The 64897-nt window shown below is 36.0% G+C and overlaps 3 pseudogenes; all 3 read right to left on the reverse strand.

Annotated features, from left to right (window-relative positions):
• Positions 1–4548: 4548 nt before the first annotated feature.
• On the reverse strand, positions 4549–14721 carry LOC135629266 (calmodulin-binding protein 60 D-like; annotated as a pseudogene).
• LOC135629267 (26S proteasome regulatory subunit 4 homolog) lies at positions 7654–30764 on the reverse strand (annotated as a pseudogene).
• A 1497-nt stretch (positions 30765–32261) lies between these two features.
• On the reverse strand, positions 32262–48566 carry LOC108952042 (26S proteasome regulatory subunit 4 homolog; annotated as a pseudogene).
• Positions 48567–64897: the final 16331 nt, after the last annotated feature.

A 64897-nucleotide genomic window follows, 5' to 3' on the forward strand; every position in this document is an offset into this window, starting at 1 on the left:
CAAATAAAAATTAAAATTTTAACACGTATAATTTTAAAATATTCTAGTCAAATAAATTTTAAATAATTCAGAATAGTACATTTTAATTTGAATTTTCATATCAAAGAATATCAAAAATTTTAAATAATATATTTTAATTTAACAAAAATCTTAATCCAAATAAGATTAAAGGCAAGTTGTAATGCCAAGAAATATCATATATTTAATACATGAAATATGTAAAATTTTAAATTATTTAAATCTAAAATTAAATAAACTAAAGAACATTATAAAAACTTTAGTTAATAGACTTTAATGCAATAATAAAAATTTTGATATTTAAAGAATTGATAAATATTTTTCAAACTACAAAACATTCAACATTTAAAGAATCAAAATAAAAACTAAAACTTTTATTTTCAAGAAAGGTATAGAAACCTACCTCTCGTCAATAGGGTGTAATTCCTCGTTCCTACCGTTGCTAGGTTTGGCTAAGAGAGAAACAAAAGAGAGAAATCCCTCCCCTTAAATAGGAGGAGGTGAGTTTCCATTAAAGAAAATTTATTTTATTTTCATATTTATTTAATATAAATTATTTCTATTTAATATACTAATATGATATCACCCTACTTGGAATATTTAATAGTTATTTCCTAATTCGTATTAACAAATAAGGAAATAGATTAATATTTCCTAAATTACAATGGCAAGTAAGGAAAAAAATTAATTACTAACTTAATTATTTGATTTGATTACATTTCTCCCCTCCTATAAAAAAATTTGGTTCCCAAATTTAGCTCACCTTAATAGAATAGATGAAGATACTGCTCTCGCATATCTTCTTCTCTTTCCCTCATTGCCTCTTGGTCTGGGTGTTGCCAACAAATATTTACCAAAGGTATAATTTTATTCCTTAGAATATATTCTTTCCTTTCTAAGATCTGGGTTGGTCGTTCTCTAAAAGTAGCATCATCTCTTAGTTGTAGAGGTTGGTAAGATATGACATGTGATAGATCCCTGATATATCTTCGAAGTATACACACATGAAATACATCATGGATACTAGCCAAAGCTGGGGGCAATGCCAATCTATACGCCACAGACCCGGTCTTTTATAAGATCTCAAATGGGCCAATGAATCTTGGGGCTAACTTCCCCCTTTGACCAAACCTCATAACTCCCTTGGTTGGCGACACTTTTAAGAAGACGTGCTCACCAACTTCAAACTCTAGATCTCTTCGCCTTCGATCTGTATAACTTTTCTGATGACTTTGAGCTGTTAATAATCTTTGACATATAATTCGAACATTATCAGTATCTTTTTGAATTAATTGAGGTCCTAAAAGCTTCCGTTCTCCTATCTCATCCCAATATATAGGTGATATACACTTTCTTCCATAAAGGGCTTCAAATGGAGCCATCTGTATACTAGAATGGTAACTATTATTATAAAAAATCTTAATTAGGTATAAGTGCATATCCTAACTCCCACCAAAATCCAAAGTACATGCTCTTAACAGATTTTTGTAAACTTCCCCAAAACTTAGAGGTGAACCTTAGATCTCTATCTGAGATAATGCTAATTGACACCCGAATAATTTCCTTAATATATAAGCTTGCTAGTTTATCCAATGAATACTTCTTATTAAAAGGGAGGAAGTGAGCAGATTTAGTAAGTTTGTCTACTACTACCTAAATTCTGTCATATCCTTTCACAGTCTTGGGTAATCCTGTTACAAAATCCATAATGACTTGCTCCCACTTCCATTCAGGAATCGAAATCCTAAGCAATTTCCCCATAGGTACTCGATGTTCTATCTTCACTTGTTGGAATATCAAACATTTAGAAACAAACTCTACTATATCTCTCTTCAAACCACGGCACCAATAGTTTTGACGTAAATCTCGATACATCTTAGTAGTCCCGGGATGGATATTAAATTTTGATCTATGTGCCTCCTCCAATAATTAAATCTTTACTAAATGGCTTTCGGAAACACAAAGTCGATTGTAGAATGTAATAGAACCATCTTCGGCTTGGAGGAATTTGGGTCTAAATCCTTGAGCTATCTCCTTAATTATCATCTAAATATATGTATCTTCCTTCTGACATTATTTAACCTTTTCCACCAAATATGAATGTGTCATCAGACACGCAAGAAAACCTTTATTTGTCTCCGATAAAAGTTTAAGTTTTAAGTCTGCTAACTCCATCATCATAGAATTTCTTTAAATATTCATATAGGCTATAAGACTATAGGTATTTTTGCTTAAGGCATCAGCAACTACATTAGCCTTCCCAGTATGATAGTTGATATTAAAATCATAATTCTTTAGAAAATACAACCATCTTTTTTGTCTCATATTTAAATCTTTCTGTACGAAAATATATTTGAGACTCTTATGATCTGTGAAGATTTTAAAAGTCTGTCTATAGAGATAATGCCTCCAAATTTTCAGTGCAAAAGTGATAGCTCATAGCTCAAAGTCATAAGTAGGATAGTTCTTCTTGTGAGGCTTCACTAAGATAAGAGCATCGGTTAATTTCTTCTTCAATTCCTAAAAACTTTGTTGACATTTATCATTTCATATGAACTTTATATATGTTTTTGTGTGATCAACGATGCTGCTATTTTTGAAGTCTTGAAGTCTTCTACAAATCTACTATAGTATCCGACCAAACCCAAGAAGATTTTTATTATTTTAAACATTATTATATCATTTTTATGTATGATTTATAAATTATGTCATATTTTAATGTGATATAGAACATTACATTTGATTTATACATCATAACATTATATGTATGTTGTACGTATTAACATCCATTACATAATAATTGTTATTCACTATGTTCACAATATACCATATAGCTTGTGTTTGAGATCAGATCTTAGAAGTTCAGAACTTTTAAGTTGTTCTCCATTGTTTAAGTTTTTTTAATGACATCTTTTATGAATCTGCTAACCAAATTATTCACTTCTGTTTGTGCTTCAGTTTTCTTTCAAAAAAAGAATAAGAGATTTGCCATAAAGACTTCACAAAGAAAGTGTTTTATAATCTCTCTCTCTACAAAAGAATTTAGCACTCTATAAAGTTAAATGGACTAACAAAATTTTGCTGCTCAAGAGATCAAATAACCAGGAAAACACAAAACAGAGAGAAGACCAGTACTGGGTGGAGTGCACCATCAAATAAAGTAGTATCCACCTCATCCCTACTTAGAGAGAAACATAGATTCAAGTCATCCCAATTGCCTCCAACAATCTTCTGCTGCTACATGGTGGAGTTTGGTGTCAAAATGAGGTGGCTTGAGTTCAAGAATTGGCAGGGATTTCATGGAGCAAATGACTCAACAATGTGATGTCAGGAGGCACAACCAGACCAAACAATGGTGTTCCTGCTGATGTGTCTCATATGAGGGTGTCATTAGAGAACTGCATCAGGTTGTGAAGAGCTTCAGGATAAAATTTCCTAGCAAACAAGTAGCAAAGTCTCTTCATTCCATTCCACAAACAAGGTTTCGCTGTCACCACTTTCTGCAAAATAAATAAATAAATACATGATTGATATAAACAAAAAACAACTCAATACTACTGTTGAGGTTGGTCTTTGATTATAAAACACTGGAAGGACAGTTAAATAGCAGATTTGGTGTACTCAAGTTTGAGTGATTAGTTTCTCTTCCGGATTGTGTTGTATAATTGTTAGCTGAAAACAGATAGCAGCAAAGATTTTGTGACGATAAATACAAGTCAAACATGGAAAGAAAATGAAATTCTTGTAGTATTAGTTATGATTCGGCATGAATTAACCAGATTGTTACAGTCGATGGCATTAAACAATTATTTAATAGCTTCAACAGTAACATTATTCGGAATACTGCATAGTCGATCACTTTGAACAATTATCCGATATTCCAACATAGTATACATGCTTGCCACGATTTGTAACCCATTGTTGTTATTATTTTTAAGCATGACTTAACCTTTTAGTATGCAGAATTTGCATAATGGGTAAGAGATAGTAAAGGACCAAATAATACTATCTAAACAAAAATGAAAATAGATGCTTTTGGTGCTTTGGAGTTCAATCCTCCAACTAGTGAACATGCTGAGAAAATATTTGACTTGTTTCAATAGACATGATTATTTTCTTACAAGTCATACCGGCTTCTAATTGAGTAGTTCTGTTTCATCCATCCGTATATTTTTTTATTAGCTTCTCTGAAGGCTTAGATAGTAGGTCATCAATCCCTCCATATTTGTTCTGTGCCTCACGCACGTATCATGCTACTCTATATGATTGCATAGTGTTTTAAAGGTTTTGGTTGACATAGTCATGTAGAACAAGCATTTTCTTGCAAAGTCCTACCACTTACCACTATCTACGACAAAAATACAAGAATTTTAGATGGATATATGCAACATGTTCCAATTTCCTATTATAAGCTTCGTTCAACCTAAGCACATGAATATACTGAAGTAACTCGGAGGAAAAGAAAAACTATAGAACATGGCGGTCAGCTTGCAAAGATTAAGTTACTTTTGCCTAATCTGATGTTCTTTCGATGATTGTGACAACTATAGAGAAAGCAAATTAGGAAAAGGTGAACGAGGAAAGAATCAGCATATACGAACACAAGTTCTAAAAGATTTACCTTCTCATCATTGGTGAAATGGTAACTCTCATCAATAGACTGTCAACAAAACCCATATCAGCCAATAAGAATTTAGAGGCATCTGGACATTCTAAAGTATGAATTTTTGAAAGAGAGAATGCTTACTGAAATGTTCTTCAGGAGCTCAAAAGTGACATCTTGTGCTCGATATGCTTTTGGATGCCACTTTCCTTCAGACCAATCAACATGTATTACGGACCAATTGGCAATTCCAATAGGATCCACCATCTGCAGGATGTCGAAATGTCCTGTCTGGTTACTCAGCATAGCAGATTGCGATAGTGTTCATCAGCATAGCAGTTCCAAGAACCTACATTGTGAAGTAAATTAGATCCACAAACAGTGGAGGTAATAAGAGACTCATTACAGCAAACAAGAAAACCAAAAACTTACCTTGCGGAGTTTCTGGGGATCCCTAACAACAAGTCTGAGAAAGTCTTCAACTGTAAAGAGTCCATATTTATTCAATCTCTTGTGCAATGAACCATCCTTACCAATCTTTTCCAATCTCCAGACTTCATCTTTCAATTCAGGTGGATAGTGTTTCTTGTCCACTATAAACATCAGAAAGAAAACTTAGGTAAATGGAGAAAAAGAAACCAAAGATAGTGCAAAGCTGACCTACATTCTCCTCTGTGGTCCTTTCAGTGAAAGCTTCTGTTTTCGCTTCACGGACTCGAATACCATCACAAAAACCTGAAGCAATCTTCAGTCCAAGCCTAAATTTCCTACTCCGTATCCAACTAGAATTGTCTGGAAATGTGAGCTCTCCAAGGGTTCCTATACCTTCTTTCCATGAGACGTATAAGTCTCCAATCAAAAGAGGCCTTTTTCCTTCGCGTTCTTTCACTACATGACTGTCAAACTCTTCTTCTGTCCAATCATCATTGTCTTCATTGCTAAAATCACCCTCAAGGACTACAACTTCTAGTTTTGCAGATGACTCAGGTCCTGATGTAACAACATGGCCAGTGTTTGCATCAATCAACACAACATGAATTTCAGTTCCCTGTTCCCCTTCTACTTTTCCTCCAGTAAAATGGGATAAGGATAGTCTTGTCCGGAAATGAAGCTGGAGATTTCTTCCATCAGGACCTTCAATTTGCTTCGGTGAAGACCTGCATTTCTTGAATTCAGAAGGATCCTAAAAGAGTATTACATAAGTAGAAATTATTCATGTAAAGAATTTTCATAGTTGGTTAAACCATAATTTCCCACCAACTGTGAACACTGAGGGAAACTTGATAAATTGGAGAACAAGAAGATTGAAGCAAAACAAGAAGCCTTCTTGAATAATGCTAGTCTTTATTCATAAAGCACCTAATCCAGGAATCGAAACAAGCCTAAATAGTCAAAGATGCATATTAGGCATAGGATAACTCATATGTCCAAGTGGCAGGGCTGAGTTGCAGTACCAATTCTGAAATTTGATGATTCCAAGAATACCCTTAAAACTATTAAATCTGGAAATTTACCAAATCTACCCCTCAGAGAAATGATGCTGCAACAATGACCTTCTCATAGGCTAGAAGATGAATTGGTGAACTTCTTATAGGCTAGATGATGAATCAGTTCTTTACTATCGGAAGATAAAAATGAAGCTAATATTTCTTCAAACAATAAGCAACAAACTGAAGGAAATAATCTTTCTTAGATGTGCACATCAATTACTGGGAAACATCACAACTAACAAGCAAAGACTAACAAGATGGACTGAAATTGAATGGCTTGAATATGATAAAGCAAGTCTTAAAGTTAGGTTTGTGCAGAGTTCTATTAATTCTTGTTTGAGTTAATTAGATTAATTGGCCTATTCTCAATTTACAAGGCAATATTATCACAACTTTAGAACATCTTCACAAAGCTAGATATCATTAGACATGAGCTTATTTAGTTGTATTCCACTTATGAAATTTTTGTAATTGATTGGGCACTTTCTGATTATGATCTTTATCCGATTTGGTCAACTACCTTTATTACCTACTTTTATCCCTAAGGACTCCTATCTTTTATAGGAACAGTATGTGGTTAGACTTAAAACAGAAAGATGTGCAGCAAAGATCATTCTTACAGAATGCATTTTCATCAAACAAATTTGGTAACCCAGTCATAACTTACTCTTTGTTCTCCTCATGTTTCACTTCTTTCGTCATACTCCATTATTTCTGCTGTAACAGAAAAGTTTGTTCCTGTTTTCTTATAACTTATTACCTTGCAGACTTTTGCTTCATATTGCTGTTTGTGATGTAATGCACTCTTCATTTACTATAGTCTCCCCAAAGCAATCTGATACTGACAGTGGCACACAAAACAAAATCTAAAAGTCCAAGATTAAAAAGACAGCTTACTTGGTCACAAAGGGATGAAGAAACAGTGCCGCTTGTATAATCATAAAGATTGTATGAAAATCATAATCATAGTGTGTTTGCATGACTTTTTGCAGCTTTTTTTGCTAAACCAAGCAAATGTTAATAATTTTGTTTTCCTTTTAATATAAGATACATAAAATTCTCGGTAGGAAAATAACATCATGCCTATATATGTCTATAGTATCTTCTGAAAAATAGACTACAATCTGTTAAGCAGAATGACCATAAATTAAAATTCTAGCAATCAGACTCTAGGACAACAATTTAAAAATCATAATATACAGCTGTTATCTGTCTCAACCATCCTTCATTTCATTAAATTTAAACACTTGTTGTGCAGCCTGTAACAAGTTCACAAGAAACTTGACATGCTTTCAGATATTTTACCGGAAAGATTGTTTCAGAAAGCATGGCAACATAATTATTTGGTTATAACATCTTAGTCACTTATAATTCCATGCAGAGGAAAAAAAAGCCAAAATAAGTTCATTCTCAAAGAATCCATCTGATTCATGATGTATGATGTCATAATATGTCTTACCTTCCACCAATTTTTGGAGGACTTAGCTTTGCTAAGGCTCGTTCAACTTCTTCACTGACCTAATGAAACACCATACAGCATCAGATTGTCAAGAAGAAACATCAGATATTACTAATAAATAGGGTCCATTCAGAATATAGAACTTCGAGACCAAAAAATTGAAAGTTCATAGAAGGTGAGTTATCAATGTCATAGAAAAAGATCGAGAATAATTTTTAGGGGCCATGTTTCAACATCCAACAGAATGAGAAAACAACACAATTACGGAATAAAGAAATGAAGTTTTACAAATCACAACATATATCCAAAGCAATCAGACAAAAAGAAAGAGATACTTTACACTAACTTAAGAATAAAAGGATTCAAACAATCTTAAGCATTAATTATCTGACCAAACTATAGATAGATTTACAAATTAGCCGAATGCAATTTTTAGAGACTGAAAACCACTCATAGAGAAGACTTAGCATCCCAATGAATAGGAAAGGACTCAGGTTGTCTGGTTGTCAGTCACCAACAAGAGGCAATCGCTTTTGCAGATCTCTTTCTCTCTATAGAATCTCAAGATGAGAGAAATATCTGCTACATGAGCAATTTAACTATAGTATATTACACATGTAATTTAGAGGTGTCACTCAAATTCTTCCAAACAAACATCATTTACATAGAAAGTCAACACGACATGACTTAACTTTAAATACTAATCAAGATTAAAAAAATAGAGCTTATCTTCTTTTATTATTTGATTGAATAAGTTCCTTGTGTACACAAACAAACTAGTTAAAAAATGTATTATCTCAAATAATGGTGTCAAAGATGTATTTATACAATAATCAGATGTCGCACTGGAAAATCAAAGTGAGAAATGATAACATGGGCATGTTGTGGATTCTTCAAGTGCAAATTCTTTAATGAAATTAAGTAACTTAAATTGGCAGATCATAGAATGCTGGAAAATGATTTTAAGAAAACTCTGGTGTGGAATAAGTTTTAAGCTCTCTTACAACTCTTCGAAGAATGGGCTCCAATGATGAGCAAATTTTCTGCAGACTGTCCATTTTCAAAGCTTCAACAATCACACTGCAAAGAGTACAAAATACTGAATGGTGACACAAAACAACTAGATAAATTAAGAACTTCTTTCCAAAGATGTTGCTAGATTGGCAAAAATACAAGTGCCAAGCAAGGATTTGAAGAAAGAAGATACTTTTGCTTCAAATAAATCCTAGAGTAGAATACGATCTCGCATGAAATATATAGTTATTACTTATTAGCACTTTAAAAGATTACCAATGAAAGAAAATATTGCGACCATCTTTCCCCTCTCCTGATTCTCAACATCCTTCACGCTTTTAATTTCTTAACTCTTAAGCATTTGTTTGTATTGAAACCCAAGAATAATTGTTCACATTAACATCATTGTTAAGTAACCCAAGGATTGTTGTCTCGTATGACCACCGGTATCGGTCCCTAGCCAGACCGATATGTACGAGTTGGTATGTGTATCGACATGTTGTACACTAGTATGTACCGAAGACTCAAAGAGGAAAAAGGAGATGAGAAAGGCACAGATGGCAGTGGAGAAAGAGGAGGAAGTTGAAGTAGGTAGGAAGAAGAGGAGGTGATGGAGGAAGAGGAGGAAGATAAAAGGATAAGAGAAGGAGAAAGGAGGAAGAGAAAGGAAGAAGATGAGATGGTGGAGGAAGAGGAAGGGAAACAAGAAAGACCTGGAGAAAGTGGTAAAGGAAGCAATGATTTAAAAAGACGCTTGGGCGCTCGCCTAGGCGCTCGGGCGAGGCGAGGCGAGGCCCGAGCGCCTCGCTTCACTTCCAGGCGGCGCGCTTCAAAGAGGTGCTGCTTGGGTGCTCGCCCGAGCCTAGGCGCTGGACGCTTTGGGCGAGCGCCTGGGTTAAATCAGGCGAGCGCCTGGGTTAAACCAGGCGACCGAACCAGGATTTTAGGTCTGGTTCGGTCTTGGTGCTTTAGTTGGTTCAATCGAACCAACTAAAACCGATATCAGTTGTCGCTGCCCAACCCTAACCCTGCTCGTTGTCGCTCCCGCTCCCGCTCCCGCTGCTCGCCGTTGTCGCTGCTCGCTACCGCTACCGCTGTCGCCGCTCCTACTGCTCGCCGCTCCTACTCCCACTCCCGCTCCCGCTGCTCACCGCTGCTCGCTGCCGCTGTCGCCGCTGCCGCTTCCTCTTTTCTCAGTCAGCACCCCCTTACACTCCTCTTCCTTCTTCTCCTTCTGTATACTGTTAACAGTATACTGTATACTGTTAATAATAGAGTAATAATAGTATTTGTATTTATTAGATTAATAATATATTATTTTGATTTTAATACTATTAATTTTTATTTATTTGAAATTATTGTTAGGTTTCAAGATAAATGGCAAGTATACAGAGCAACTCAATAAAGTCTCCAATAGCATCAAAAAAAGATCCTGCATTGAGTTATAATTATCTGAAGGATCCGAAAGATCCTAATGCAGTGACTTGCATATTCTGCGATAAGACTACTAGAGGTGGTATTTTTCGTGCAAAACAACACATAGTAGGAAATTTCAAGAATGCAGTAGCTTGCAAAAAGTGTCCACCTGAGGTAAAAGAAGAGTTGCTGAGTTATATGAATGAAAAGAAGACACAAAAGAATGAATCTTATGGGAATTTACCAGAAGACAATGTTGAACATCTCAGGGACGAAGAAGAAGATTATTTTATGAGTATTAACTCAAGTGGAAAAAAAGTATACGACAAAAGAGAAAAAGAAGTTCTGAGTACTAAAAATGGTAAAAAAGGACCGATGGATCTATATATGTTTCAAGGATCCCAGAAACAACAAGGCTAAGCAGGAGGCTCAAAATTTAGACAAACAAATATAAGTGATGTTTGTGATAAAAAATAAGAGGAAGAACAATTCAGCACATTGCTCGCTTCTTCTATCAGGCTGGTCTTCCCCTTATTACAACTCGTTTAGACAGTTTTAAGGATATGATTGAAGCTATTGGAAGATATAGTGTAGGATTAAAACCTCCAAGTTAATATTATGAGATGCGAGTTCCATTATTGCAAAAAGAGTTGAATTATACAAATGACTTACTAAAGGGTCATAAAGAATCATGGGCAACACATTGTTGCTCTATTATGTCAGATATTTGGATTGACAGGAGGCGCAGGAGTATAATTAATTTTATGGTTAATTGTTCTTCAGAGACTATGTTTGTAAAGTCAATAGATGCTTCATCTTTTGTAAAATCTTGAGATAAGATATATGATTTACTTGACAACTTCGTGAAAGAAATTAGAGAACAAAATATCGTTCAAATCATAATCGACAATGGAAGCAACTATGTATTAGCTGGTAATATTAATCTTTTAAAATTTTTAATTATTTTATCTTCAATTAAATGTGTTAAACTCTTAAGTTTTATCATTTTTGTTATCATTTGTCTCAAGTAAATTGCTTGAAACAAAAAGACAACACTTATATTGGACTTCATGTGCAGCACATTGTATTAATTTAATGTTGGAGGATATTGGAAAGATCTTAGACATCAAGAAAACCCTAGAAAGGGCAATTTTTGTTGTTGGATTTTTTTATAATCATATTGGGGCTTTGAATATGATGAGAGAATTTATAGGGAATAAAGAATTAGTGAGATATGGTGTCACCCGATTTGCTACTTCATTCTTGACATTACAGAGCGTGCATCGTCAAAAATATAATCCGAGAAACATGTTTACCTCTAAGAAATGGGTGACAAGCAAATGGGCAAAAGAAGCAAAAGGCAAGAGGGCTACTGATATCATCTTAATGCCATCCTTTTGGAATCATGTAGTTTATACATTAAAGGTAATGAGCCCTTTTGTTCAAGTCATTCGGTTGGTGGATAATGAAAATAAGCCTGTAATGAGATATATTTATGAGACTATGGATAGAGCAAAGGAGACGATTAAAAGGTTTTTTAATGAAAATGAAGAAAAATATGAGAAATTTTTTATAATAATTGATGAAAGATGGAATTGTCAATTTCATCGTCCCTTACATGCAGTAGGATATTATTTGAACCCTGAATTCTTTTATAAAATTAAATATGTTGGGTTTGATGCATAAGTTTTGGATCGGTTATATCAGTGCGTTGCAAGATTAGTTCCCAGCCTTGAGGTTCAAGATAAGATTATTCGTGAATTATCTTTATATAAAAATACCGAAGGTCTTTTTGGAATTCCAGTGGTCGTTCGATCCAGGACAACTACGTCTCCAAGTATTAATAATTTGATATAATTAATTTCATATATATTATGTTACTATGTTATTGCTAATAATAACATAAATTTTGTAGCTGAATGGTGGAGTCTATTTGGAAACTTCACTCCGAACTTATAGCAATTTGCTATCAAAGTACTTAGTTTGACATGTAGTGCTTCGGGTTGTGAGCGAAACTAGAGTGTCTTTGAGCATGTAAGGATCACTAAATATTTTTATTTTAATTAATTAATTTATTTAGATAGATATATTAATATATTTTTAAATTATATGACATGACAGATTCACTCGAAGAGAAGAAATCGGTTGGAACATCAACGATTGCATGATCTTTTTTACATAAAGTATAATTAAGCTTTGAAGGCTCATCATGATTTGTAAAATAGAATCGATTCAATCTCATCGTAAGATATTGATGATTCAAATGAGTGGTTGGTAGGAAAAATAGGTGCTAACTTACAAGATGCCGAAGACGAGCTTGTATTTGAAGATGATAGATTGACATAAGGAGATGTGGCAAGAGCTTCAGGTGCTGGAGAATTACAAACATATATAAGACAGATGACAAAGAGAAAAATGAGTGCAAAAGCATCAAGCTCGGCTCCTGCTATTATTGAAGACATAGAGAATTAAACATATTTTGATGAAGAGGAAGAAGTCGAAGGACAAGAGGAAAAAGACAAATTTAATGAAGATGATTTGTGTGAAAATGACGATAATATTGATTATGATGAATGACTTTAATGTAAAATTTTATTATTTTGAATGTTAAAACTTTTTGTTAATGTGACATTGTGATTTTGTATCTTAGATTTTCTTAATTTAATAGCATATTTTTATTTAAAATTTTAAATAATTATATTTATTAATTATATTATATATTTTTATATTTTAGCCCTCGCTTCGCTCGGGCGAGCGCCTAGCGCCTCGGGCGTTTTTGGACCTTGGCGCCTAGTGCTTTTTAAATCACTGGAAGGAAGATGAAAGCAAAGAGGAGGAAGCATACCCAGAATTAGTGGCACATGGTGCGCACTATGAGCAGCATATGCGCGACGACAACTGATAGCAGGCAGCTCGTGGGCAAAGAGGGCTCGCATTCTAAACCATTTAATAAATAGTTTTTTTTTTTAATAAGTTAGATCAAAACACCCAAAACAAGGGGGGTCCGCGTATCTATTCAGAGACTGCTAAACATCGCCCATCTCATACCGGTCTAAACAAAACAACATCCCATAAATTAACCCACAAGAAATCTTACAGTCCATTCTGCTAGTTTTTGACATTCTACATCTTTCTTTGATATCAATGTAACTAAAGTCATGCATATCATGAGTACAAACCAAAACTCTTTCTACTGATGGGGTATACACCCAGTCTCATGGAAAATGAGGGCTAATTAGATACAATATCATAAATGATAATTTATCATGAGATCTTACTACTGCTATATGAATATGTAGATTCCAAATATCCAAAAACAGAACCACGTAGCATGCTTGCATTGTTAAACTCCTAACTTTACAGGAATATCAATTTTAGATTTACCTCATGATGTTTTCATATAACCAAAAATCCTTTCCCCGTAACAAAATAAAGTTCCATAGGATATTAATGTTAAATGTGCTACTTGTCCTATGCAGAAATTTGGTCAAAATGGTTTAGCGCTATCAAGACAAACATTTCGACACAATTAAATCAATATTTGAACTACATTATACCAACAAAAACACTATAATCCAACTATTTAGGGTCAATTATGTGAATTATTTCCCATCATTGACGTCTGAGTATAATCATCAAACAATAAGGTAAAAGCTTAATTGGTTCAGAAACATTCAATCATATCTTCGTCATGTGGCAAATCCCAAATATTAAATGTGCAAATATAATAAATTCAAATAATTATAATACAATCCACATAATTGAGATGAGAGGAAAGAAACATGCAAAAAAAGCAAAAAAGATAAAGATAAAAATGATCTTTAAGCTCCGACTTAGGGGCATCAAAGTCACCTGGAAATAGTCTTTGCTTGAAGTGTGAGCAATTGTACCTAAAGGCAAAATGAATCTAGTGAATTAAGAGAGACGAAAACTATTGGCATCCCTATAGTTACGAAAGTGAAACATCTAAGTCAATTTACCCATACACCATTAATTTTACCGATATAAACATAAAAATAAAGAGCAAAAATGTACTCTTAATGTTCCAGTTGGTCATGGCAAACAACGTCAGTGGTGGCAAACGGCAACGCCGCGGGTGACTATTGTGGATGAGGAGAACGACGATGAAAGATAAGGGTCGCTATGCATCTACATCGACGTCGACGCAGTTGCCGAGCGGGGAAAGGGTCACCGATGCAGATGTAAGGTGACGCTACTCGGCATATGCATCGATGGCCCTTTTGCTCGGCAACTACGTCGCGCCGACGTAGATGCAAAGTGGCATCACTCAGCATCTGCATCGACGACCCTTGCAGATGCAAAGTGATGTCGCTAGGCAACTACATCAATGTCGACGTAAATGTAAAGCAACGTCACTCGGCAACTGCATCGACGTCGACACAAATACATAGCGACGTCACTCGACAACTACGTCGGTCACTCTGCATTTGCGTCGACGCCTACGCAGATGCAGAGCGACACCGCTTTGCATCTACGTCAACGCTGATGCAATTGCCAAGCGAAGAAAGAGCCACCAATGCAGATGCTGAGCAGCCCTTTAGCCACTCGACAATGCCAACGACGCCGACGCCGACGCCGACGCCGATGCCGATGCCGATGCAGAGGCACTCTTACCTCTCACCGCTACTCTCCTCATCCACAATAGCCACTCGCAACCCCAAACAATGCCACCATCCGCCACCACCGACGTCATCCACCATCGTCAACTAGAATGCTAAAATTACCTTTTTGTCTTTTGTTTTTATATTTCCGTCGATAAAACAAACAACATTATGGTAAATAGACCTAAATGTTTATTTTCGTAATTATAGGGATGCCAATGAAACTTTTTAAAGCATAAGGACCGAGATGCTAAAGGAAGTTAAATACAAGGGGTATTCTGTAATTAGTTCTTTGATTTCTTAAAGCATATAAACACAACACATTTATATAAAAGGTATATGATTACAACTTGGGCATGAAGATGCACAATATTTCTCAAAAGAGTATTTATGTTGAACCATTTTTGTTATCCAATTTGCGATTATCAAGGTCCACAAACAAACATCTAAAAATAATATATTGAGAATCACGATAATCAAAAGCGACAAATGAGACAAACCTTCATGTTATGAGGCAAGCAAATTAATAGCTCACATATAGTCCCTTAGGCACCCCTTCCTTCTTCTTAAACGTCACCTTCTCCTTGGCCTTCTTGAAGTCTGCATGAGTTAGCTGAGCGTAAGATGATGTAGCTACAAATTACTTTGATATGTAACTGAGGGCACTTTGGGAATGCAAGATAAAGCAAATGAGTATTAGTTTAAACTCTCAATCCACTGCAGGTCAAATTCAACTAGCCAATCCAACCACTAAAGACGTGTAGTCCAACTCAAACTAGTCAAGTGAGAGTGTCTCTTCAAAGAAGACTAGTTAATGTTCCATTTGTTGGGTATGTCCCTACCATATCAGATTTGTCAAACTTAATATGCACCAAGCCAAGGAAAATATTCAAGTATTTGATGATCTTGTTTGAAAAACCTTTGATTAAAACAAACGTTTGAAAACCATCATAATCCATATCAACAATATTAGTTTTGAATTATTCGTATTTTTTCTTATCAACTATATGATCCAACATGTGCTCAAGAGCAAGAATTTTACTTATAAGCCAAACCATATTCTTTTACGTTGAACTGATCTTATTTAGTTTATATTTTACTTTTTAAGTTGAATTTTTCTTTATTTCATTATGTAGGGCCTTGAATGATTCTCTCCCAAATTGTCTCACTTCTCAAGGCTATGAAAGAGAATGGGGAAAAGAAAAACAAAGAACAGAGAATCAGAAATTAAGACGAGATCATGACATTTCCAAGAGCCAAGGCATCACCACATCACTTCTCTATACCAGAGATAAGCTGTAATAAGAAATAGGAACAAAATAGATAAGAAGTATCTTTCCTTTCCATTTTTTATTTTCGGAGGAAGAAGAGGATCTCTATTCTAGCAGCATGACAAACTGTTTCAGCGGTCAACCACTGTTAAGACACATTGGTGGAGGTTTAGAGCCTATGACAAACCTTAATTAGCCTGAGTAAGGACCTATATGGATCATATGGTTTAATACCAAATGGTGTTGTTTTTGTATTATCTTTTACTGATAATGTGTGAAAAAGGTTGGAATATTGCCCGATAAACTGGTGAGATACCAATGCAACAAGGTGTCAAGACCAGAAGTCGACCGAGCTTCTAAACCTGGTTGTAGACCTTTAGACTTGAAAACATGAAGCATAGACTTGAGTGTTCAGAGATCACCAAAAATGTCACTTGAACAAATTTCCAATATGCTTTTGTAAGTAAATCTCCCTCAACATGTAAATAACTTTATTACATCCAGCCCAAAGAATGATCGTTTCCGGTTCTTTATTCTACTTCTTATAACAAGTTTTATCCAAAGCAATGATACACTAATAAAGATTGATGCAAAATTTAGCTTCCTAAAATGGTCATGATCCTCTTGCCCCAAGAAAGAGAAATAATAAGAACTTGAATCATCAAGGAACCCCCATTCGGGTAAATTAGTGGCTTTATAAAATACATACCAGAAACTATAACTGGGGTCAGAAGAAGTCATCTGGACAATACAGCTTTATAATATGAATCTGAAAAGCAATCTAATGGAGAACGTAGACTAAATACAGCTTACATGAACCATCACATTTAAATTATAAAGAAATGAGTTACCTTTATAGAATAGGAGAGGTAATATGAAAAGTTCTCCTGTCTTTTAGTGGTTAACTTTTTAAGTGATCAATTTCTGAACATTTAATGGAACATAGGAAAAATTCATAAAATCCCTAGGGTATGGACAACTGGCATTCAAAAGTCAATATCCATTTAAAAAAGCATGTATACATCCCAAACAAAAGGTATATAAGACCACAATAACAATTGCTGATAATATTAGTGTAATAACAAAAGCTTTATCTAACAATGACCTTCTATATAAAAGAATACAATTTTACATGTAAATATGTGACACACCTTCATCCTACGCTCTCTTAAAGCAAGCAAGCCAGATTCAGTACAGATTGTCTTGATATCAGCTCTAGAGAACTCGTCCTTTGTCATGACAAATTCTTCCAGGTTGACATTATTGGCCAGCGTCATTCTAGAGGTATGTATCTAAAGAAATTAACATGAAAATAAGAATTTAGCAAGAACCTGCAAAGTGTACAAAAACATGCACCGGTGTTCTATAAGTATCCTATATTTGTTCATAAAACATAACAAACCTGAAAAATACGATGTTTAATGTCTGGCAGCGGGAATTCAATCTTCCTATCAATACGACCAGGCCGAAGCAAGGCTGGATCAAGGCTTTTCAATTCTGTTGGTTGCAAGACCTTAACATCCCCCCGTGAGTCCAAACCATCTAACTGGTTCAGCAATTCCAACATGGTTCTCTGTATTTCACGCTCACCACCAGAATGAGCATCATATCTAAAATTGGTCAGATAGAATAGTCTGATAATTTTATTTCTCATCGACAGACCTTTTGGTGCCAACTGCTTCTATCTCATCAATAAAGACTATCGAAGGAGAAGGTTCATCTGCCACTCTAAACAGTTCTCTAACAAGTTTTGGGCCATCACCCAAATATTTCTGAATCAACTCACTTCCAAAAACATGCAAGAAAGTTGCTTAAGTTGAGTTAGCCACAGCCTGAAATTAAGCATTCATAAATAGTACAAAAATTAGGACTTTGCAATAACCAATGCAGATACCACAGCATTCAGATCACCATGCAACACAAATTGGATGGCAAAAACCTTTTAGGTCGCAAACCCACAAGAGAAAGATAATTCCAATTCTTAAGTGAAACTCAGTTAAGCTTTTTTTTTTTAATTGGCCACCACCATCTAGATTGTAAATTTGTAATAATAGAAGGTCAATTTTTTTTAAAAAAAGACATCCATTGGTAAAGAAGAAGTGCACAGGCAATAAAAATATCCTTTCTCATTTCTCTTCTCTATTTACTTATAATAAATGCTAGTAGATATACTAATGTGTGGGGCAACGTTGTAAAGTCCATGTTATGGAAATTCACATGCTACACTCTCACCTTGGCAAGTAAAGTTTTCCCAGTTCCAGGCTCCCCATATGGTATAACTCCCTTGGGAAGCATAATTCCAATATCTTCATACAGCTCAGAATGAGTAAGAGGAATTTCAACAGCTTCTTTAATTTATTGAATTTGTGCATCTAAGCCACCAATATCAGCATAAGATTCCAAAGGAGCTTTTTCAACTTTCATGACAGAAACCATAGGATCAAGTTCATCCTGAAGAAGCCCAACAACAGACAAGATCTGCAAAATACATTTTAATCTAATCACCCATTTATCCACTCAATAACAACATATCCTGATATAATATTTCAGAATTTAACAATTATGTGAACAAAAGCCACCAAGTAAGAAGCATATCATTATGTTTCATGTCATGTGAAGATGCATAAAAGGTAAGGATTAGAAACATCTAAAGCACAGGCTAAAATAAAAAGGACAAAGACCAATAATTATTTTACACTTCAGTTGAATAAGATACAGGTACATAATAATTCTGCAAAATCTTCTGGATTGGAAAAATCCAGAGTTAGATGTAGCTTGACCGGTTTCTTCACCCACACCTATAAACAAGTCAAGTTGTATATTGATTCAACCAATAAAAATATTCCAGCCCATTCAGTGTAGGTTACACTGCAGAGGAGACAAAATAAGTGTCAACCAATTGTAAGAAAGCTTTTCAAGAAAACTATATTTCAATCTCTGCAGCTGTCTCTTCAATAAGGATTGGACCGAACACTTGTTTTTACTCCTAGGAGAAGTCCAAAACAAGAGGTAGACAAGCTAAATAAGACATTTCTCCTTTATTTTCAAGAAATGTTTTGAGTCACTTCGAAAATATTCAAATAAGAGAAGAAGGAAAAAACAACAGAAAACAAAAGGAAGAGGTGGAGGTGGAGGTGGAGATGGAGGCAAGACATACAGGAGTGGGCAACCCAAATTTCTTCTCACATTTAGAATTTCTACGATTGTTGAAAGCAAGTACACAACCCATCTATTAAGAAGCTAATGAGGCCACCATTTGAATAATATCCAATTATTCAAACATATAGATAAAAAATGAACCCAAACTGTCACTTTATCAAAGACTTTGACTAACTCACAGAATTAAATAACCACTGAAAATAAATGAAACAATCTTAAAGGATTAGAATTCAAATCAAACAGAGTAGATAATATAATTTGTAAAAACAAAATCAATGCTCTAGCTACCCAACATAGGTTTCCTAGATTGAGTGACTCAACACACAAACATTTAGATACATTCAAAAGAAACAAAGTTCCTAAGAAGAAAAGAACATGATGATTCTTAAGCAGGCATATGCAACAGAACTTGGATCTCCTACAGTCCAGCCCATGAATCTAATATATTACCATGTATCCTAGCAAAATGGGACTCAATTTACCTTCTAGACTTCAATTCTTTTGTTATATTCTTAACTTTTGGACATTTAAGATACCCCCGGCCATAGAAATTATGTTGGCAAACGTATGATGCCCACAAAGGCTTCATAATGCAAGAAATTCTCTCCCATAAAAATTGACCACAAATCACTCGAACCCCAGATCTTCAGCTAACCAAATTCGTCGAGCCTAAATACCAGTGATCTATGCAAATGCACATAATATTGCAAGTTATTTTCTATAGAAAACTAGCAAATTAGGTATATCAAGAAAACCACATCAAATTTGCACCCTAAACACTAAAAATCTTCACCAATCCGAGATCATGCGACCAAACCATAATCATTAAACCAGCAAAACTGACCATATTGGGCATAAGAATGGCAAAGTCCAGTTCTAGTTGATCCTTGTCGACAAAAGACGGGATCCTAACGTAGTACTCGAACTTTTTGTCCTTTTTGTCACTATCGTGCTTCCTATCGCCGAGGCACCACTAATTTCCCATGCCTCCGGGGGTTCCCTAGCCCATGGATCCTAGGGTTTCGAGGAGTACCACCATGAGAGCTCGAGATCGAGAGTAAGGCTTGGGGATTTGGCTTTGGAAAAGAGGCGGAAAAAGAGAAGCCGATCTCAGTTTTCATTTGCCTTCAAAGTGACACAAAATTACAAATACACCCCTCTAAATATAGTTATTATCCTTCTAATTTTAAGGTACCCTCCAATCACCATCTATTTAATTCTTAAGATTCTAACTTACATCAACATTCTATATTATATGACAATAATGCTTAAAAAATTAAATTTTATTTTAAATATATTTAAGTTACATTTAACTCTTAAAATTATAATTTACATCAATCTTATCTGATTGGAATACTTTAAAAATTAGTTTTATTTTAAATATATTTAAGTAATATTATATATGGGATTAGGCATGACTGCAATAGAAGAATAAACTAAAAAAATTATATAAAATATTCAAAAAACAACCAAGTCAATGTGAATGATATAAAAATAGACCAGACATAAAAAGAATTCATCAATCTTAATAGTTGAGGCATTACGACTTATTAGAAATACCGTGGAAGAGATAACACATGATTCCAATTATTAGGGATGCCTTATGAAAAATTTGTATTAAAATAATAAAACACATATGTTATATTAAAATTTAATTATTTTCATTCAAATATAATATAGCCAATTATTTAGAGCAAGACTTAAATTCTTAACTTTAATAATCAGGATGTTTTTTTTTCTCTATTTAATGATTCACCACATTACTTCATTACGGTAAATAAAACTCATTTGACACTTACTATGTGGAATAATATGATTGCAATCAAAGCTAGATTTTAGAAGGGATTCCATCCAAAATATATAAAATTAATAAATAAATACACAGTTAATCTTACAAGAAACAAGCAAGCAAGTATTCAGAGCATAAATACAATTAGTGTTTCTCATCATGATGAGATGGGCAAAATAGCATTAAATTTTCATACTCCTTTCTGCTTCTGTTAATCACATCACATCTTTAAGAAACAGAATCGGTCAATCTAATCTCTTTATAACATTAGCTTAGCAATCTTTTGACGAAATTAAGATACTTGTTTTTCAGCCATTAACAATGGATACAGAAGCAGAAATTAATAAATAAATAGTTAATCTTACAAGAAACAAGCAAGCAAGTATTCAGAGCATAAATACAATTAGTGTTTCTCATCATGATGAGATGGGCAAAATAGCATTAAATTTTCATACTCCTTTCTGCTTCTGTTAATCACATCACATCTTTAAGAAACAGAATCAGTCAATCTAATCTCTTTATAACATTAGCTTAGCAATCTTTTGACGAAATTAAGATACTTGTTTTTCAGCCATTAACAATGGACACAGAAGCAGAAAAAAGAATTCTGTAACAATGGACAATGTCAAAATGGCCTATCGAATTACGTAAAACAAATAAAAGAAATAGTTTGTATCGATACTTACCAGCAAACATAAAGACCATTCTTTCATAAATTTTGGTCCTTTGTTTGCATAACATTAATCAAGTTTTAGTCACTTCGCCATGAATGGTTGTTTAAGAGATATCAAGTGATTTTGTTTATGGGGGTCAAAACACAAATAGAGGATGCAGTATTTAGAAAAGAAAAAAAAGGAAGTCTCAAATAAAAGTAAACCTTGCATTTCTTCGGCAATTATCTTTGTGAAAATTAAGTGTTGGTTGCTGAGACAATGGATCTTTTGTTCTACATACTAAGAAAGAAATGGTTCCAGACATGTTCACGTACCTCATCAAGTCTTGGGTGAGGATGCTTAGGAAGCACATCTAACACCTCTTTGTCCACAATGCACTTGCCATGAATTTCTTTATAAAGGTCTATGCATAATCTCACCAAATCATTCTTTCTGAACGCAAGCTTGATAAGGCAACATCACTCCTCGAAGCCACTTCTAGAAAACCAGAGCTTTGTTCACAATGTACATGCCAAGAAAATTAATGCATTATTGTGGTGCTTATCAGCTTGTGAAATATCTCTCGATAGTACCTATACACTGAGGCAATTCATACCAATATCTGATTTTTCTATTACAACTAGCATCATGAACCGGTTGACTTCTATTTCCTTGTGATGACCTCAAAGAATTCACAGCAACCTTAAGGAACATTTTCTGATGAAGTAATGTACTTCCTAATCTGACAAGTAAGAATAATTATGTCATCATAATTCATTGAGGTTTCAAGTATTTTTTCCCCTGTAGTTCTAATGGTGAAGCAAACTTCCGTACATAGAAAACCTGGCTGTCAACAAATCATGCATACATCAGAATCATCTGAGAGAAAATGCAGCATAAAAACCTCCAGTTGTCTTCTTCTGTTTTTATCATCCTTCCTGAACAAGATAACATTGGGATACTATTCCTTTTACCTGTGTTGGATGCTGTCCTTGATCATCCCAGCTTTTATAAAAAAGAATATTGGCTGTTGAAGCTGCCATCTAGCAACTCCACTTTTGAAATGTTTTAAAACAATTATATTTGTGTAACCTTCAACTGTAGTTATATCTGCAAATCATGCTTTCCACTCGTTAAGTCTTCCTTATACAATTATGGACACCACAAAATTATCCATAATTAAGATCATACCTTCAGGAGTTTCTCTTCGTGGCTGAAGAAAATTCACGTGCTTCTTCTGTAATCAAAAACTTCTCCTCCGAACCTTTTTATAGCTGGCTCAAAGGAAAGTCTGGTTGATGTTGATGGCACAAACAGAGCTACCATAAGATACCCCTCCAGCATTTTGCTTCTCAATGAATTCTTCTCAATCTTTTCCATCTCAATTGCTATTTCAAATATTCCATTCAAAATATCTGGAACAAACTGTTGAGATTCACTGACATCATCAAGCTAGAACTTGTTGCCACATGAAGCTGAAAACTTCTAAGAATCAAATAAATAGCACTAGCTGCCACTCATGGGTAAATCTAAAAATGGCCTCCTTCAGGGTGTCTTGTCAAAGATGATGGTTTGCATAGTAGATTGGTGGAGACAGGATGTGCACTGAGAAAGAGCAAGTTCTCAACACTGCTAGTTGAATGAGAAAAGATAGATGCTTGATGGCATCTCGTTGAGCGATCGCTTGAAGTCAGCAAATCCTTCTGCATTACAAGACCTGATGGAGTGAACAAAGCCATTGCAGATTAAGAGGCAACTAAAACAACGCAAAATCATTTCTTCAGACAAATTTGAGGAGTATAAGAAAAATTAAGTGACAAAAAGAATGTATTATACAAAAACTATATCATAATAGAAATCAGAAGTTAATTAAAGGGGAAGAACAGAACAAACATAGATTAACTACAAGCACAGAACTAATGTGAGAACTAATTAACATGAAACCAACATCCTAAACAGTGTTAATTTTCCATTCATTTTGATAGTTAGAGGAGAAAGAAAAAGAATTGGTGGTAACATGAACAACAATATATATAAATGAGATACGAGAAATTCATCATTTTAGTTATGCAAATCATTTGTTTGTACAAGGAACTTTTTCTACTGTAAGTATTAAAAGGATTTGTGGTGAGTCATGCTTGGGCCACGACAGCACGGCCAGGGGAGTGTTGCATGTTAGGGACAGTTGAAGTTGAGGCCATCATCTTTCCCTTTTTTTTCCACTCTTTCTTATAACTCCAATAATCTCAATTAATCACAAGTAAAACAGTAATAGTAGATTGGCCAAGTTTGATTCATGAGAGTCAATCTGAACTGAAATATTACCTTTTTTCAAGTTTTTGTTAATGAAATTAGATTTGGAAGGTCAATGGTTTAATTGATAACTTTTTGCTTATTTTTTATATTATGTCATATTCCAGTGTGATCCTCTGATCGCTCTCAAACACTCATTGAACAAAAAATCCCAAAATATAATTCCCTTTTTGTAGATGTAAGTTTTTGATTTCTTAATTTTATTTAAAAAGTTTAAATTATGTTTCTATTTATTTGGGAAATTGCATGCAGATTTTTGCAATGTTGATGGTTTTTTTGTATGAGCCCTTCTAAATTTGAAATACAAATACTTAACACATATATGTTATTGTAGTTAATCTCATTAACTAAATTTAATTACTACTACCAATTCTAGATGCCAAAAATTAGCAACCATGAAAAGCCTAAATTGAAAATGATACTAGTCAAACTACAGGAAATGCAAACATGATGTTACGACAAAAGTTATAGTTCAAAGTAAAAGCCAGCATAAACATTCAAAATAGTGATCTTTGGTAATTGAATATGAAATAAACCATATGATCAGAGTGAAATAGGATAAATAAGCTCTTTAATGTCTCTATAAACTTGATATTTTGAACTAATGTTTAAGAAATAGTTTAGTGCATCTCAATTGCAACACATAAGCTTCATTGTTACTCAAGATATGCAAACAAATCTCTTCATATTATAAATAGAAGATCCAAGACCTCAAAAGGTTGGCCTCAGTTACCTCTACCATGTAAAGATCTTTGGAGACCATGTTGAGCCAATTTTCTCTGCTCCAGACATCACTCTTCATTAGCAACCAACGCTCAGCAAAATTATACTTGTTCTGATAAGGGAGAGATTGAAAACCTATCATTGGCAAACACCAACGACAGTAGAACAGTTTGTTTATTTATATCCCCGGGACATTTTTCAAGTTTATCACATAAACCCAGTTACACTCCTCTGGAATTCTTATAGTATAGAACGGAAATGAGATAGTACACTTAATTATAACTTGGTTTCATAGAATGCATAGCCTCAGTTTTGCCTTAGCTTAAAGAAACTCATCAATTTATCTGCCATAAGCAATATGAATGAAGAAATTATAGTGCGAGTCTTTATGCATCTTATTAGTGCACTTATAAGGATATTATGTATGAATGAGTTCTTCATCCACCCTTCTGGTCTTAAAGTTCCTAAATATTATGTCGATCTATATTTAAATGAATTTTGCAACTGTTGAATACCACCAAAATTAGAAACTGAGAGTCTTGATGATGAGATGCATCAGTCAATGGTCAGTCCAAACCACTGGAAAAATGATCCTTAACAAAGAGCATTTTTAGATTTCACTGATTCATATTGCTACAGATAATTCAAATAAGCTTTCCATTTTCCCATGGTCTCATTTTTCACATCAATATTATAGGACTTCACCACCATTAATCCTTTTCATTAAACTATAAGTCAATGTTCAGCACTCGAATGATAATACTTAATTAATTGGCAAGTTCAGCCAGAGAAATAAAGCATATGTTTGGTTCCCTTATCCATTAGCATGGGCAATATTATATCGAGAAATAATTTGGCAATGTTCATTGAGTTAATGTTGTTAAGGCTGACTACGAGACATGATGTCCAATAGAAAAAATGGGGACACGGTGGATGTATTAGTATAATGGAACAATCATGAATTAGGTGCCAAAATTGAATAATCATGAATAAAAACCTAAACTGAAAATGATACTTGTTAAACTACAGTAAATGCCAAGATAATGTAAGACAATGTAGGTTATAGTTCAGAGTAAAGGCAAGCATAAACATTTAAAAACAGCTAACTTGGTAGATGAATATGCCTGCCAAAGACATACCTGCACTCGAGGCAAAAGTGATTGTGATAGGACTGCAGACAGCATACTTAAAACCCCAAAAATAAACAATTAAAACATATGATCAAAGCAAAGTAGGATAATTCATCTCTTATAAATGTACTTATAAGGAGATGAACAATTGAGAGTTCCTCTATGACCCATTGAAACACAAGATGGCACTGATTGAGAAAGGATAAAATATGAAAGCAGTTCTTAACTCGCTAGTGTTAGATCATTGGCTAAAAGCCTAAAATTGGATACTGCTGTCAAGTAACTCTTGTCGGAAAGACAAAATGCATAAGAAAATCTTATTATTTCTTGAGCTAATCTAAATGTAAAGAAGTACTGAGAGGTAAACAAGTATGAAACAATGGTGTATGCAAGTCATCTATTTGGCACTCTGGTTGCTGAATAGATGTTACCAGTAAAATTTTGCACGATTTTTGTTTAAAAAGAAGCTGATTTTATTGCTCGTGGAATCAGAGGACAGATTTTGACTGTGTATCCAACTTCGCAATAAAAAGAAAAAAAATACCCATTTTCCTTGTAGCTGAAGAAGTTATCGCAGATGTTGCTGGTCTACTCTTGTTGCATCAGGTGCAGCAACTCAGCGAAGGAGGCCTCATCGTTCCCGTAGAAGGTATCGGGCATACTCAGGAGCTCGTGAATCCTCATGGCAGTGGGGTCGGAGGCATCGTCGACGATCGCCGCCGCGAGAGGAGGAGGAGGAGGAAGAGGATCTTGAAGCCCTAGGATGTGATGGGAGCTCGAGCACTCCGGTTCCTCCGGTAACTTAGTTCCGCTATTTCTCAGGGCCAGGATCTCTGGTTCCAGCAGGGACCTCACGATGGTCCAAAGCGCCCCCTGGTCGTCCCACGCCTGGTCGACGGCAACCTCCTCCGTGGGCTTGATTTTCGGCGTTTTATTGATGCCGGGACCGGCGCCGTCGCCGTACTTAGGGAGGCGGCGGATAATGCGGACCACCTCTTTCCGGTCCTGAGGCCAGGTGAGGAGGTCGGGGACGGCGCCGGTAGGTGCATCATGTGGAGCGAAGGAGATGGCGGCGACGTCGGTGGCGGTGAGGGTGGAGAGCTCATAGGCCTTCTTGAGGAAGCAGGCCCTCCTCTTCTTGAACGCGGTGCGCCGTGCCCTAGGGTCGGCGATGAACTTCACCGGCCGCTTCATCTTCGCCCGAAGAGAGACAGAGAGAGAGGAGGGCACGGCGGAGGATTGACCAAGGACGGCGAAGCCAAACACGAAGAGAGGGAGAGAGATCGAAGGAGGAAGAGAAGAGAGAGCGAGAGCGGGAGTGGGATGGGGGTGGAGACTGAGGATATATGTATATATAGGCCGCGTTAAGTTCAACTGGAATCGGATCTTCTAGTGAAGCGGGTCCGAAGCATGTGCGATGCGACATCCACTCGAAACGGATCCGAAACATGTGCGATTCACGTGCAGAGTAGTCGTACGGGAGAGAAAAAAGGTTGCGGTGTGCTTATTCATTACAAACACAATAAAATGCTGTCTTCAGTATTTAGCCAAAAAATGATCTCTATAATGATTTAATAATTAGCATAAAATGTTTTCAGAATTCTCACCAATAATATATATATACATATATATATATATGTATATAATTTTTAAAGCAAAGGAGAAGAAGATAATCTCTCTCTCTCTAAACATCACGGGCAACTAATTTTGATATCAATTATCCTGTGAAAGAGCTGAGCAAGCCATGAAGTTGTTCTTCCTCCTCACAATAGATAGGCTTTTATTATTTGAAATATTATTATATCATTTTTATGTATAATTTAGAAATTATATCAGATTTTAATGAGATTTAGAACATTACATTTGATTTATACATCATAACATTACAAGTATGTTGTACATATTAACATCCATTAGATAATAATTGTCATTCAATATGTTCACAATATACCATATAGCATGTGTTTGAGATCAGATCTTAGAAGTTCAAAACTTTTAAGTTGTTCTCTATTGTTTAAGTTTTTTTAATGACATCTTTTATGAAACTGCTAACCAAATTATTCACTTCCTTTTGTGCTTCAGTTTTCTTTCAAAAAAAAAAAAAGAGATTTGCCATAAAGACTTCACAAAGAAAGTGTTTTATAATCTCTCTCTACAAAAGAATTGAGCACTCTATAAAGTTAAATGGACTAACAAAATTTTGCTGCTCAAGAGATCAAATAACCAGGAAAACACAAAACAGAGAGAAGACCAGTACTGGGTGGAGTGCACCATCAAATAAAGTAGTATCCACCTCATCCCTACTTAGAGAGAAACATAGATTCAAGTCAGCCCAATTGCCTCCAACATTCTTCTGCTGCTACATGGTGGAGTTTGGTGTCAAAATGAGGTGGCTTGAGTTCAAGAATTGGCAGGGATTTCATGGAGCAAATGACTCAACAATGTGATGTCAGGAGGCACAACCAGACCAAACAATGGTGTTCATGCTGATGTGTCTCGTATGAGGGTGTAATTAGAGAACTGCATCAGGTTGTGAAGAGCTTCAGGATAAAATTTCCTAGCAAACAAGTAGCAAAGTCTCTTCATTCCATTCCACAAACAAGGTTTCACAGTCACGACTTTCTGCAAAATAAATAAATAAATACATGATTGATATAAACAAAAAAGAATCAATACTACTGTTGAGGTTGGTCTTTGATTATAAAACACTGGAAGAACAGTTAAATAGCAGATTTGGTGTACTCAAGTTTGATTGATTAGTTTCTCTTCCGGATTGTGTTGTATAATTGTTAGCTGAAAACAGATAGCAGCAAAGATTTTGTGATGATAAATACAAGTCAAACATGGAAAGAAAATGAAATTCTTGTAGTATTAGTTATGATTCGGCATGAACTAACCAGATTGTTACAGTCGATGGCATTAAACAATTATTTAATAGCTTCAACAGTACCAGTATTCGGAACACTGCATAGTCGATCACTTTGAATAATTATTCGATATTCCAACGTAGTATACATGCTTGCCATGATTTTAACCCTTTGTTGTTATTATTTTTAAGCATTACTTAACCTTTTAGTATGCAAAATTTGCATAATAGGTAAGAGATAGTAAAGGACCAAAGAATACTATCTAAACAAAAATGAAAATAGATGCTTTCAGTGCTTTGGTGTTCAATCCTCCAACTAGTGAACATGTTGAGAAAATATTTGACTTCTTTCGACGGATGACATTATTTTCTTATAAGTCATTCAGACTTGTAATTGAGTAATTCTATTTCATTCATCCGCATATTTTTTTAATTTACTTCTCTGAAAGCTCAGATAGTAAGTCATCAATCCCTCCGCATTTGTTCTGTGTCTCACGCATGTATCGTGCTACTCTATATAATTGTATAGTGTTTTAAAGGTTTTGGTTGACATAGTCATGTAGAACAAGCATTTTCTTGCAAAGTCCTACCACTTACCACTATCTATGATAAAAATGCAAGAATTTTAGATGGATATCTACAACATGTTCCAATTTCCTATTATAAGCTTCGTTCAACCTAAACACATGAATATACTGAAGTAACTCGGAGGAAAAGAAAAACTATAGAACTTGACGGTCAGCTTGCAAAGGTTAAGTTACTTTTGCCTAATCTGATGTGCTTTCGGTGATTGTGACAATACTAACGAAAGTAATCAGGAATAGGTGAACCAGAAAAAGGAAAGAATCAACATATAGGAACACAAGTTCTAAAGGATTTACCTTTTCATCACTGGTGACATGATAACTCTCATCAATAGACTGTCAACGAAACCCATATCAGCCAACAAGAATTTAGAGGCATCTGGACATTCTAAAGTATGAATTTTTGAAAGAGAGAATGCTTACTGAAATATTCTTTGGGAGCTCAAAAGTGACATCTTGTGCTCAATATGCTTTTGGATGCCACTTTCCTTCAGACCAATCAACATGCATCACGGACCAATTGGCACTTCCGATAGGATCCACCATCTGTAGGATGTCGAAATGTCCTGTCTAGTTAGTGATACTATTAAATTCCCAGATAAGCCATTACTCAGGAACGCCAAAATGCAAAATGATCTAATGTACTTACACTCAAAAGAGTTGGAAGATAGTGTTCATCAGCATAGCAGTTGCGACTATCAAGCAGTTGCGACTATCAAAACCTGGCTGAGGTCAAGAAATGGGCAAAAATAGCAATTAGTATTGCTGGTTGATCAATCTGAGGGAGCAACCATTGAGTGATTCAACACACAAACATTTAGATACATTCAAAAGAAACAAAGTGCCTTAAAAGAAAAGAACTTGATGATTATTAAGCAGACATTATGCATCAGAACTTGGATCTCCTACCGTCCAACCCATGAATCTAACATATTACCATGTATCCTAGCAAAATGGGGCTCCATTTACCTTCTAGACTTCAATTATTTTGTTATCTTCTTAACTTTTGGAGATTTAAGATACCCCCGACAATAGAAATTATGTGGGAAAACGTATGATGCCCACAAAGGCTTCACAATGCTCACTCATAAAAATTGACCAGAAAACACTCGAACCCTTAATCTTCAACTAACCAAGTTCGTCGAGCCTAAATACTAGTGATCTATGCAAATACACAATATTTTAAGTTATTTTTAATAGAATACTAGCAAATTAGGTATATCAAGAAAACCACAACCAATTCGCACCCTAAACACTAAAAATCTTCACCAATCCGAGATCATGCGACCAAACCATAATCATTAAACCAGCAAAACTGACCTTGTTGTGCATAAAAATGGCATAGTCCAGTTCCAATTGATACTTGTCGACAAAAGATAGGATCGTAACGTAGTACTTCGTTCTGACCGACGACGAAACGATGACATGGTTCTCGTCGATGAGCTCGTCCAGGTTTCTGACGCTTATCGGCGACTCTCGGGGATAGTCGAGCTCGTCCAGGTCGATGAGCACGACCTACAAGTTTCAACATGAATAAACTGATTTATCTTTTTGATGTCTAAAACTTGCTTAATATGAAACGGTTTAGACAATAATATCTTGAAGGTTAGTGGTCCACAGTGACAATAACAAATACCTGAGACCACTTGTTCATGCGGCAATTAAACATTCCGAGAAAAACTGTGAGTGAATCAGTGATCCTTCTTTATGCTTTAGCCAAAACCCAAAAGATCAATAGTTCAACTTAGTCAGCATGAATCCTGACCCTTTCTGGAAATGTCATGTGCCAACACAGTGAATCAATGTATATTTTGTCCAATTTCAATTTTCATTTGTGACAAGTTGAAGTCCCACCTACTGAATTGCCACTCTAGTTTATCTTTCCTATTTTTGAAAAAGACATGTTCCAACATGAAACAATTTAGCATATACTTTTGATTTCAAACTAATTACATATTACCCCCCATAATTAGCTTCCTTTAGCATTTCGATCCCTATACTTCAGAAATTTACATTGGCATCCCTATAGTACGAAAATGAAACATCTAAGTCAATTTACCCATACACCATTAATTTTACCGATAGAAACATGAAAATAAAGAGCAAAAAGGTACCCTTAATGTTCCAGTTGATGATGGCAAACAACGTCAGTGGTGGCAACCGACAACGCCACGGGTGACTGTTGTGGATGAGGAGAGCGACGATGAAAGATAAGGGTTGCTATGCATCTACATCGACATCGATGCAGTTGCCGAGCGGGGAAAGGGTCACCGATGCAGATGTAAAGCGACGCTACTTGGCATATGCATCGATGGCCCTTTTGCTCGGCAACTACGTCGCGCCGACGTAGATGCAAAGTCACTCGCCATCGTAAATGTAAATGTAAAGCAACGTTACTCAACAACTGCATCTATGTCGTCGCAGATACAGAGCGACGTCACTCGGCAACTACATCGGTCGCTCTGCGTTTGCGTCGGCGCCTACGAAGATGCAGAGCGACACCGCTTTGCATCTACATCAACGTTGATGCAATTGCCAAGCGATGAAAGAGCCACCAATGCAGATGCCGAGCAGCCCTTTCGCCACTCGACAATGGCAACGATGCCGATGCTGACGCCGAAGCAGAGGCACTCTTACCTCTCACCGCTACTCTCCTCATCCACAATAGCCACCCGCAACCCCCAACAATGCCACTATCCGCCACCACCGACGTCATCCACCGCCGTCAACTAGAATGCTAAATTACCTTTTTTTTGTTTTTGAATTTCCGTTGATAAAATGAACAACATTATGGTAAATAGACCTAAATGTTTTACCTTCATAATTATAGGGATGCCAATGAAACTTTTTAAAACATAAGGACCGAGATGCTCAAGGTAGTTAAATACAAGGGGTATTATGTAATTAGTTCTTTGATTTCTTAAGACATATAAACACAACACATTTATATAAAAGGTATGTGATTACAACTTGGGCATGAAGATGCACAATATTTCTCAAAAGATTATTTATGTTGAACCATTTTTGTTATCCAATTTGCGATCATCAAGGTCCACAAACAAACATCTAAAAATAATATATTGAGAATCACGATAATCAAAAGCGACATATGAGACAAACCTTCATGTTATGAGGCAAGCGAATTAATAGCTCACATGTAGAGTCCCTTAGGCACCCCTTCTTCTTAAACGTCACCTTCTCCTTGGCCTTCTTGAAGTCTGCATGAGTTACCTGAGCGTAAGATGATGTAGCTACAAATTACTGAGATATGTAACTTAGGGCACTTTGGGAATGCAAGATAAAGCAAATGGGTATTAGTTTAAACTCTTAATCCAATGCAAGTCAAATTCAACTAGCCGATCCAACCACTAAAGACGTGTAGTCCAACTCAAACTAGTCAAGTGAGAGTGTCTCTTCAAAGAAGACTAGTTAATATTCCATTTGTTGGGTATGTCCCTACCATATCAGATTTGTCAAACTTAATATGCACCAAACCAAGGATAATATTCAAGTATTTGACGATCTTGTTTGAAAAACTTTTGATTAAAACAAACATTTGAAAACTATCAGAATCCATATCAACAATATTAGTTTTGAATTATTCGTATTGTTTCTTATCAATTATATGATCCAACATGTGCCCAAGAGCAAGAATTTTACTTATAAGCCAAACCATATTCTTTTACGTTGAACTGATCTTATTCAGTTTATATTTTACTTTTTAAGTTGAATTTTTCTTTATTTCATTATTTAGGGCCTTGAATGATTCTCTCCCAAATTGTCTCACTTCTCAAGGCTATAGAAGAGAATTGGGAAAAGAAAAACAAAGAACAGAGAATCAGAAATTAAGACGAGATCAAGACATTTCCAAAAGCCAAGGCATCACCACATCACTTCTCTATACGAGAGATAAGCTATCATAAGAAATGGGAACAAAATAGATAAGTAGCATCTTTCCTTTCCATTTTCTATTTTTGGAGGAAGAAGAGGATCTCTATTCTAGCAGCATGACAAACTGTTTCAGTGGTCAACCACTGTTAAGACACATTGGTGGAGGTTTAGAGCCTATAACAAACCTTAATTAGCCTGAGTAAGGACCTGTAAGGATCATATGGTTCAGTACTAAATGGTGTTGTTTTTGTATTATCTTTTACTGATAATGTGTGAAAAAGGTTGGAATATTGCCCGATAAACTGGTGAGATACCAATACAACAAGGTGTCAAGACCAGAGGTTGACCGAGCTTCTAAACCTGGTTGTAGACCTTTAGACTTGAAAACACGAAGCATAGACTTGAGTGTTCAGAGATCACCAAAAATGTCACCTGAACAAATTTCCAATATGCTTTTGTAAGTAAATCTCCCTCAACAGGTAAATAACTTTATTACATCTAGCCCAAAGAATGATCGTTTGTGGTTCTTTATTCTACTTCTTATAACAAGTTTTATCCAGAGCAATGATACACTAATAAAGATTGATGCTTCCTCAAATGGTCATGCTCCTCTTGCCCCAAGAAAGAGAAGTAATAAAAACTTGAATCAACAAGGAACCCCCATTCGAGCAAATTAGTGGCTTTATAAAATACATACCAGGAACTATAACTGGGGTCAGAAGAAGTCATCTGGACAATATAGCTTTATAATATGAATCTGAAAAGCAATCTAATGGAGAACATAGACTAAATACAGCTTACATGAACCATCACATTTAAATTATAAAGAAATGAGTTACCTTTATAGAATAGGAGAGGTAATATGAAAAGTTCTCCTGTCTTTTAGTGGTTAACTTTTTAAGTGATCAATTTCTGAACATTTAATAGGAACATAGAAAAAATTCATAAAATCCCTAGGGTATGGACAACTAGCATTCAAAAGTCAATATCCATTTAAAAAAGCATGTATACATCCCAAACAAAAGGTATATAAGACCACAATAACAATTGCTGATAATATTAGTGTAATAACAAAAGCTTTATCTAACAATGACCTTCTATATAAAAGAATACAATTTTACATGTAAATATGTGACACACCTTCATCCTACGCTCTCTTAAAGCAAGCAAGCCAGATTCAGTACAGATTGTCTTGATATCAGCTCCAGAGAACTCGTCCTTTGTCATGACAAATTCTTCCAGGTTGACATTATTGGCCAGCGTCATTCTAGAGGTATGTATCAAAAGAAATTAACATGAAAATAAGAATTTAGCAAGAACCCGCAAAGTGTACAAAAACATGCACCAGTGTTCTATAAGTATCCTATATTTGTTCATGAAACATAACAAACCTGAAAAATACGATGTTTAATGTCTGGCAGCGGGAATTCAATCTTCCTATCAATACGACCAGGCCGAAGCAAGGCTGGATCAAGGCTTTCAATTATGTTGGTTGCAAGACCTTAACATCCCCCCTTGAGTCCAAACCATCTAACTGGTTCAGCAATTCCAACGTGGTTCTCTGTATTTCACGCTCACCACCAGAATGAGCATCATATCTAAAATTGGTCAGATAGAATAGTCTGATAATTTTAACTATGATTTACATACAAGAGAAAGAAAAAAGTGGGACTTTTATTTCTCATCGACAGACCTTTTGGTGCCAACTGCTTCTATCTCATCAATAAAGACTATCGAAGGAGAAGGTTCATCTGCCACTCTAAACAGTTCTCTAACAAGTTTTGGGTCATCACCCAAATATTTCTGAATCAACTCACTTCCAAAAACATGCAAGAAAGTTGCTTAAGTTGAGTTAGCCACAGTCTGAAATTAAGCATTCATAAATAGTACAAAAATTAGGACTTTGCAATAACCAATGCAGATACCAAAGCATTTAGATCACCATGCAACACAAATTGGATGGCAAAAACCTTTTAGGTTGCAAACCCACAAGAGAAAGATAATTCCAATTCTAAAGTGAAACTCAGTTAAGCTTTTTTTTTTTAAAATTAGCCACCACCATCTAGATTATAAATTTGTAATAATAGAAGGTCAATTTTTTTTAAAAAAAGACATCCATTGGTAAAGAAGAAGCGCACAGGCAATAAAAATATCCTTTCTCATTTCTCTTCTCTATTTACTCATAATAAATGCTGGTAGATATACTAATCTATATTCTATACAAGTGTAACTAAATAGAGATCGAGAGAATAGAGAAGAGGGAGGGTAAAGAATGTGTGGGGCAAAGTTGTAAAGTCCATGTTATGGAAATTCACATGCTATACTCTCACCTTGGCAAGTAAAGTTTTCCCAGTTCCAGGCTCCCCATATGGTATAACTCCCTTGGGAAGCCTAATTCCAATATCTTCATACAGCTCAGAATGAGTAAGAGGAATTTCAACAGCTTCTTTAATTTATTGAATTTGTGTATCTAAGCCACCAATATCAGCATAAGATTCCAAAGGAGCTTTTTCAACTTTCATGACAGAAACCATAGGATCAAGTTCATCCTGAAGAAGCCAACAACAGACAAGATCTGCAAAAGACATTTTAATCTAATCACCCATTTATCCACTCAATAACAACATATCCTGATGTAATATTTCAGAATTTAACAATTATGTGAACAAAAGCCACCAAGTAAGAAGCATATCATTATGTATCATGTCATGTGAAGATGCATAAAAGGTAAGGATTAGAAACATCTAAAGCACAGGCTAAAATAAAAAGGACAAAGACCAATAATTATTTTACACTTCAGTTGAATAAGATACAGGTATATAATAATTCTGTAAAATCTTCTGGATTGGAAAAATCCAGAGTTAGATGTAGCTTGACCGGTTTCTTCACCCACACCTATAAACAAGTCAAGTTGTATATTGATTCAACCAATAAAAATATTTCAGCCCATTTAGTGTAGGTTACACTGCAGAGGAGACAAAATAAGTGTCAACCAACTGTAAGAAAGCTTTTCAAGAAAACTATATTTCAATCTCTGCAGCTGTCTCTTCAATAAGGATTGGACCGAACACTTGTTTTTACTCCTAGGAGAAGTCCAAAACAAGAGGTAGACAAGCTAAATAAGACATTTCTCCTTTATTTTCAAGAAATGTTTTGAGTCACTTTGAAAATATTCAAATAAGAGAAGAAGGAAAAAACAACAGAAAACAAAAGGAAGAGGTGGAGGTGGAGGTGGAGATGGAGGCAAGACATACAGGAGTGGGCGACCCAAATTTCTTCTGACATTTAGAATTTCTACGATTGTTGAAAGCAAGTACACAACCCATCTATTAAGAAGCTAAAGAGGCCACCATTTGAATAATATCCAATTATTCAAACATATAGATAAAAAATGAACCTAAACTGTCACTTTATCAAAGACTTTGACTAACTCACAGAATTAAATGACCACTGAAAATAAATGAAACAATCTTAAAGTATTAGAATTAAAATCAAACAGAGTAGATAATATAATTTGTAAAAACAAAATCAATGCTCTAGCTACCCAACATAGGTTTCCTAGATTGAGTGACTCAACACACAAACATTTAGATACATTCAAAAGAAACAAAGTTCCTAAGAAGAAAAGAACATGATGATTCTTAAGCAGGCATATGCAAAGAGTTAGAGCCAATAAATAGCACACATAAACACAAAATACAAATGTAACTAAATAGAGATCGAGAGAATAGAGAAGAGGGAGGGTAAAGAATGTGTGGGGCAAAGTTGTAAAGTCCATGTTATGGAAATTCACATGCTACACTCTCACCTTGGCTCCCCATATGGTATAACTCCCTTGGGAAGGCTAATTCCAATATCTTCATACAGCTCAGGATGAGTAAGAGGAAGTTCAACAGCTTCTTTAATTTATTAAATTTGTGCATCTAAGCCACCAATATCAGCATAAGATTCCAAAGGAGCTTTTTCAACTTTCATGACAGAAACCATAGGATCAAGTTCATCCTGAAGAAGCCCAACAACAGACAAGATCTGCAAAAGACATTTTAATCTAATCACCCATTTATCCACTCAATAACAACATATCCTGATATAATATTTCAGAATTTAACAATTATGTGAACAAAAGCCGCCAAGTAAAAAGCATATCATTATGTATCATGTCATGTGAAGATACATAAAAGGTAAGGATTAGAAACATCTAAAGCATAGGCTAAGATAAAAAGGACAAAGACCAATGATTATTTTACACTTCAGTTGAATAACATACAGGTACATAATAATTCTGCAAAATCTTCTGGATTGGAAAAATCCAGAGCTAGATGTAGCTTGACCGGTTTCTTCACCCACACCTATAAACAAGTCAAGTTGCATATTGATTCAACCAAAAAAAATATTCCAGACCATTCAGTGTAGGTTACACTGCAGAGGAGACAAAATAAGTGTCAACCAGCTGTAAGAAAGCTTTTCAAGAAAACTATATTTCAATCTCTGCAGCTGTCTCTTCAATAAGGATTGCATCGAACACTTGTTTTTACTCCTAGGAGAAGTCCATAACAAGAGGTAGACAAGCTAAATAAGACATTTCTCCTTTATTTTCAAGAAATGTTTTGAGCCACTTTGAAAATATTCAAATAAGAGAAGGAAAAAACAACAGAAAACAACAGACATTGCTCTCGCTCCTGCTCCCGTTGCCGTTGCTCGCTGCTGCTGCCGCTGTCGCCGCTCGTCGCTCTCGCTCCCGCTCCCGCTCCCGCTTCCTCTTTTCTCAATCAGCACCCCCTAACACACCTCTTCCTTCTTCTCCTTCAGTATATTGTTAACAGTATATAGTATACTATTAACAATATATTAATAATAGTATTTATATTTATTAGATTAATAATATTTTATTTTGATTTTAATACCATTAATTTTTATTTATTTAAAATTATTATATTTAAATAATTATATTTAAAATTTTAAATAATTATATTTATTAATTATATTATATATTTTTATATTTTAGTATCTCGCTTCGTTCAGGCGAGCGCCTAGCGCTTCAGGCGTTTATGAACCTTGACGCCTAGCGCTTTTTAAATCACTGACACAAATAGAGGATGCAGTATTTAGAAAAGAAAAAAAAAGAAGTCTCAAATAAAAGCAAACCTTGCATTTCTTCGGCAATTATCTTTGTGAAAATTAAGTGTTGGTTGCTGAGATAATGGATCTTTTGTTCTACATACTAAGAGAGAAATGGTTCCAGACATGTTCACGTACCTCATCAAGTCTTGGGTGTGTTGGGCTGATAGCCCATATTCAGCCCATGTGGGCTAGGGCAGCCCACAGCCCACACCCCCTCTTAACCTAACCCTAATTAAGATTAGGGGGGTGTGGTGGCTGCGTTTTAGAGGCAGATTAAAGTTATAAAAAGGCAGCAACAAGGCAGATCTTTGGAGCGACGAGATTCCAAATAGAAGAAGGAGAACAAGGCAGAAAAGGAAGAGAAAGAAAGGGAAGAAGACAAGGACAACGCAGAGAGACTGTTCTCAATCATCTAGCAGTGTTCTCATCTTAGGTTAGATCAAATCTACAGTAGGCTCATGTTGTGATTACTTGGGAGGTTTTAGATATTGTGGGCAGTGACGTGATCCTTGTATCCCAGTTATTCTCTTGTGGTTGTTGCTAAAATTTTGGGCAAGAGATTGAGATTTGTACATTCATTATTCTCATAGTGGATTATCTCTAGTTTGCCCCGTGGTTTTTACCCTTCACATTGAAGGGGTTTTCCACGTATATCTTGGTGTTCTGTTTGATTGTGTTTCCATTTTATTCCGCTGCGTATTTTGGTCTTCTAGTATTTGTTCCTATACAAAAGGTTATTCCTGTTTATATCCCCATCAACTGGTATCAGAGCGGGGTTTTGGTGATTTAATTTTTGTATTTGAACATGGAGGCTAGTAATATTTCTCGCATGATTAGTTTGAATGGAAATAATTGGATGATATGGAAACCAAGAATGGAAGATCTCTTGTATTGCAAAGATTTGTATGGACCTTTGCAAGGGGATAGTGCAAAACCTACAACTATGACAGATGATGAGTGGAAGAGGTTAGATCGAAAAACAATTGGGTTTATTAGACAGTGGCTTGATGACAGTGTCTTTCACCATGTTTCTACTGAAATTTCTGCATATTCTCTTTGGAAAAAATTAGAAAGTCTCTATGAAAGAAAAACAGCTGGCAACAAAGCTTTTTTGATCAAAAAACTTGTGAACCTAAAATATAGAGAGGGTGCTTCTATTGCTGAGCATTTGAATGAAATGCAGAGTAATACTAACCAGTTATCCTCTATGAAAATGTCTCTTGATGATGAGTTGCAGGCATTGTTACTTCTCAGTTCATTATCAGAAAGTTGGGAGACACTGGTGGTTTCCCTTAGTAATTCTGCGCCAGATGATATTGTCACTATGAGTCAAGTAACAAGTAGTTTGTTGAATGAGGAGTTGAGAAGAAAGAGTTCGGCAACATCTCAGAATGATTCACAGGCACTTATCTCAGAGAACAGAGGAAGGTCAAAGTCTAGAAGCAGTTCACGTATGGGTAGGAGCAAGTCAAGATCAAGAAAAAATATTGTTTGCTATAACTGTGGTGAGAAAGGACATTACAAGAACCAATATAAGCAACCTAAGAAGAACAAGAAAAAGGGAAAAGAAGTGGAGTCTACAGAGTCAAAGGATAATACTACAGCTACAGTGCAGGGTGGTGATTATTTGATTTTGTCTCCTTTTGATGATATTTTTTCTTGTGTGTGTTAGGATCTTGAGTGGGTGATTGACACAGGTGCTTCTTATCATGCTACACCTCGGAGAGAGTTTTTTGCTACATACAAGTCTGGAAACTTTGGTGTTGTCAAGATGGGCAACTATGGCACAGCAGACATCATTGGCATGGGTGATATCCATTTAAAGACCAACCTTGGCTGCAAGTTGGTACTTAAGGATGTGAGGCATGTGGTTGACTTGAGGCTGAATTTAATTTCAGTTGGAAGACTAGATGATGAAGAGTATGAAAGCAGATTTCACAGAGGGCAATGGAAGCTCAGTAAGGGTTCTCTTGTTATAGCTAGTGGAAAGAAATGTCATACTTTGTACAGGTTGCAGGCTAAAGCTTATGGTGAGCAGTTAAATGCTACAGAGAAAGACTTCAGTATGGAGTTGTGGCATAGGCGATTGGGACACATGAGCGAGAAGGGGCTGCAAGCTCTTTCCAAGAGAGAGGTATTACCAGATCTCAGAGGTATACATCTGAACCCTTGTATTGATTGTTTGGCTGGTAAACAACATAGAGTTTCATTTGCTAGTGCTGCTTTGTCTAGAAAAATGCATGCCTTAGACCGTGTTTATACAGATGTATGTGGTCCTTTGAGGACAAAAACTCCTGGTGGATCTGTTGATGTTCTTGGTATAAGTGGTGCACTTTATTTTGTCACTTTTATAGATGATTTTTTCAGGAAAGTTTGGGCTTATGCTTTGAAGACCAAAGATCAGGTTATTAATGTCTTCAAAGAGTTTCATGCCAGGGTTGAAAGGGAGACAGAAAGGAAATTGAAATGCATAAGATTAGATAATGGTGGTGAGTATACGGGATTGTTTAATGACTATTGCAGGTCATATGGGATCCAACATGAGATGACAGTTCTTGGTACACCCCAGCATAATGCAATTGCAGAGAGGATGAACCGCACCATCATGGAAAAGATCAGATGTATGCTTTCACAGGCCAAGCTACCCAAAAGGTTTTGGGATGAGGCTTTGAGGACTGCAGTTGATGTGATCAACTTATCACCATGTACAGCCCTAGATGGTGATGTTGTAGAGCATGTATGGTCAGAGAAAGATGTTTCCTACAAGCATTTGAGAGTATTTGGTTGTCGTGCATTTGCACATGTTCCAGATAATAAGAGGTCCAAGCTGGATGGTAAGTCTAAAGAATGTATTTTTCTTGGTTACTCACATGATTAGTTTGGTTACAGGCTTTGGGATCCAGAAAAGCAGAAGGTGTTCAGGAGCAGATGTGGTCTTCTTTGAGGATCAAACCTTTGAGGATTTGAAGAAGAAGGCACCAGCCAAGACTTCTGTAGAAGGATTAGCAGATTGTGACCCAGTTATTCCTCCAGTATATCAGGGTGATGGGGGAGATGTGCAGGAAAATAGTGTAGAGCCTAATGTTGATTTACCTGTAGGGCATGTTGAGCAAGAAGAAGTAGGAGAGTAAGATCCTACAGAACCTCAATTGAGAAGATCTTCTAGACAACGTCAACCTTCCAGAAGATACTCTACAGATGAGTATGTGATGCTTACTGATGCAGGTGAACCAGAGAGTTACCAGGAAGTAATTGAGAGTGAGCAGAAAGAGAAGTGGTTAGTTGCTATGTAGGAAGAGATGGATGCTCTTCAGAAGAACCACACTTATGATTTGGTGCTGCTACCAAATGGAATAAAAGAAAGACAGGAGATATGTTGACAGTTGGTCGGTATGGCTTCACATTGAGGAGTCATGGGACAGCCTCCCTTATGGGCTGAAGGGGGAGGTTGTTGGGCTGATAGCCCATATTCAGCCCATGTGGGCTAGGGCAGCCCATAGCCCACACCCCCTCTTAACCTAACCCTAATTAAGATTAGGGGGGTGTGGTGGCTGCGTTTTAGAGGTAGATTAAAGCTATAAAAAGGCAGCAACGAGGCAGATCTGGAGCGACGAGATTCCAAAGAGAAGAAGGAGAACAAGGCAGAAAAGGAAGAGAAAAAAAGGGAAGAAGACAAGGACAACGCAGAGAGACTGTTCTCAATCATCTAGTAGTGTTATCATCTCAGGTTAGATCAAATCTACAGTAAGCTCTTGCTGTGATTACTTGGGAGGTTTTAGATATTGTGGGCAGTGACGTGATCCTTGTATCCCAGTTATTCTCTTGTGGTTGTTGCTAGGGTTTTGGGCAAGAGATTGAGATTTGTACATTCATTATTCTCATAGTGGATTATCTCTAGTTTGCCCCGTGGTTTTTACCCTTCACATTGAAGGGGTTTTCCACGTATATCTTGGTGTTCTGTTTGATTGTGTTTCCATTTTATTCTGCTGCGTATTTTGGTCTTCTAGTATTTGTTCCTATACAAAGTTTATTCCTGTTTATATCCCCATCAGGGTGAGGATGCTTAGGTAGCACATCTAACACCTCTTTGTCCACAATGCACTTGCCATGAATTTCTTTATAAAGCCAGACCTTTGTTCACAATGTACATGCCAAGAAAATTAATGCATTATTGTGGTGCTTTTCAGCTTGTGAAATATCTCTCAATAGTACTTATACACTGAGGCTAGCAATTCATACCAATATCTGATTTTTCTATTACAACTAGCATCATGAACCGGTTGACTTCTATTTCCTTGTGATGACCTCAAAGAATTTACAGCAACCTTAAGGAATGTTTTCTGATGAAGTAATGTACTTCCTAATATGACAAGTAAGAACAATTATGTCATCATAATTCGTTGAGGTTTCAAGTATTTTTTCCCCTGTAGTTCTAATGGTGAAGCAAACTTCCGTACATAGAAAACCTGGCTGTCAACAAATCATGCATACATCAGAATCATCTGAGAGAAAATGTAGCATAAATACCTCCAGTTGTTTTCTTCTGTTTTTATCATTCCTCCTGAGCAAGATAACATTGAGATACTATTCCTATTACCTGTGTTGGATGCTGTCCTTGATCATCCCAGCTTTTATAAAAACGAATATTGGCTATAGAAGCTTCTCAATGAATCTTCTCAATCTTTTCCATCTCAATTGCCATTTCAATTATTCCATTCAAAATATCTGGAACAAACTGTTGAGATTCACTGACATCATCAAGCTAGAACTTGTTGCCACATGAAGCTGAAAACTTCTAAGAATCAAATAAATAGCACTTGCTGCCACTCATGGGTAAATCTAAAAATGGCCTCCTTCAGGGTGTCTTGTCAAAGATGATGGTTTGCATAGTAGATTGGTGGAGACAGGATGTGCTCCGAGAAAGAGCAAGTTCTCAACGCTACTAGTTGAATGAGAAAAGATAGATGCTTGATGGCATCTCGTTGAGCGATCGTTTGAAGTCAACAAATCCTTCTGCATTACAAGACCAGATGGAGTGAACAAAGCCATTACAGGTTAAGAGGCAATTAAAAAAATGCAAAATCATTTCTTCAGACAAATTTGAGGAGTATAAGAAAAATTAATTTACAAAAAGAACGTATTATACAAAAACTATATCATAATAGAAATCAGAAGTTAATTAAAGGGGAAGAACAGAACAAACACAGATTAACTACAAGCACAGAACAAATGTGAAAACTAATTAACATGAAACCAACATCCTAAACAGTGTTAATTTGAATTGGTGGTAACAAGAACAACAATATATATAAATGAGATACAAGAAATTCATCATTTTAGTTATGCAAATCATTTGTTTGTACAAGTAACTTTTTCTACCGTAAGTATTAAAAGGATTTGTGGTGAGTTCATGCTTGGGCCACGACAGCATGGCTAGGGGAGTGTTCCATGTTAGGGACAGCTGAAGTTGAGGCCATCATCTTTCCCTTTTTTTTCCACTCTTTCTTATAACTCCAATAATCTCAAATAATCACAAGTAAAACAATAATAGTAGATTGGCCAAGTTTGATTCATGAGAGTCAATCTGAACTGAAATATTACCTTTTTTTCACGTTTTTGTTCATGAAATTAGATTTGGAAGGTCAATGGTTTAATTGATAACTTTTTGCTAATTTTTTATATTATGTCATATTCCAGTGTGATCCTCTGATCCCTCTTAAAAACTCATTGAACAAAAAAATCCAAAATATAATTCCCTTTTTGTAGATGTCAGTTTTTGATTTCTTAATTTTATTTAAAAAGTTTAAATTATGTTTCTATTTATTTGGGAAATTGCATGTAGATTTTTGCAATGTTGATGGTTTTTTCGTATGAGCCCTTCTAAATTTGAAATACAAATACTTAACACATATATGTTATTGTAGTTAATCTCATTAACTAAATTTTATTACTACTATCAATTCTAGATGCCAAAAATTAGCAACCATGAAAAGCCTAAAATTGACAATGATACTAGTCAAACTATAGGAAATGCAAACATGATGTTAAGACAAAAGTTATAGTTCAAAGTAGAAGCCAGCATAAACATTCAAAATAGTGATTTTTGGTAATTGAATATGAAAAAGACATACTAGCATTTAGACACGATATTCAGAACCGAAAATAATTAAACCATATGATCAGAGTGAAATAGGATAAATAAGCTCTTTAATGTCTCTATAAACTTGATATTTTGAACTAATGTTTAAGAAATAGTTTAGTGCATCTCTATTGCAACACATAAGCTTCATTGTTACTCAAGATATGCAAACAAATCTCTTCATATTATAAATAGAAGATCCAATACCTCAAAAGGTTGGCCTCAGTTACCTCTACCGTGGAAAGATCTTTGGAGACCATGTTGAGCCAATTTTCTCTACTCCAGACATCACTCTTCATTGGCAACCAATACTCAGCAAAATTATACTTGTTCTAATAAGGGAGAGATTGAAAACCTATCATTAGCAAACACCAACGATAGTAGAACAGTTTGTTTATTTATATCCCTGGGAAATTTTTCAAGTTTATCACATAAACCCAGTTACACTCCTCTGGAATTCTTATAGTATAGAACGGAAATGAGATAGTACACTTAATTATAACTTGGTTTCATAGAATGCATAACCTCAATTTTGCCTTAGCTTAAAGAAACTCATCAATTTATCTGCCATAAGGAATATGAATGAAGAAATTATAGTGCAAGTTTGCTTTATGCATTTTATTAGTGCACTTATAAAGATATTATGTATGAATGAGTTCTTCATCCACCCTTCTGGTCTTAAAGTTCCTAAATATTATGTCGATCTATATTTAAATGAATTTTGCAACTGTTGAATACCACCAAAATTAGAAACTGAGAGTTTTGATGATGATATGCATCAGTCAATGGTCAGTCCAAACCACTGGAAAAATGATCCTTAACAAAGTGCATTTTTAGATTTCACTGATTCATATTGCTATAGATAATTCAAATAAGCTTTCCATTTTCCCATGGTCTCATTTTTCACATCAATATCATAGGACTTCACCTCCATTAATCCTTTTCATTAAACTATAAGTCAATGTTCAGCACTCGAATGATAATGCTTAATTAATTGGCAAATTCAGCCAGAGAAATAAAGCATATGTTTGGTTCCCTTATCCATTAACATGGGTAATATTATATCGAGAAATAATTTGACAATGTTCATTGAGTTAAAGTAGTTAAGTTGTTCAGAACTTTTAAGTTGTTCTCTATTGTTTTAAGTTTTTTTAATGACATCTTTTATGAATCTGCTAACCAAATTATTCACTTCTTTTTGTGCTTCAGTTTTCTTTCAAAAAAAAAAAAAAGATTTGCCATAAAGACTTCACAAAGAAAGTGTTTTATAATCTCTCTCTACAAAAGAATTGAGCACTCTATAAAGTTAAATGGACTAACAAAATTTTGCTGCTCAAGAGATCAAATAACCAGGAAAACACAAAACAGAGAGAAGACCAGTACTGGGTGGAGTGCACCATCAAATAAAGTAGTATCCACCTCATCCCTTCTTAGAGAGAAACATAGATTCAAGTCAGCCCAATTGCCTCCAACATTCTTCTGCTGCTACATGGTGGAGTTTGGTGTCAAAATGAGGTGGCTTGAGTTCAAGAATTGGCAGGGATTTCATGGAGCAAATGACTCAACAATGTGATGTCAGGAGGCACAACCAGACCAAACAATGGTGTTCATGCTGATGTGTCTCGTATGAGGGTGTAATTAGAGAACTGCATCAGGTTGTGAAGAGCTTCAGGATAAAATTTCCTAGCAAACAAGTAGCAAAGTCTCTTCATTCCATTCCACAAACAAGGTTTCACTGTCACCACTTTCTGCAAAATAAATAAATAAATACATGATTGCTGAGGTTGGTCTTTGATTATAAAACACTGGAAGGACAGTTAATTAGCAGATTTGGTGTACTCAAGTTTGAGTGATTAGTTTCTCTTCCAGATTGTGTTGTATAATTGTTAGCTGAAAACAGATAGCAGCAATGATTTTGTGATGATAAATACAAGTCAAACATGGAAAGAAAATGCAATTTAACCAGATTTGTTACAGTCGATGGCATTAAACAATTATTTGATAGCTTCAACAGTAACAGTATTCGGAACACTGCATAGTCGATCACTTTGAACAATTATCCGATATTCCAATGTAGTTTACATGCTTGTCACGATTTGTAACCCATTGTTGTTATTATTTTTAAGCATGAATAAATATTTTAGTATGCAGAATTTGCATAATGGGTAAGAGATAGTAAAGGACCAAATAATACTATCTAAACAAAAATGAAAATAGATGCTTTTGGTGCTTTGGAGTTCAATCCTCTAAATAGTGAACATGCTGAGAAAATATTTGACTTCTTTTGACATATGACATTATTTTCTTACAAGTCATATCAGCTTCTAATTGAATAATTCAATTTCATCCATCGGATTATTTTTTTATTTATTTCTCTAAAGGCTCAGATTAAGGGTCATCAATCCCTTCGAATTTGTACTGTGCCTCATACATGTATCGTGCTACTCTGTATGATTGCATAATGTCTCAAAGGTTTTGGTTGATGTAGTCATGTAGAACAAGCATTTTCTTGTAAAGTCCTACCACTTATCACTATCTATGACAAAAATGCAAGAATTTTAGATGGATATATGCAACATGTTCCAATTTCCTTTTATATGCTTCATTAAACCTAAGCACATGAATGCACTGAAGTAACTCAGAGGAAAAGAAAAACTATAGAACTTGGCAATCAGCTTGCAAAGATTAAGTTACTTTTGCCTAATCTGATGTGCTTTCGGTGATTGTGACAACACTAACGAAAGTAAATCAGGAATAGGTGAACCAGAAAAAGGAAAGAATCAGCATATATGAATACAAGTTCTAAAAGATTTACCTTTTCATCAATGGTGACATGATAACTCTCATCAATAGACTGTCAACAAAACCCATATCAGTCAACAAGAATTTAGAGGCATATGGACATCCTAAAGTATGAATTTTTGAAAGAGAGAATGCTTACAGAAATATTCTTCGGGAGCTCAAAAGTGACATCTTGTGCTCAATATGCTTTTGGATGCCACTTTCTTTTAGACCAATCAACATGCATCACGGACCAATTGGCACTTCCAATAGGATCCACTATCTGCAGGATGTCGAAATGTCCTGTCTAGTTAGTGATACTCTTAAATTTCCAGATAAGCCATTACTCAGGAAAGCCAAAATGCAAAATGATCTAATGTACTTACACTCGACAGAGTTGGAAGATAGTGTTCATCAGCATAGCAGTTGCGACTATCAAAACCTGACTGAGGTCAAGAAATGGGCAAAAATAGCAATCGGTATTGCTGGTTGATCAATCTGAGGGAGCAACCATTGAGTGATTCAACACATAAACTTTTAGATACATTCAAAAGAAACAAAGTGCCTAAAAAGAAAAAAACTTAATGATTATTAAGCAGACATTATGCATCAGAACTTGGATCTCCTACAGTCCAACCCATGAATCTAACATATTACTATGTATCCTAGCAAAATGGGGCTCCATTTACCTTATAGACTTCAATTATTTTGTTATCTTCTTAACTTTTGGAGATTTAAGGTACCCTCGGCAATAGAAATTATATGGGCAAACGTATGATGCCTACAAATGCTTCACAATGCTCACTCATAAAAATTGACCACAAAACACTCGAACCCTAAATCTCCAGTTAACCAAATTCGTCGAGCCTAAATACTAGTGATCTATGTAAATACACATAATATTTTAAGTTATTTTTATCAGAATACTAGCAAATTAGGTATATCAAGAAAACCACAACCAATTCGCACCCTAAACACTAAAAATCTTCACCAATCCGAGATCATGCGACCAAAACCATAAATCATTAAACCAGCAAAACTGACCTTGTTGTGCATAAAAATAGCATAGTCCAATACCAGTTGATCCTTGTCGACAAAAGATAGGATCGTAACGTAGTACTTCATTCTAATCGACGACGAAACGATGACATGGTTCTCATCGATGAGCTCGTCCAGGTTTCTGACACTTATCGGCGACTCCCGAAGATCATCGAACTTGGAGCAATCCTCCTCGTTCTTCTCCTCGTAGGGACAAAGGCGCTCCTGGTTGGCGGCGAACGCCACCTCCATGAGGAGGTAGTCTTTGACGAGCTCGACCTTGAGGATGTGGAGGCGGCACTTAGAGAGCAAGGTGATGGTGGGGAGCCAAGCAACAACCTCAGAACCCTTCTGCCTGCATTGCTTCCGTTTGACTTGGGACGGCGATGCTGCCAACTCAATCTTTTTATCCTTCTTGTCGCCATCGTGCTTCTGATCGCCGGGGTGCCCCTAGTTCCCCATGCCTCCGGGGGTTCCCTGGCCCATGGAACCTAGGGTTTTGTGGTGTACCACCGAGAGAGCTCGAGATCGAAAGTAAGCATAGGAGGTTTGGCTTCGAAAGAGAGACGATAAAAGGAGAAGCCGATCTCAATTCTTATTTGCCTTCACAGTGACACAAAATTGCAAATACACGAGTCTAAATATAGTTATTAGCATTATAATTTTAAGGTACCCTCCAATCACCATCTATTTAATTCTTAAGATTTTAATTTATATCAACATTCTATATTATATGACAACAATTCTTAAATAATCAAATTTTATTTTAAATATATTTAAGTTACATTTAACACTTAAAATTATAATTTACATCAATCTTATCTGATATGAATACTTTAAAAATTATTTTTATTTTAAATATATTTAAGTTATATTATGTATGGGACTAGACATGACTGTAATAGTAGATTAAACTAAAAATATATATAAAATATTCACAAAATAAACAAGTCATGTGAATGATATAAAATAGACTAGATATAAAAAGAATTTATCCACCTTAAATAGTTGAGGCATTACGACTTATTAAAAATACAGATAACACATGATTCCAGTTATTAGGGATGCCATATGAAAATTTTATATTAGAATAATAAAACACATATGTTACATTAAAATTTAATTATTTTTATTCAAATATAATATAGCCAATTATTTAGATCAAGACTTAAATTCTTGACCTTAATCATCAAGATGTTTTTTTTCTCTCTTTATTGCTTCGCCACATTACTCCATTGTGATAAATAAAACTCATTTGACATTTACTACGTAGAATAATATTATTACAATCAAAGCCAGATTTTAGAAGGGATCCCATCCAAAATACATAAAATAAATAAATAAATACACAGTTAATCTTACAAGAAACAAGCAAGCAATTATTCAGAGCATAAATACAATTAGTGTTTCTCATCAAGATGAGATAGGCAAAATGGTATTAAATTTTCATACTCCTTTGTGCTTCTGTTGATCATATCACATCTTTAAGAAACAGTATCAGTCAACCTAATCTCTTTATAACATTAACTCAACAATCTTTTGATGAAATTATGCTACTTATTTTTTGGACACAGAAGCAGAAAAAATAAACGAACAATGTCAAAATGGCCTATCGAATTACGTAAAACAAATAAAAGACATAGTTTGTATCGATACTTACCAGCAAAGCAGCAACAACATCGATGGAGTGATTCAAACATAAAAACCATTCTTGGCTTGTCTGAAATATGCAGCTCTAGGATCACCGTCCATGCAATTTCATAAATTTTAAATTTTGATCCTTTGTTGCATAACATTAACCAAGTTTTAGTCACTTCGCAATGAATGGTTGCTTAAGAGATATCAAGTGATTTTATTTACGAGGTCTAAATACAAATAGAGATTGCAGTATTTGAAAAGAAAAAAAAGAAAATCTCAAATTAAAGTAAACCTTATATTTCTTTAGCAATTATCTTTGTGAAAATGAAGTGTTGGTTGCTGAGACGATGGATCTTTTGTTCCACATACCACGAAAGAAATGGTTTCAGACATGTTCAGGTCTTGGGTGAGGATTTGCATGAAAGCACGATGCTTAGGAAGCACATCTAACACCTATTTTTCCACAATGCACTTGCCATAAATTTTTTTCATAAAGTTCTATGCATCATCTCACCAAATCTTTCTTTCTGAACGCGAGCTTGATAGGCAACATCACTCCTCGTAGCCACGTCTAGAAAACTAGAGCTTTGTTCACAATGTAGATGCCAAGAAAATTAATGCATTATTGTGGTGCTTATCAGCTTGTGAAATATCTCTCGATAGTACTTATACACTGAGGCTAGCAATTCATACAAATATCTGATTTTTCTATTACAACTAGCATCATGAACTGGTTGACTTCTATTTCCCTATGGTGACCTCAAAGAATTCACAGCAACCTTAAGGAATATTTTCTGATGAAGTAATGTACTTCCTAATATGACAAGTAAGAACAATTATGTCATCATAATTCATTGAGGTTTCAAGTATTTTTTCACATGTAGTTCTAATGGTGAAGCAAACTTCCCTACATAGAAAACCTGGCTGTCTACATATCATGCATACATCAGAATCATCAGAGAGCAAATGCAGCATAAAAACCTCCAGTTGTGTTTTTCTGTTTTTATCATCCTTCCTGAACAAGATAACTTGAGATACTATTCCTTTTACCTGTGTTGGATGCTGTACTTGATCATCCCAGCTTTTATAAAAAAGAATATTGGCTGTAGAAGCTGCCATCTAGCAACTCCACTTTTGAAGTGTTTTAAAACAATTATATCTATGTAACCTTCAACTGTAGTTATATCTGCAAATCATGCTTTCCACTCGTTAAGTCTTCCTTATACAATTATGGACACCACAAAATTATCCATAATTAAGAATTTAAGATCATACCTTCAGGAGTTTCTCCTTGTGGCCGAAGAAAATTCAAGTTTTTGTTCATGAAATTAGATTTGGAAGGTCAATGGTTTAATTGATAACTTTTTGCTTATTTTTTATATTATGTCATATTCCAGTGTGATCCTCTGATCCCTCTCAAAAACTCATTGAACAAAAAATCCCAAAAATATAATTCCCCTTTTGTAGATGTAAATTTTTGATTTCATAATTTTATTTAAAAAGTTTAAATTATGTTTCTATTTATTTGGGAAATTATTGTAGTTAATCTCATTGACTAAATTTAACTACTACTATCAATTCTAGATGCCAAAAATTAGCAACCATGAAAAGCCTAAATTGAAAATGATACTAGTCAAACGACAAGAAATGCAAACTTAATGTTAAGACAAAAATTATAGTTCAGAGGAAAAGCCAGCAAAAACATTTAAAATAGAAATCTTTGGTAATTGAATATGAAAAAGTCATACCAACATTTAGACACGATATTAAGAACCTAAAAGTATTAATCCATGTGATCAGAGTGAAATAGGATAAATAAGCTCTTTAATGTACCTATAAACTTGATATTTTGAACTAATGTTTAAGAAATAGTTTTGTGCATCTCTATTGCAACACATAAGCTTCATTGTTACTCAAGATATGCATACAAATCTCTTCGTATTATAAATAGAAGATCCAATACCTCAAAAGGTTGGCCTCAATTACCTCGATCGTGTAATGATCTTTGGGGACCATGTTGAGCCAATTTTCTCTACTCTAGACATCACTCCTTCTTAGAAACCAACTCTTAGCACAATTATACTTGTTCTGATAAGGGAGGGATTGAAAGCTTATCATTAGCAAACAACAATGACAGTAGAATAGTTTGTTTATTTATATCCCCGAAATATTTTTCAAGTTTATCACATAAACCGAGTTACACTCCTCTGGAATCCCTTTCGTTTAGAATGTAGATGAGGTAGTACACTTAATTATAACTTGGTTTCACTGAAAGCATAGCTTCAGTTTTGCCTTATTAGTGCACTTATAAGGATATTATGTATAAATGAGTTCTTCATCTACCCTTTTGGTCTTAAAGTTCCCAAATATTATGTCAATCTATATTTAAATGAATTTTGCAACTATTGAATACCACCAAATTTAGAAACTAGGGGTCTTGATGATGAGATACAATAGTCAATGGTGAATTTTTTTTTTCCATATTTTTTTATACAGAGTCAAGTAGATAAACATCATTTTATTCATCATTTATAAATATTTATTATAATTCATTTATTCATCAAATCATAAGTAGAAAAATAAACATAGTGATGTTAACTTCAAAAATCATACAAGTGGCTCTACTTAGTGGTAGAGGAAGGTCTGCTCTCCACTAGAATCCAATTTAGTACTAGAGGGAGGTTACTCTGAAAATTAAAAACAAAGAAAATTCAACAATACTGAGTAGGAACCCTAAAAGTCAACTCAAAATGAATACATGATCAAAATTCAGTCATCCCATTGGCGTATATCAAATACCCGAAGGAGCACTCCCCTAACAACGGATGGAGAGGCTTTATCCTATGGGATGAGTTTGTGTTCTCCCAACAACGGATGGAGGCAATCTCATATCGCACTCCCAATAGCGGATGAAGTGGTATCCCTCACCAGCCAAAGTGGGGACACGTTCCTCCCAACAACGGATGGAGGAACCGTCCAACCGTCACGTCTGACGGCCCGCTAATCCCCGAAGGGAATCGCCCTACCTGCTCTTTGTAGGGAAATAACATAATCTCACACTTGTCATGTGGGATGAAATAACACATTTAAAACATCTCTTTCAAATATTATCAATATCAAATAATACAAATTAGCCCTCAATTGACTTGAACCCTAGTTCAATCAATCCAATTGAACTCAATTTACTAGAACCTAACCGAACCGATCTTTAATCCTTATTTAACTGGTCTAGAACCACCCTAGCCTAGTATAATTTGGACTAGATTAGGTTCAATTTAGGTTAAACTGACTTAAATAAGTCAATCGATTCGGAATCACCCTGAATTGATCTAGACTAATTAAGCCTAGTTTAGTTCAATCAATATTTGAGCTCAAATCGAATAACAATATTAGGCTAGATTGGGCCAACTCATCTATTGGTCATGTGCATTACACATGACTAGGCATGCTATTGGGAAATCTGGGGGCGACATCACATTCGCAGTTGAAGAACAAAAACAAAATCCCCTATTCTCAAAGAGATATTCGATGTCATGCGAAGATTGATGCGTAAAAATTCGCAAAACTTAAAATTGCATATAGAGTAGATTATGTTACCTAGAGAGATCGTATATCCCTGAATCCTTATAGATCTCTGGGAGAGGGTGAATGAGGTCAAGCGTCCTCCTCTCTAGCGGTGATCCACACAACAGGGCTATGACGACACTCCTCAAAACTCTAGGCCTGCTCTGAGCTAGAGAGGGAGAGGAGAATAGGAGAGGCAAGCAAATGCTCTAGCCTATGAACCACTGAATCCCTCCTATTTATAGAGGTCCCATGTCAAACCCTAATGGATCCTCCCCTATTGGGTATTGGATCTGCATCCAATTACCCAAGTCTCTTAGATTAGTGGATCTCTATCTAATAATCTCTTATGGGCTCTTATTGAATCTCATCCATAGGATTCAATAATTCAGGGGCTTCTTGAATATCCAATAAGTTAGGGGCTCCGACGGATATCTCATATCCGAACCTCTACTCATCGCAATGCATACCATATATGTGTGACCTTCTATGCCCAATATCGAGCTAGCCGTGAGTCATACCTGTCAGAACTCCTTCTAGCTTAGTAATTATTATCTCCATAACAATTTACTCAACTTATCGATTACGGACGTACTAGGCCACTACGTCGTAGTCCCAGACATTACAGGGGAATCCAATCCATTGGACATGTCTATCCTCAATTATAGTATACCTATAGTCTCTCATTTATCTAATATTCCAAAGTCCATATACCGGGTATGGTGCTGTTAGACCCATATGGTTTCTACTCGAGTCTCTCTCTAATCGGATTCTCCCGGAGAACTTTTTCTCTCTCAATTCGAATGACCCTGGCCAGGGATTTGTTTGAGCAAGCATACATGGAATATTCCTTTCATGACGCCGAAAGTGGATGCTCCTCTTTCGACACTCAATAGCCCTCGTAAGGTCGACTGTCACTCTCAATGATCAACTATAATAGATCTAGGACATCCAAGCCTATAAGTTTGGTATCAAAGAATGGAGCACTCATATAGGACATCTTTTGTGTCTTAAGTCTAAGGACTAGATATACCACTAGGACTACAAAATCGTTGTCTGACAATAAGGTATCATCAACCATGCAGCATTTCATAAGCGGATTAATTAGTGAACTCATTCTCTAATGAGCACCTATACTGTATCTCTAGTGTCCCCACATGTGCAACTATGAGACCAGCTGCTTCTATCATATGGATGGGTATATAGCACACCAGTCTGTTCGGTTATCTCGATATCCCTCTCGAGTAACCTATGATCGAGATTATTTAGGATATGTGTTTAAAGGTGAATTGATCTTATTATCATGATCTTATCACGATTCAATTCCCATTGTATAGATCCAAGAACATCACAATATATGCATGCATATATGCAATAGTCAATATAAAGTGATACATGCCAAAATATAATAAGCAAAAAGATTCCGTGTCAAGTTATATATGCCATCACTCACGTGATTGGCTTGCTAGGCACCTATGACTAACAATCTCCCACTTGACCTAAAGTCAATCACCTATGTGTCTGATCCCCATTAGACCATTGTGACACTCAAAGACAATATGAGACAACGGCTTTGTCAGTGGATCTGTAATGTTATCTTCGGATGGAACTCTTTCCATTATTATATCTCCTCGGGTCATGATCTCTCTAATAAGTTGGAACCTCCTTAAAACACTTCTGATGAGACCCGGGTTCCCTTGTTTGAGTAATCGCCCCGTAGTTGTCGCAATAGAATGAATCAACTCCTTGCTAGTTAGCCCGACTCCTAGATCTGTGATATACTTCTTCATCCAGACTCCCTCCTTTATTGCCTCTGCTGCAGCAATGTACTCCGCCTCTATGGTAGAGTCAGCAGTAGTATCATGCTTGGAACTCTTCTAGCATACTACTCCTCCATTCAGGGTATACACAAACCCCGAATTTGACTTGCTATCATCGACATCGGACTGAAAGCTCGAGTCTGTGTAGCCTTCAACCTTAAGGCTACTACCTCCATATACTAGTAAAAGATCCTTAGTCATTCTCAAGTACTTAAGGATACACTTTACTGCTTTTCAATGCTCCAAGGCTGGATCCTCCTAATACTTGCTCACGACACTCAGAGCATGCGCTATATCAGGCCTAGTACGTAGCATGTCATACATGATAGACCCTATCGCTGAGGCATATGGTATCATATTCATGTTCGCTCTTTCTTCAAGAGTCTTTGGGGACATACTCCTAGAAAGAGATATCCCATGTCTTATCGGAATGAGACCTCTCTTGGAATTTTCCATGCTAAACCTTTTAACAATGGTTTCTATGTACCTGGACTGGGACAAGTCAAGCATCATCTTGGATCTATCTATATAGATCACAATCCCCAAGATATAGGATGCTTCCCCTAAGTTCTTCATGGAGAAGTTTTTAGATAACCAAGCCTTTACTATGGATAGCATTCCTACATCATTCCAAACGATCAGGATGTCATCCGCACCTTAGTCCATAAATGGATCTAAGCAACCTATACACCATATCTGGGCAGTCCTTGGACACGAATCCCTCGGGTTGTATCATATATATCTCCTCCTCGAGGTTCTCATTGAGGAATGTAGTTTTCACATCCATCTGTCAGATCTCATAATCATAATGTGCTGCAATAGCCAATAGAATTCAGATGGATTTTAGCATTACTATGGGTGAGAAGGTTTCATCATAGTCAACACCTTGCCTTTGTCGATACCCCTTAGCCACTAGCCTTTCTTTATAGTCTACCTTTCCATATACTCCGATCTTTTTCTTAAAGATCCACTTGCAATTGATGGGTACAATACTTTCAGGCGCATTAACTAGGTTCCAAACCTTGTTGGAGTACATAGAATCCATCTCAGAATTAATGGCTTCTTGCCACTTCCCAGAGTCTATACTCATAATAGCCTCATTATAGGTCTAAGGATCAATATCTTCAACATCCTCTCCTCTAATATGTCTCACATATCTCTTCGGAGGATGGGATACTCTGTCGGAACTACGTAAAGTTGGAACTTATGTATTAGGTACTTGAACAGACTCGGGCTGTAGAGTGGTGCTTGAGTTAAGTTCTCCAACCGCGCTCAACTCTATTATGCTCCAATTGTCTCCGCCAAGAGTGTGTTCCTTCTCAATGAATACTGCTCTCTTAGCTACAATGACCTTTTGGTCCTCGAGATGATAGAAATAATATTCACAAGTTTCCTTGGGGTATCCCACGAACTTGCATCGCTCTGTCCTCGATTCCAACTTATCGGGGTTATGTCTTTTAACGTGGACAGGGCAGCCCCAAATCTTAATAACCTTAAGATCGGGTTTCTTCCCTTTCTATATCTCATATGGTGTAGACACTACCGACTTAGTTGGAACTCTGTTCAGAATGTAAGCTGTAGTCTCTAGGGTATATCTCTAGAATGAGATGGGTAGGTCAGTGAAACGCATCATGGATCGTACCATGTCTAACAGCGTACGATTTCTCCTTTCAAACACACTATTGAGCTAAGGTGTATAAGGAGGTGTCCACTGGGATAATATCCCATAGTCCTTGAGGAATTGGGTAAACTCTATACTTAAGTACTCACCTCCTCGATCTGATCGAAGAGTCTTGATACTCTTTCCAGTCTGGTTCTCTACTACATTCTTATACTCTCTGAATTTCTCAAAGGCCTCAGACTTATACTTCATTAAGTATACATATCCATACCTTAAGAAATCATCAGTGAAGGTAATGAAGTAGGAGTAACCACCAATGGCATCAATTGACATGGGTCCATATACATCACTATATATGAGTTCCAACAACTCAGTGCCTCTTTCTCCAATTCCACTAAATAGAGAGTTGGTCAATTTTCCACGAAGGCAAGGCTAGCATATTGCATATGACTCATAGTCGAATGGATCTAGATATCCATCCTTTAGCAACTTTTGAACCTTCCCTCATGGATGTGACCTAGCCTACAATGCCAAAGGTATCCACTATTCACCTCATCTTGTTTCCTCTTAGACACACTTACATTCATGATATGTGGAGTAGTGTCTAGCATAAATAAACAATTATGCAATATTTCTTTCTTGATGATCTCATCATCTAATAATATCGAACAACCATTGTTCTAAAAAACTAATTTATATCCACTAACTGTCAAACATGAAATGGGGATAATGTTTTTGATAATAGAAGAAATAAAATAACATCAATCTAATGCAATAATAGCTCCACCAGGCAGATGTAGGGTGACCTCGCCAATAGCTACTATAGCAACTTTTGCTCCATTGCCCATCTTGAGGTTCATCTCGCCTCTCTCCAGTCTCTTGGGCCTTGCCAGAACCTGCAACGAATTGCATATAAGATAAGCACTATCGATATCCAATACCCATATGTTATCATAAGAGTCTGACAAATGGAGACTGATCATGAATATACCTGAAGCTTCTCTAAGCTTCTATTTCGCCCTCTCTACAAGGTACTATTTATAATTCCTCTTCTAGTGCCTATCTTTGTCATAATGGAAGCACTGGCTTTTGTCCTTTGTCGAGTCTTTCTTAGCAACCTTTGCTTTACCTGATCTACCCTTGCCATTGCCCTTCTTAAGGGACTTTTCTGCTTTCCTTTTCTTTTTTGTCTCACCAGTGTATAGAACTGGCTTCTCCTTTTTTATAGTGCTCTCTGCCTCCCTCAACATATTGAGGAGCTCTAAGAGAGAAATCTCAGGCTTGTTCATATTAAAATTAATTATGAAATGTGAAAAGGAATCTGGTAAGGACTGAAGCACAATGCCCACACACAAGTTATCCTCTAGGACTATTCCTAGACCTGTGAGTTTCTCTATCCACTCAATCATATTTAGGACATAGTTCTGAACTAGTATCCCCACAGTCATCCTAGCGCCGAAGAGGCTCTTGGATATCTCATATCGCTGAGTCCTTCCATGTTCCTCAAATAATTTGTGGACATGTAGGAGAATGGATCTGGTATCCATCTTTTCATATTGTCTCTATAACTTAGGAGTTATAGAGTCTAACATGTAACACTAAGCAAGAGTGGAGTCATCAATATACTTCACGTAGCAAGCGATTTCATCCTCGCTTGCCCATTTCTCGGGCGTAGGCATCACTGTATCAAGGACATATGCGATTTTCTCTTCTGTGAGAATAATTCTCAAGTTGCAGAGCCAATCTGTATAATTTGGACCAGTAAGATGGTTGATATCAAGTATGTCACGTAAGGGATTTGAAAGCGACATTTTCTGAAAACAAAGATGCCGCAGAAATGAATAATATACAGATTTTGCAAGAAATAAAAAATCAAGATATGGACTTTTATCTTAATATGCTCCCACTATTTTACTGGGAAGTCACGCGACACCCTCAGCATGTGAAACAAAATTCTCCGGCAAGCTTCTAGTGGGGATCAGGATCCAATCAGCATTTTAGAGTAACCTCGAGGGACTCGACCAATCACACTAAGCCCAAAAGGTAGGAAACTATTGCCGATCACAACTCCTTGTGATTCCCGTCCTATTCGGCCTCCGAATCACCATGGTCTCGAGGGACTCGACCAACCAAGATGCTCGGTTAAGTCAACACCATCGTTACAAGATAAGTCTGATTCGATGATATACCCTTGAGGGACTCGACCAAGTATACCATGTCCTCAGGTCACCGGTGACATCTCTATGTCGTAGGCAAGATAGCAAATCGCGATATAGGTGAGCCTCGAGGGACTCGACCAACTCAACCTACACCGGAAATCGGTCCTTATAACGATGGAAGGCCAGGTGGGTCAATCTAATTACCTCACGTTTACCGACTTAATATTATCGAGAGAGGGGTTTCTATGATTTGGTTTCCTAATATGATATGTCACACATATACATATTTAATATATATCTACATCGCATGCAAATATATATACATATCTAATATGTGTATAAGCAATCACACCAGATGATCATGGACCACAACCTAATGTGATCAAGCCTGAACCAATAGGCCTAATCACTTACATCAAGATCTATGTGTGCAACGGTGCATCTCCATGCCCTGTGATCGTCCATCTCATCCTTGTCGGTTCCGTCGACATCTTGATACATCTCCATGCATTGCGATCATTCGTCTCGTGGGTCCCGCTATCGCATCCACGCTCCCGCTATGCCTCCTTGTATGATTACATCTTAATCATAAACACGCAGGCTCGATAATAAATGAGAAATATAATGGAGGCTCCTAGACCTCAATAATAATAATCATAAGTACACAAATCATACGGTCCATGATCATCTGTCCACACATCATACATCACATGTATAAATCATCATCATATAGGACTACTAGATAATAATAAAAATAATAATTAATTAAATTATTTAATTAATTAATATTTTCTGAAATAAGGGATATGTAGAGAATTTTAGAATTTTGAGGGATATTTTCATAATTTAGACAAAGGACAGAAACTGGAATTTCTTAAATTCCCAAGGGCAAAACTATCTTTGGCCCAAGACTGCCCCAATCCCTCTCTTCTCCTTGCTTGGTGCGGGCGCCGCCACCCTTGCCGGCGGTAGCCCTCTACAGCGGGGAGCGGGGGCGCTGCCCCTGCCTACGGGCGGTGTGCTCGCTAGCGGCTCTGCTCGCGAGCAGGGGCCTCTACCCACGGGGGCTGCTCCCGCAGCCGCCGCCCGTGCAGGCAGTTGCTCCGTGAGCGAGCGCCGCTGCGGGCATTGTGCCCACAGGCAGCGCCTGCGGGTGCCACCGTCAGCGTGCCATAGGCGGCTCTGCCTACGGGTGGCCGGCAGCTGACGATTGCAACCGCGTGCATCAGCAGTTGCTACGTAGGTGGCCGAGCGCCGCCCTTGCGGCCACCGCTGTAGGCGACCTGCCTACACGAAGATGGCAGTAAGCAGGTAGCCATCTTCGAGCGTAGCAGGGGCAGCAATAGTTGCTGGCCTTCCTCGCCTAATGCGTTAACAATTTTGACATCAAAAGCATTACACAAACATTCAAAACCAATTTTCGCACGAACAACTTGGCTCTGATACCATTGTTGGAAAATCTTAGGACGACATCACATGCGTAGTGGAAGAACAAAAACAAAATCCCCTATTCTCAAAGAGATGTTCATTGTCGTGCGAAGATTGAAAAATCCACGAAACTTAAAACTGCGTATATAGTAGATTGTGTTACCTAGAGAGATCGTATACCTCTGAATCATTGCAGATCTCTAGGAGAGGATGAAGAAAGTCAAGCGTCCTCCTCTCTAGCGGTGATCCACACAATAGGGCTGCGACTAGGCTCCTCAAAACTCTAGGCTTGCTTTGAGGTGGAGAGGGGGAGGAGAATATGAGAGGCAAGCAAAGACTCTAGCCTATGAATAACTGAATCCCTCCTATTTATAGAGGTCCCCTGTCAAACCCTAATGGATCCTCCCATATTGGGTATTGGATCTGCATCCAATTATCCAAGCCTCTTAGATTAGTAGATCTCTATCCAATAATCTCTTATGGGCTCTTATTGAATCTCATCCATAGGATCCAATAATTCAGGGGCTTATTAGATATCCAAGAAGTCAGGGGCTCTGGCGGATATCTCATATCCGAACCTCTACTCATCGTAATACCTACCATATGTGTGTGACCCTCTAGGCTCAATATTGAGCTGGCCGTGAGCTATACCTATCAGAACTTCTTCTCGCTCATTGAATTATTATCTCCATAATAATTCACTCGACTCATCGACTACGCACGTACTAAGCCACTACGTCATAGTCCCCAGACGATACATGTGAATCCAATCCATTAGACCTGCCTGTCCTCAGTTACTGTATAACTATAGTCTCTCATCCATCTGAATATCCCAGAGACCATATACCGGGTATGATTTTGTCAAACCCATACGGTTTCTACTCGAGTCTCATTCTAATCAGATTCTCCCGGAGAACTCTTTTTCTCTCAATCCGAATGACCCTGGCCAGGGATTTGCCTAAGCAAGAACACATGGGATATTCCTTTCATGACGCTGAGAGTGGGTGATCTTCTATCGACACTCACTAGCCCTTGTAAGGTCGATTGTCACTCCCAATGACTGGTTGTACTAGATCTGAGACATCCAAACCTATAAGTCTGGTATCAAAGAATGGAGCACTCATACAGGACATCTTGGTGTTTTAAGTCCAAAGACTAGATACACCATTAGGACTACAAAATCGTTGTCTGACAATAAGGCATTATCAACCATCTAGCATTCCGTAAGCGGATCAATCTATGAACTCATTTTCCAATGAGCACCTGTACTGTATCCCTAGTGTCCCCACACGAGCATCTATAAGTCTAGCTACATCTATCATATGGACGGCTATACAGTACACTAATATATCTAGTTATCTCAATGTCTCTCTCGAGTAACCTATAACCGAGATTATTTAGGATCTGTGTTTAAAGGTGAATTGATCTCATTATCGTGATCTCATCACGATCCGATTCCCATTTCACAGATCTAAGGACATCACAATATATACATGCATATATGCAATAATCAATATAAAATGATAAATGCCAAAAATATAATAATAAAAAAATTTTCGTGTCAAGTCACACGTGTCATCACTGACGTGATTGGCTTACTGGGCACCTATGACTAGCACATGCATCACACAAGACTGACCTAGCCCAGGCCCATGGACTAGTCATGTGCGTCGCATGTGACCGCCCATGATGGTTGGGCTGGGCTAGCCTACGGGCCAAGGCCTGACCTTTGGGTTGTGTTAGGCTTACGGGCTGCTAGTGGGTTGTGGCCTAACCTATGGGTTAGGCCTGTGAGCAATTTCAATCCAATTCATATCAAATTTCATACAACAACATATATTCACTAACAACTATATAAACAAAAAAATATAATAACCCATTAAAAGATAAATTGTAAGATAAGTTTTAATACAAGAAAATAACCTTCTAAATTCAAATAAAAATTAAATTTTTAACACATGTATAATTTTAAAATATTCTAGTCAAATAAATTTTAAATAATTCAGAATAGTACATTTTAATTTGAATTTTCAGATCAAAGAATATCAAAAATTTTAAATAATATATTTTAATTTAACAAAAATCTTAATCCAAATAAGATTAAAGGCAAGTTGTAATGCCAAGAAATATCATATATTTAATACATGAAATATGTAAAATTTTAAATTATTTAAATCTAAAATTAAATAAACTAAAGAACATTATAAAAACTTCAGTTAATAGACTTTAATGCAATAATAAAAATTTTGATATTTAAAGAATTGATAAATATTTTTCAAACTACAAAACATTCAACATTTAAAAAATCAAAATAAAAACTAAAACTTTTATTTTCAAGAAAGGTATAGAAACCTACCTCTCGTCAATAGGGTGTAATTCCTCGTTCCTACCGTTGCTAGGTTTGGCTAAGTGAGAAACAAAAGAGAGAAATCCTTTCCCTTAAATAGGAGGAGGTGAGTCTCCATTAAAGAAAATTTATTTTATTTTCATATTTATTTAATATAAATTATTTCTATTTAATATACTAATATGATATCACCCTACTTAGAATATTTAATAGTTATTTCCTAATTCGTATTAACAAATAAGGAAATAGATTAATATTTCCTAAATTACAATGGCAAGTAAGGAAAAAAATTAATTACTAACTTAATTATTTGATTTGATTACATTTCTCCCCTCCTATAAAAAAATTTGGTTCCCAAATTTAGCTCACCTTAATAGAATAGATGAAGATACTGCTCTCGTATATCTTCTTCTCTTTCCCTCATTGCCTCTTGGTCTAGGTGTTGCCAACAAATATTTACCAAAGGTATAATTTTATTCCTTAAAATATATTCTTTTCTTTCTAAGATCTGGGTTGGTCGTTCTCCAAAAGTAGCATCATCTATTAGTTATAGAGGTTGGTAAGATATGACATGTGATGGATCCCTGATATATCTTCGAAGCATACACACATGAAATACATCATGGATACTAGCCAAAGCTGGGGGCAATGCCAATCTATACGCCACAGACCCGATCTTTTATAAGATCTCAAATGGGCCAATGAATCTTGGGGCTAACTTCCCCCTTTGACCAAACCTCATAACTTCCTTGGTTGGCGACACTTTTAAGAAGACGTGCTCACCAACTTCGAACTCTAGATCTCTTCGCCTTCGATCTGTATAACTTTTCTGATGACTTTGAGTTGTTAATAATCTTTGATGTATAATTCGAACATTATCAGTATCTTTTTGAATTAATTGAGGTCCTAAAAGCTTCCGTTCTCCTATCTCATCCCAATATATAGGTGATCTACACTTTCTTCCATAAAGGGCTTCAAATGGAGCCATCTGTATACTAGAATGGTAACTATTATTATAAAAAATCTCAATTAGGTATAAGTGCATATCCTAACTCCCACCAAAATCCAAAGTACATGCTCTTAAGAGATCTTCAAGAGTTTGTATTCTCCTTTTAAATTAGCCATCAGTTTGGGGGTGAAAAGTTGTATTAAACTTTAACTATATGCCAAAGATTTTTGTAAACTTCCCCAAAACTTAGAGGTGAACCTTAGATCTCTATCTGAGATAATGCTAATTGACACCCGAATAATTTCCTTAATATATAAGCTTGCTAATTTATCCAATTAATACTTCTTATTAAAAGGGAGGAAGTGAGCTGATTTAGTAAGTTTGTCTACTACTACCTAAATTCTGTCATATCCTTTCGCAGTCTTGGGTAATCCTGTTACAAAATCCATAATGACTTGCTCCCACTTCCATTCAGGAATCGAAATCCTAAGCAATTTCCCCATAGGTACTCGATGTTCTATCTTCACTTGTTGGAATATCAAACATTTAGAAACAAACTCTACTATATCTCTCTTCAAACCACGGCACCAATAGTTTTGACGTAAATCTCGATACATCTTAGTAGTCCCGGGATGGATATTAAATTTTGATCTATGTGCCTCCTCCAATAATTAAATCTTTACTAGATGGCTTTCGGAAACACAAAGTCGATTGTAGAATGTAATAGAACCATCTTCGGCTTGGAGGAATTTGGGTCTAAATCCTTGAGCTATCTCCTTAATTATCATCTAAATATATGTATCTTCCTTCTGACATTATTTAACCTTTTCCACCAAATATGAATGTGTCATCAGACACGCAAGAAAACCTTTATTTATCTCCGATAAAAGTTTAAGTTTTAAGTCTGCTAACTCCATCATCATAGAATTTCTTTAAATATTCATATAGGCTATAAGACTATAGGTATTTTTGCTTAAGGCATCAGCAACTACATTAGCCTTCCCAGTATGATAGTTGATATTAAAATCATAATTCTTTAGAAAGTACAACCATCTTCTTTGTCTCATATTTAAATCTTTCTGTACGAAAATATATTTGAGACTCTTATGATCTGTGAAGATTTTAAAAGTCTGTCCATAGAGATAATGCCTCCAAATTTTCAGTACAAAAATGATAGCTCATAGCTCTAAGTCATAAGTAGGATAGAGTAGGATAGTTCTTCTTGTGAGACTTTAATTGCCTAGATGCATAAGCAAGGAATCACTAAGATAGGAGCATCGGTTAATTTCTT

Source organism: Musa acuminata, chromosome BXJ3-1, assembly GCF_036884655.1.
Source record: "Musa acuminata AAA Group cultivar baxijiao chromosome BXJ3-1, Cavendish_Baxijiao_AAA, whole genome shotgun sequence".
Taxonomy (NCBI): domain Eukaryota; kingdom Viridiplantae; phylum Streptophyta; class Magnoliopsida; order Zingiberales; family Musaceae; genus Musa; species Musa acuminata.